Genomic DNA, 72,089 nt, shown 5'->3' on the forward strand with positions numbered 1-72,089 from the left:
AATGCTCATGAATAATTTACGCTACATTAACTTGTAAATGTGATAGCTTTTGAAATCATTAAGCTCCAGTAGCTTGCTTTGTAAATCCATTGGCTGGGTCTCATTATTAAAAGCTAATTAGCTCGTTCAACTGGAACATATTTTGTAAAATAGCTATGCTAGTATTATTCTTTATATTACAATAGATTATATTAATTCTAAAAATATTCCAGCAATGGCGTAATGGAAATATTTAATAATAAGGATATAAAATTCTATACAAACAGATAATTGCATTACATGTTTAACAAGTTTTACAAAACCTGGTGAGGTATCAGGATTATGATTGTTTTTATGAACATATGATATTAGAAATCTCTGATATATACATTATTTATTTAAATATTAAAGATTATAGTTTATACATGGGAGGAATATTTTCAAAGTGTTAATTTGGATATGTGAGAAGCTTGGGTCTTTGCTTAAAAAGTTATACTTCTGAAATTAAATTTCTAAGCCATGGTTGGCAGGATGCAGACAACTAGCGAGTGTGAGCGGCGCACCCACGACAGCAAGGGCAGAGGTGGGGCCATGTATGCGGCTGTTCTTGCCCCCACTCACAGGGAAATAGTGTGGTCGTCAGTCAGTTGCAAAGTCTTTTTTCCCATGAAAAGTGTTTTTTATTTGCCATTGAATTTTGATATTGAGAACCTACTGTGTTTTTCTTCCGCATTGTTCTTCCTCTATAGGTGTTACTCCTGCCACCATGAAAAGAAATGAGAGGAGGAGAGGAAAAATAGGCACCCACCGAGCACATTGCACCCCAGCGCTGGGCCGAGGGTCGCACCCCGCACAGCTCCACGAGCACCCAGCCCAGGTGTCAGAAACACCCCACGGAGCCCCCAGGCACCCGCCTGGGCTGTAGCTCGGGGAAGTTTATCTTTGCATGAATGGCTTGTTCCCAAGTCATCCCATCCCACCCACTCTATCAAAATAATCACAGTATACCCGTCCAGCACAATACCGGAGGAGCTGTTTTGTAGAATGTTTTTATTTCGGTAAAAAGTAAAGTGTCATTTAGGTTCATTTATGCTAAGTCTCTGGCTTTAGGAGAAGAGCCTCTGTAGGAAAATCAATAGCCACTGGGCACAAAAAAAAAAAAAAATCCAGCTGGATTGATAGTAACCATCTGTGTTGTATTTGAAAAGTTTTTGCTATGTAAAATATCCAAACATTCTTTTTTTCCCAAATATTTGGTGTTTCTGTTTGTTTCTCCTTGAAATTTAAACATTTTTAAACTTCAGTACTCTTAAATCCCTCTTACCAACTTTTAAAGGGATTAGGGTAAATGGCTTTTATTCTGCAGTCACAATACTATTGCTTTCAAATACATCTTCTTGGATTTCCTGTTCAGAAGAAAAAAAGGAGGAATTTAAGTAATTCACAGCAAAGCTACAACGTCTGCTTCTGCACTGATGAATGTTTCCCTTTAGGAAAGGCAGTTCTCTTATTAATATAACATCTGGCTTTCATCTTGAATAAATACAACAACTCAAAAGCAGGAGAAAAAGAGTAGAAAAATGCGAATTTTCCGGCATATCAAGCAGCCAAAAGGCCTAACTAACAGAAATAATATCTGGCAAGCAATGCTGCTCGAGAAACTGCCATAAGTGAACGTTCTGGGACAAGATTTTTCAGAGGGACCCCTCGGTCACCTGGAGAGCCAAGAGGAGTGGGGTGGCGAGAAGAGCAGAACACGGCACGGATTTATGATTCTGTGTGTCAAAACAGCCGTTATCAGTGGACCCTTTGGGGAGCCTTCACTGCAAGAAAGCTGTATAGTCTCACTAACTGCTCTGTCTCCTGGCCACACGTGATTTGGCGGCATGTGGCCACCCTTTGCCACCCTCTCCCCCTGTCAGGGAACACACCTCACTCCTGCAGGACCCATCTTGAGGTTCTCATGCCTTTGAAAGTGCAGAATTTGAGAATTAGTCTTAGTGTTGAGAGGCAAAATAAAGAAGATATTTAGCCATTTCAGACTTTTATCATTAAAAAATGGGGAGAAAAAGCACCAAACCCAAAAACACCCACCAAAAAAAATCCTCCAGAAAACCAGCAAGGAGGGCAGAGATTTGACAAGTGTTCCAGAGGTGGTTTTTTTCTGCTTCTGTATGTTTAATTTTTACTAAGAATTAGCTTTTTCTTTCTTTCCTTCTTTCCTTCTCTCTCTCTCTCTCTCTCTTATTCCCTTTCTCTCTTCTTTTTTTATTAAATCCTTCTGGTCTTGTTTGTAAAATGCACTGTTAGGGCAAATTCCCGGGAAATGCACCTAAGAGCTGCGTCTGCCTCAGGGACTTGTATCTTCTCCCTTTATTAGGTCTGCTCCTGTCAGCCTTAAAACTCTGCAGCTTCGCAGCATGCCCCTATAAGGTAAAATTCAATTCCCCCTTTCTGTAGAAGGGAAAACTGATGCACAGACCAGATAAATTACCTGCCCAAGGTCAGAGCGTGGCTGAGGGAGCAGTAGCACACTGATGAAACCATCTCTATCCAATTTTGATAAGCCTGAAAGTGGCCCTTTTTCTTTTTTTTTTTTTTTTTTTTTTGTCCTTTATCTTTCTGCAGCAAACCTTTGCATAATTCTTGGTGGTAAATTTTGTGGTTGAGGGATGACTAGGCTACTAGTGGGCAAGTACGAATGAGCAAAATTAAGTTTATGGGGAGCAGGCAAAGTGTTGCAAATAAATTTGCAAGAACGCACTATCTTCTGTCCTGCAAAGCCATAGGCACCAAGTCTGGCCCCAGACAGCCATACTCAATTCCCACTCACCCCGATTACTGTCTTTCAGCAGTTTCTGAGATGGATTAGACCAGCAGAGTACAGTCGAGTTCTCTTGTGATGGCCTGTTTCCATTAACTGAAAGCAAAGACGTTACATGTCAAGACCTTATGTTTCAAGAAGCTATTAGCTATTGACTTGACTTTTGCTTGGCAAGTACAATATTGTCAATGGAAAGAGAGGTGTCACTTTTTCACTATGGTGAAAATATAGTGAAAGATTTCTGTTGTGGGGTAGACTCCTGTTTCCTGCTGAGAAAAATCAGTATTTTAATTCTTTTATGTCTCTTCTGTTCCTAAACACGTGCCCAGAAAAATGGCATCAAAACGAAAGAGAACATTTTAGTCATCCTTGCCCCCACGTCAAGGTACTTTAATTTTCAGTATTCTCTTATTCCTCTCGCACCTGATTGCTGGTGGTTTTACCCCTGGCCTCTGAGGGCCATTCAAATCACTCATCTCCATTTTCACAAGCACTCGCCTTCCCCATCAGCTCTTAAAGCAACTCAGTGGGCTGGCTCTGGCACTTCGGTGAATTTTTCTGATAATTTTCATCTGGTGATACGTTTCAGTGCACTAGATTGTTACAAAGAACTCTTGGCGAAATATCATATGATTAAAACAGTGATTATTTCAAAACTCTGTAGACAAGAAAATTAGCTTAACAGAGATTCACGACTCCTTCCAGAGTCTATTCCGGTTCCCACTGACATCTAGGGGGATGCTGTTACCGAACTGAAAAGGAAAATGGTGAGGTGCTAAATGTGCACTGACATTGAATGCTGCTGAATACTTAGGTGGGACTAAAAGAAGACAGACGGTCTCAATAGCTAATTGCAGCTATGGAGGTCTTGCGAAATTAGAAGGAAAATGCACTCCCGGCTTCAGATATAGATACTCAGATTTTTTTTTTCATCTTGAAAGGCACAAAGATCAGGACAATGGTTTTAATCGAAGCATGTATAAGTTGTTTTTTCCGCCACTCTTCCTGTATGTCTGCAGGAAATTGCAACCTGGAAACAGCTAAGCTGTGATAACTCCATTGCTGCAAGGGTTGGTCTCTTGCTGCCTTTGGCTCTTTGTTCTGATGGGTTCGTCTTAACCTGCTCTTCTCTTTCCAATTACAGCGCTGGACCTGGAGCTGGGAGCATCAGAGCTGGCCCCTGCGGCACCGACCAGCCCTGCAAACACGTCTGCAAGATGGAACAGCTCAAATGGTGATGGTGAAAGCAGCAGCAGATGTAAAGAGTTTTCCCTAGTTGTGGGACTTTCTCAGCGGCATGGATTATTCAGTTTTTCCATTTGTAATCATCACAGAGTGAGTCTTTCCTTACCAGTAAGAGAGGCACAGTCCTGCTGACATTGAAAGCACTGGCAAAGGGCTGCAGACATCAGTGGGGAAAAGACCAGGCCTTAATGGGTTTTGCCTCTTAAGTAAAACCTCAAATTGAATTCTTTTCTTCTTGTGTATAACCCTCTCGGTAATCTGAAAACACTTCTGTCACCATCATTCTGGACAATAAATCATTTTCCTCTTTGACGGGGAGAGAATCGATGTTCATAGTCTGCCGGGGTACCATTCTTTTTGGAAAAAGGAAGTCTCAAAGGCATTTTTCTAAGTAGTTTGTGCAATCTTTCTGGATGCTGAGTAACTCCTGGGCAGCCCAACTGCACTCAGATGTCACCTCACTCAGGGTGTGCCCCACCACTGTTTCTAGGTGATCATTAAAAAATAGCTCAGCGTTTACGTGTAGCTTGGTTAAAGCTCATCTGTTGTGAAATAGCGTGGTTGGCTGGTTTGCATGATGCTCCTCTGTGGGTTTTGGGGCTTTACAGCAACATATAGACTCAGATATTCTTGTGGCATATTAAATACCATTGTAACATACCCAAAAGACTCCCCCACCAGCATCCTGGTGCGATGGACTCCAAAAGGAGGTGATGGCAGATTGCCTTCACCAGGTCTCTATAGGCAAACCCTGCATATTGCCCTGACCTCTCCACTTTCTGCTGGTGCAACCAACACTGTATGGTAGTACAAGTATTGCAGCTCCATCCACAGCAAAAAGGAGGTGAAAAGTTGCAAAGAAAGGGTCTGAGCCTCCAACTCTGACACCAGCCGATGTTTTCGGTAATGAGGGGTGCAGTGGAGGAGGAGGTCCAGCCTCGCGCAACGCCTGCTTGATCGTCGCTCCTTGCCCACGTGTGGTGACCCTGTTCTTGCCATTACAGATCAGCCTTCAAGGTTTCCAGTTTGTTATGAACTCTAGGCTGAAAGAAGTCAAGTCTCCAAGGAGATAGTCTACAGGTGTGTTATCTGGTGAAGAATGCCACTGCCCTTTAAATAAAGAATAATTAAGTTTTCTGTATGTGACCAGATGTGTAGCTCTCTAAAAACTGTTCATCACATGCATTATAAAAAACAAAAACACCAAACCAGTGTAATTCCTGAAATTAATTGTGCAATAGGCTTTGTGATTATTTATTTATTATTATTTTTTTGATTGTGTAATTTATTGTACATAAATAAAGAGAGGGCGTGGGCAAAGAGAAATCTTTGGTAGTCTCCTTTGCTGCAGTAGTGGAAACCAGTTTGTATAGCAATTGCCTTGTGCTTCGTTAGTGATTCTGTCTTCATATTGAAAAGGGTTATTAAAAAGTTGCTTTTAAACCCAGGTTGTAATAGTCTTAATTTTATTGCCAAATTTCTTAGGACAGGAAGCAATATTGATAGTCTCTTGATCTTTACAGTAATTTCCTCTTCAGCCTTCTGGGGAAGGTAAAGAGCAGAGGATGGAGCAAATTCAGGAGCTGAAAATTATCAAATGAAGATCAGCTGAAGATCCCAACCCCTGGGGCAGAGAAGGGCCACCGTCACGGGCAGCGGGACCGCCACCGCCTCAGCTGTTTACTCCAGCTCCGAAGGTATCCCCTACATAAAATCTCTTGCTCTTGCTTTGCACCTGGTTTGGAATACCATGGAATCTCTTTCCACTGAGCAGGACCAGACGTACTTTTATCAGTGCTGCTGTCCTCATTGGAAGTAATTTTGTTTTGGGTACCTATAAATGGGAGTAATAATGATAAAGGTGAGACCAATCAATGCAATGGAAGCGTTTTCAGTGAACAGGCAGACACTGGACATTTAGTATTTTTCCCAATGTGCTTAATAACAATCCCTTGTATAACGTGGTCTACTTCCGTCATTTATTAAAATCTGTGATTTGGGGGAAAGGAAAAAAAAAGCAATATATTTGAGCCTCAAAGGGGTTCAGCGGGGTTTAAATTGCCAAATGTTTATCATTGTCTTTCAGAAGAAAATCCTTATGCTTTGTTGCAGAAGGATATTTTATTAAGTTCAGACAAACTGAACTGGCTTTCAGCAAATAGCATTTGGCTCTTGAATCAGGAGGAAATAAAATAACTTGGTATGGTGTCATCATACTACAAAAGTGATATTATGGCCTCAGGTCAGAAATTCTGGTGTTTGTTCATTTGTATTGAGTATATTGAATTTGGGATACATTATTTGAGTCCCTGCCAGTGTTTTTCTCAATGAGAATTTCACCCTAGTCCAGAACGAAATGCAACCAGTGCGTGGTCTATGTTCCTAGAAACAAACAACTTCTTAAGACGTGGATGTGACCGTGCATGGGCACTGGACACACAAGCTGCTCGGGGTGTGCTGAGCACACCCCCAGCCCCGTGCCTGCCCCTGGGGACTGTGTGTAGTAAATGGGTGAGAGACATGGCCAGCAGGAATTATAGACGTGTCTGTCGCTTTGGGAAAGCCTCTTCCACAGCCTCCCTGCAGACTCTGTTTCCCCGTGGTTAGCATTTGCCTATACAAAACTAGACCTCCAGTCAGCCGCACCGCTTAAGGGGCTGGTTAGCTTTTCCTCGTCGTGGCTGTTGGGTTGCTGAATTTCTTGATGCCACCACTGCACGTCCCACTAAGGCAATTTTGCTGCTGCTGATCTTCCCGACTCATGAGGGTGGCCTGTGGGTGGCCTGGGTACGTGGCCCTGGCTGTGACAGGCGGCGGGAGGGCAGTGGCTGCTGCAGCTGCAGTAATTAACGGCTTTTCTCTCAATGACTTCTTCTAGGTCAAGGAGGGCACGGCACACACTTGCTTCTTGCAAAATGGTGTCACTAACCCATGAAATTCAAACAACCTGCTCATCTTTGCAAGCCTGAAATTGTTTCTCCTCGTGCGGTGGAAAGGTTCTTGTGCCGTGTCTCCCTGCAGGTTTGCTGGCAGAGGTGAGGACATCGGCTTCTGCTTCCTGCTCCTAAACACTGGCCTACGGTGAGCAGGCTCAGCCAGCGGCGTTTCCACGCATTTATGCTTATCCCTTTGTTAATGACAGAACAATTTCATCGGCAGGGACGAAGCAAGGGGAAGGAGGAGATAACTGAGTAATTCTGGTTGGTGACATTCTATTTTCTTATATAAATATTAATCATTTCAAGAGGAGTTGCAACTGAGTGCAAGCGCAGTTTATTGGATTTATATTTTTTTTAAAACCATATTAGCAGAAGCAGAAGCAAGGGAATCTTCTGTGACAACTGTGACCAACAGAAAATTAATTAGGATTCTGAATCTCTAGTGCTGGTGTCTTAGGGCTCTTTGCTGCTTTGGATTAAATTGCATTAAACTCTTTATTAAACAGAGCAGGCAGCTTGGCACTGGAATCAAGCCCACATCTGCACCTGGATTTTCCTATTAAAAGTGGATAGAGTAAAAAGAATGTTAAATCCTTTTATCCGTGATTCAAGACATAGTAGGCAGGACACAGGAAACATATTTTCTTTTTTAAGGTTTATAATTTTGGGTATTTACCTACCCTGGGTTTACAGCGGGGTTTTTTCCTGTTTGTTTTGGAGTGTTTTGTGGGGTTTTTTTTAAAGGTTTAGAACACATCCTTTTGTACCAATTGCCTGTCTGGGATCCCGGGATGAATGTTTTTCTTGTATTTTTAATGAGGCTGAAGTTAACATGGGCATGTTTGTTTAACAACAACAACATACACAGCTCTTTGCATGTGAAGGCGCCTTTGTGTACCATCGTCATCAGCTCTTTCAGCAGGATCAGGGAATGAAGCTGGTAGTTAACTTCTGATGCGGATGGAAAATGAAGCATTGAACCTGAATCTCCTCTCATTTATGTTACTCTAAAGTGTAAGAGACTCCCTCTAAGTCAGCTGAATTGTATCAGAGAGAGGGAATTTGGCTAACATTACTCAAGGTCTTGCACAAATAAGAGAGAAATTTGGGTCTGGTCTAAGGATCGGGTCTTGATCATGGAAATTAATGAATATTTAGCAGAAAGTCTTCAGGGAGCAATAATGACAGGGTAATCTTTTTTTAAAAAAAAAGGAAAAAAAAGTGTTCTTCAGGTTCAAGAAGGTGCTGGACTCCGCATCATCCTTTCTCTCTATTCAATAGCTAATTTCTTCCTGATAGTGATTTCAGTTTTTGAAAAAAAATGAAGTGGGATATCAAAACCATTGTCAGCACTGAAGGATGAGCTGTGGTTTCTGTCCCTCGTGCTCACTTGTGAAAGTCAGACATTGAGGTTGGCTACTGCAGTTTCAGGATTGAGATTTCAGAGACGGGGTTCTGATTTTGAGCTCTGTCACAGATCTCTCCCCTGTAAGTCTCCGTAGCTCATTCTGCTTTGATTTGCCACGTAGGAAAGAAGAGTTTGATGTCACCTTCTCCTGTCTTGGCTCCTCGCCTGTTGCTCAAGGACAGTGGTACTCGGATTCACGCTGAGTGATACTTTGACTCGTGCTGCCTGGTTTCCACTCCTACCTAATCTGGAACATTTCAGGGTAGGAATTACCCCTTGGTTTGCATTATGCCTGGTGTGTTGGCTCTTTGTCTCATCTGGGGTTTTGGGACACTACCTTGTCACAGGTGAATTCAATGGCAACAGCTGTGTTATGTATAACTCGGCAGAGCCTGAGCATCCTCCAGCCCTGCCCAGAAGCACCAGGGACCCTCCCCGTGTGTTAGACTACATGTTTCTTGATCTCTCTGCACTTTTGAAAAATGTTGTTTCTGTGACAGAAAGACTATTGGCTTTTCTTCTAAAACTTTAATATAAATATATTGTTTCCAAGACACATGCCTGAGAAGTGGTTATGTGGTCGCTGCTGATACTTGGACGTTAAAGTGTTTGTCTGAGAACTGTCTTCATTCTTCTGCAAAAGTAGCCGGATGAACATCCCGCTTTCTCACTGCACAACTATGCGTCCCGCCGTAAAACAGAGCGAGGAAAGAGCACTGGCAGCTCCTGCGCCTGCTGAAGCTTCGCAGCTGCTGTAGGCTGCTCTTCCTCAACTGCTGCCGCAGAGCCAGGGCAGCCCCAGAGACGCAGGGTGTGAGAACAGAGAGACAAAACTACTGTACTCCCGTGGTGATCAATAATGTCCCTTTTCTCTTTAAATTAATGTCTTCCAAGCATAACCCGTGGCTTTGTATTGCCACATAGGGCAGCATCGTGGAGCTACATGGCACTGAGCGCATCACGCTTTCTGCATAGCAGAAAGCAAGGACAGTGCCTCCAGTTGACTACTACTAAATATTAAAGGGGAATAATATATGGGTTTGCTGGATTTGAGGACTTTTGTCACCCATTTTGTGGATAAAGGTTATACAGAGGGTTCCAAACCTTGTAAAATCATTTCATCCAGCGCAGGGACAGATATGAGACAGAAGCCTCCAAATGTATCTGTACAGTTCAGGGGGTGCCAGCCCCCTGCCTGTCCGCAGCCCCCGCAGAGACACCACGCACACGTGCCAGCACCCACGGTGTCCTCCGCAGGGCTTCAGCTGGCTTTAGGCATGGTTTTACCTCCAGAAAACATCACCGCTTTTGCAACTCATTGGCGAGCTCAGCCTTCTCGTGGAGCCGGGCTTTCGTTCCCCACGCAGTGAAAAGACACGAGAAAAGATGAGTGTTCCCAGCTGCTTCTGGCCTCCTTCATGTTTTCTTTCCCGCTGGTATTTATGGTGCTGCCCGGCAGAGGAGCCGTGCCGTCTCGCACCCACGGGCACGTCAGGGCACTGACCCTGCCTGGCGCCTGCCGCCCCAGCGGGGACTACGGCTGGAGGCTGTCTCTGGTTGTCTCTCCCACCTAGCCCTCGTCAGCAAAGCAGGGAGAAGACCATGCACACCCCGATCACATATCTTGCGCTTGCCAACAGAGAAGGCGAAGGAACAAAACCGTTTGAATTTGGGGCCGCTTTGTAGTCTCCCTGAAAATACTTCTCAAGGGTGTAAGTGACTTCCATAAACACGCAGCAGTGGAAAGCCTGTAGTAAGGGTTAAACGCCTCAGATCTGAACATCATAATGAATTAAAGCCAAAAAACCATGCTGTGCTTTTAATCAAACGAGCACTTTTTCAAGGAAGGCTTTGATTTTTCCTCTATAGCTTTTTCTGCATTTTGTTTAAATACTCTCTGGCCACGATCTGCCTCTGGTTGCTACAGCGTGACGCACCCTTTGGATAGAGTTTTGATGGGTTTTGGAAGCGTTTCTATATTTCTACTGCTAGTTCTACAATTCAATAAATATTTTAATTTCTGATTCACTTAGGTCTGGCTCTAACCCAACCTGAAAAATCTCTAGGCCTCAGGAATGACATTTAATTTTGAAAGCATCCCAGACTTGGCAAGGTAAGAAAAATGAAGCTCTCATTAAATGTAGGAAGGCAACATGTTGTTTGGTTTGTAGTTTAATATTATTCTTTCTGAACAGCTTCTTAAGGAGTGGCTTTGGTCTTGTACAACGAAAGCATTCCTGGTTCTAAGCATAGTAAATCTTTGCATGAGTAAAGCAAGAAGTGTCATTTATGGTAATCTGGAAGTCCCCAGACCCTATACAGAAGAAAGGTGCTTAATTTACTGAAATAATGTGAATTCCTCAAGGTGGTCAAGGAACTTTACTCACTTTTCACTCTCTCAGCAGTCCATCGAGGCATGGGAAAGAGCAGAAAGACAAAATGAAAATAAAAATTGAAAGGAAAAATACTGAAAGGCAACAGGGAAGGTATGTATGAAATAAGGTGCAATTAAAACACTACATTAATTCTCGTGGAATGCCCTTTTCACCCCTGGGCTTGGTTTGTTGAGCACTTACCCCAGAATTACCTGCATTCATCATCAATAGCATTTGGCTGGGCATGGGAATTCTTGCTTTTCCTTCACTGCTGTACAAAACTCTTTGCTTTGTCTCCTGCTGCTCATTATCTGATCTGATGCGGTCATTTATGAACCTGAAATGCGCACAAAGAAATCAAAGCACCGCAACTTAGTCTATTGCTATAAAGCTTCCAGTCCAATCCTCAGTGAATCATTACCAATTATGTGAAACGGCCTACCTTTTGTGAACGTTGCATAGAAAATATAGTAAGATCTAGCAAATCCCTGACATTTTCTTTTCTGTCGGAAAGTATTATTTAGTGTAAATATTACCAACTTAATGAGAGCAGATAGGTTTACTCATTTAACTGCATAATCCGGTCCCACAGCGGTTTCAAACCCATCCCAGAGAGCGACATCTGTAAGTGCGCGGGGTTGGCGCAGCGTTGGTTTTTTTTTTCCCAGTAGTATCAGTAAGGCACCTTCAAATTTGATGGACCATGAAGAGAGACAGTGAGGCTTTGTATTACAACAGATCGGTGACACAAGCTCAGGAGTGTTTGTGACGGGTAAGGATTTAAGCAATCACGGCCAGTGCGCAGGTTGAATGTTGTGAGACAAGAATCCGCCAAGCTGCGTACCAGACCACATGGCCAGCGTTTCTGGAGTTCAACTATACGTGTAAATGATATTTCTGCTGCCTAAAATTCCTCTTCAAATGGAATAACTTTTTTTTAAAAAATAAAAGAATTTAAGAACAAAGGCATGCAAATATGCAGGTCTTATAACATCCATACGTCCCTGGGTAGAACATCTTATTCTTTGCATGTCTCTGCAAAGAAAGAAAAAAATGCATTTAATTGGATTAAAGCCTGCAAGATGAACATTTCTACATAAATGTGAAAAAACAAAACAAAACCAAACCCAAAGACGTTACATTCAATTACGCCTCTTTCATATGAATAGGTTGGGGTACAGGTGAGAAACTAGTGCTGGCATTATTAGCAGGATTATTTTTTCTGAGCTGATGGCCATTAACATTGTCAGCAATTTGCATACAGAAAAAGACTCAGCTTCCTCCCCTGCAGAGATTGCAACCTGAATCCATCACTGGCAGCACACCTCAGACATTACACACCAAATTCAACGCCACATTAGATAAACATCCGAAGAGTATCTGCAGCAGTACTAGCCTTTTTAACAAGATCAGCTGCTTTTTAATGTGAATAGACAGACTTGAATCCTGGTCCATTAGAGGTAATACCTCAGAAATATCCTCAGAGTGGGCTTGTTTCCCCTCCTGCAGACAGCTCAAACCAGATAGATAGAAGAACAAAAAAAACCCAAGAGAAAACATAAATTACTGACAACCGAAGAAATTTGACGAGGCTGCAGTCTCAGTTTGGGGATTCAAATCAGGTCTTGTTTTCTCCTAATTAGTTTGACAATTGTGGCTGAAATGACCTAGAGCAGGATGCAAAAGGCTGGGGGACAGGACGCAAACACACGTTTTCCCTCTCTCTCCTGGGTTAGTGGCTCCATGAAGGCTTTCACTGCCCCACTGGGAAGGAGGTGTCTTTGCACCCCGGGGCTGCAGCTGGGGACACCTGGCACCAACTCAGCCGCCAGACGGGACCGGAGCATCCCTGGGAGGAGGATGAGGGAGCGGGCACAGCCCACAGGCGCGTACCACGCTGCCCACCCCTGCACCCCACCTGTTCAAAGGATGTTTCTTTGCAAAGTTTTAGTGATTCTTTGCTCTTTGAGCGTCATCACAATTATTGATGGACGCACTCCTCTCTCATACCACTTGCTCTGCGTGATAAATACGGACCATTACCCCCCAGGTTAGGAGTTCAGCACTCCGCTCTGCTGCTGCCAATGATACATAGCACATCAACGGTCTGCTCCTGCTGGGTTGCTGCCCTCTCTTATCCTATGGTATTTCTACTCTCTATTGCCCATTTTTTTCCCTTATATCTTCTTCAACTCCATTTCAATTTTTAAATCCCATTCAACAAACGACATATTTAACCTATGGGTCACCCACCCCTCATAGCATTTCTTTTGTACCATCATGACATCCACATACCAAGCCTTCCTCACCTCAGTGCCTGTCTGTAAGTTTAAAATTTTTTTTCTGTATGAAAATATTGTTTTGGTTGTAATATATTTAACTTTTTTTAATTGTCCTTTATTAATGGACATTCATAAGGACAGCAAAATGTCTTTGGTACTCATCTGTCCACTTTCCTAGCACAGTTTTGGAGCTGCCTTTTAATAATAATTTCAAAATAGGCATGAGCTCAGGAAGAATTTTTTATTTTTTTTTCATCTCATCTCATTTTTTATTGTGGAAACCAGCTGGCATTTGCAGCAGCATATCAGTTGCGCCTTCATTAAACTCTGCAGGCACTCTGGTGAGTTTTGAATGTGCAATCCATTTTTTACAGCATAACACAGATAAACAATACAAATTAGGCACATAAATAATTTAAATTCTTACAGAAGATGCGATCTTATTTCTAAAAAAAAAAAAAAGTAGTCAGAATAACATCTGCAGACTCGGTAGAAGTAAGATAACTAACTCTGGATTTTTCCAAGAATTGCATGTCCCTGATGAATAGCATTTTCCCATCTTTAACTTCAAGCACGTAAATGCCTTCCGAAATCTCTCTTGGCTCCCCTCCCTCCCCCAGCCATCTTCAAGCTTTTAAGTTCTTTGTTTAGCACCTAAATCTGAAATGCCTGATTTCTGAGAGTGCAGCTGTGCTGGTACAACAGCCACCGCCAGCGCTCCAGGAAAACAGTTGCCATTGAAACGCTTGGGCTTGGCTTTCACCAGCTATGGCTGAGCATGCTGCTCCTAGTGTTTGTCCGAATGGAGGCTCCGTGTCTTCGGATATTTCCTATGATGATGAGGAGGAAGTTCTGCAGAACACTGCAGCAGGCAGCATTTTTTCTCCAGAGACAAGGTTGTCTCAGAAACATCTCAACTCGCAGAGGCTCTGGTGTCCCATGGGCGGCCCCATGCTTCCTCCAGTGAAGGCTGGTGCACAGCTCTGGGGTCAGGTCGGGTGCAAGTGGCTGTTCTCAGGTGTCAGTGCCTCAGGTGATTTCTTGTGACGCGTTCTTGCAGTGTGAAGGCAGCCCTGCTACTGCAAACAGGTGTTTGCTCTTTTTCAATAAGGGCTGCTGATAGAAGTGTCTTGCGGAGACACAGGGACTGGAGAGGACTCTGCCTTGGAGGCTGGCCCTGCCCCTCTGCCCTCATCACTGGCTCCTTGCCTGCTCGCAGGAAGAGGAGACCACGCTAAATTCCTTCAATTTTTATGGTATATGAAGGACTGGCTTTGGACAGAAAGACTGGAGCTCTTCATACTGAAAAATGGTGGTGGGCAGTGTGTTGAGGATGGTGACTGGCAGCGTTGGTGCAAGGTAGCAGGAAATGTGTGCTAGCATGAGATCTCCCATTTGCTTTGTTTTGTTTTGCAAGATGGGACAGAATGGAAGCGGGATTAAAGTAAGGATTTCATGACTTCATTACTACAGGTGGTATGAAGAAAAGAGAAAGAAAATAAAACGGCTTTCTGCAAATCTTGCAGAATCTCACGTGATGACATGAGATTCTGGCCCCAATATGTGTCGAGGTAAATAGCAAATGCAGAGTTCAGCAGCCACGGGACAGTAATGGAGGTGGGAGTACTTTAATTAACTCATTCAGATATGTTGCCAAAGTCCTATACCCATCCTATGGCTTTATTTCCATAATCATGGATGCAGCTTTTTATTCTGGAGGCCTGGTATCAAATCCGTGGTGGAAGCAGTTGTACATCAAAAGGCAACCTTCACTGCTCTCCAAAAGCAAAGCGAAGTGCTCTGTGCTCCCCAGCCAGAGCCCTTTCTTTACAACCTTTGTTAGAAACAGGCCAGCCAGTGTTTCCGCTGTTGGCCCAAATCAGGACAAGTAAACTGCTGATTAATACTTCAGCTGTAACAGCACCAGAGGTTTTCAAAGCAACAGTAAAGTTATTTGAGAAGTAAAGTAGAAAACCAGCAACAAACCCCCCAGGGGGACAGTCACTTGGAAATTTGCATTCACCTCTGCGCCTAGATGCCTTTTATTCGGAGTTGCTTTCTCGTCAGTCCTGCTTTGAATGGCTGGTTATGTGATTATTGCAGCCTGCCAACAGCAGCACAGGATATAAATGTATAGATGAGTTTGTGGCATTTTTCTCTTAGTTCTGCTGTGTTCCTGGTGGCTTCAGGTGGCGGTGCTGTTGATATTTAATAGAAGAATTGGCATGTGCCCAGCAGCTGCTGCTGTCCTGTACGCTAAAGTAGTAACTGCTTAGTGTTGGCAAGCTCGCAAGCAGCACCATTTTGGGAAATGCTGTAAGAGAAATGCTCTAACATGCACAGTCTGCCGTTCTCTTGACTTCAAAGGCAGCTGGAAGCTGAGCTGAGCCATGCACAACCCTGCTATACTTCCACATCACTCCTGAAAAAGCAAGACAAGTATCATGCCAAGAGGAGTGGATGTCTTTGGAGACAGAGAGATGAAGGAATGAAAGCCAGGCCCTGATTGTGAGAATGTTGTACAGGGCTGGCAAGGCTGCATTCGATTGTGACTTTTCCAGGTTCAAGCATCTCTGAGGGTTCATCGGCCTGGGGTGTGCAGAAAAAAGTCTGTGATTCATCTACTGTTAGTTAATTTACTTCTGGAAACTAATTACAGGACATTTTTAAAGTATTCTGTAATATTACGATGGGCTTCTATTTAAGTAAAAAGAACTTAAGCAGTCTGGTGAATGATGGAGTATAATTCTGCATTGCTTTTCTTTATCCTGGGCAAAGTATGGCTGGCAGTTGTCCACAAATCTACGTTACCTTTAATGACATGGCACTTTTCAGACTGGGGAAAATTTATTCAAGTAGTTTCATACTAAAGACTACACTTATAAAAGTGTGGGTTGCGTGGTTCCCCCCCCGCCCCCGCAATTTCCCATTTCAAAATGCAGTTCCTAGGTCTTGCTTTTAGTGGCTGTGTGGATTGGCATTCCTACAACTCAGACTTGGTTTTGGATAGATAATGTCAGTCAGCACCTGTTGTACTTTATAACAAATAGTCACCTGATTCAACCTCTTATCAAATATATTTCACACACAGTAGAGCTTAAATTCACTTTCCTTTCCTAAAATCTGTTGCAATGAGCAGAGAAAGGAACAATAATATTGTGTTGAATTTAGCTCAGCATTTTTCCTCAGGCTGGCTGTCTCCTAGACTTCTTCCAGAGGAGCCTGTACCACATATTACCTTGCTGTGGACAGCCATACCGGTCTGCCTTAAATCTGAGAGGGCTCAGTGAGCTGGAAAAAAAATACTTAATATTCCTTGATAACAGCACATGCCAAAGGGGTCTTTTTTTTTTTTTTCAGCCAAACCCTGTCTCTTATATTCTCTGATATAGCACAGAAATATGGCAGTTAATATACAGGTTTTTATCTCGTCTGAAGGCCTCTTAATAATGATGCTGATATCTGTTATCCATCAAGGAGTGTCAGAAGCCAGATCCAAAGTAAGCAGATTTCTAGGGTTTGCCTTCTTTCCATCCAGAAGTGATCCAGGGCTTGAGGACATGCCAGACATTAGATCTTAGTTTTTAAAAAAGTACAGTTTTTACATATGCATACAGATAGACAAAATGCAAACATGATGTGTACTTATTATACAGTTGCTACAAAACAAGTATGAAAAATCTAGACATGAAAGCATTTTCTTTTTTAATGCTATAAACAAATATAGCCCTACAATTCTTTTGAATATGTATTTATCAGGGTACTGAAGAACCCTTTTTTTCACTATATATTTTTTTCTCATAACGGAAGCAGATTTTTTTTTATTTGTCCAGCCATTGTCTAGTACAATAATATGACTCATCCCAAAAATCCTGGGATATAGAGTAAATCATCTGCGATCCACATTTACAGCCATTCATTCTCAATAACAGTCCCAAAGAGAGCTAATCTAATCCTTTTTTTTGTTTTGTTTTGTTTTGTTTTTTTCTTTCCAGGAGAAAGTGAGTATTTTCCTTTGGAAATGTCTTCACTGGTCATTGACTGCCTTTCCTGTTCACTTTTGAAGGAACACAATTAAGTATCTGATTAGATCTGTCAGTGCAGTCAAGAGAGTAGGAGGAGAATGGCAGGGCAAAAATACCTCTCTGCAGCAGCAAATGGCTCATTTACTCCAGGGATCCATCAGCCACACGGTGCTGTTATAACAATCAACCCAAACAAACACTGAATGATATTTTAAATATTCTTTAATGAATGGTATTTTATTCCTCGAAAGGAAAAAAATACTGTTTGCCAGCTGGGGTAGTTGAGATACTTTCCTCTGCTGCAGGGCTGGCTTCGGTTAGAGCAGTTCAAGGAACAGAGTTTGCTGGCCTGGACAAGTGCTCACTCCTGGCTTTTCCCTGCCTCCAGCCCAGCTGTGAGCCCGCATTACACCCTTTGATGGTGGTGATGGATGGCCAAGGACTATGGCACGAAACCCCACGTACGGCTGCTGCACCGATCTCTTTATCTCAGTGCCGTGTTTTAGGACTGAGCCAAAAGGGGTGGGTTGGTTTTGTCTGACCTCCCTTGGCTTACATGCCAGTGAATTTGGCCCATCTATTCCTCCCCGGGCCAACAACAACTATAAGTCAATCATATTGACATTGATCTCAGCAGCAGCTATCTCCAGGGAGCTCTGGAAGGAAAGAATGCCGTGTCAGTGGGATAGTAACCAGCATTGCTCCCAGTGCCCAACTGGGATTGCTGGCTGCAGCTTCCGAGCCAGCTGGTGAGGACGTGAGGCTTGGTAAGGAAAAAGGCCTAAAGGAGCCTTGAATTATGATAGAATACTTTGCTGAATAACAAAACTAATAATCTGCTTTTCAGCATTGAGGTCCTACATGAATCCATTAGAAAAAACCCCACTCATTTTCTTTAGGGTCAGGATAGAAACGTGACTCCAGAGCAAACCCCATATTGAAACCCAGTTTATTTCATTACCGCAACTCAGCCTTAAGGCTGAGATTACGTGTCCAAAGATGTGCTAATGCCCACTGTTATTTTCAGGTTCTTCCTTTCTCTTCATAGCACAATGATATTCACATCCATCACAACCCAAAACAAAGGCAAAACTTTGTATGAGGTTACTTTCTGCTGTTTGCTGCAGAAGAGAACAAAACAGATTTATCATCCACATTTTGGGGTTTGCTGGGGCTGGGTTTTTTTTTTTTTGTTTGCTTGCTTTTGGAGACAGTGATCTATAACGGCTTGAGAACTGTTGAAATATGTGGTTGCGATCTTGTCAATACAAATTCATTGTATCAGGCCTGTGGATAAAACTGCCTTTGCTGAATAAGGAACCGAAGAAATAATACCCCATCCATTCTGCTAGATTCACTAATATACAGACTTCCTGCCCAAGAAAAGTTATATGATATCAAGCAAGTGTCTATTGATTTTCTGGTGATGCTGAAGGAAGAAGGGTGACGATAAATCTGTAGAACAGAGCTGCAGAGTGGCTTTCTAAGTGGTTTGCAACTTGTAGCAAGCAATTACTAATACTTAATAGCTATAAATAACCTTGTTTCTTGGTTTGTTTTGAATGCTGTTGTGGCTACCTTTAATATCTTCATTAATCGCTTTAGCTTTAGCTGTTCTAGGATGGTTTACATATGTATATGGACAATTATTTCATTAGCTTCAACATGTGCTGCATTTATGCACTACCATAAAATTGTAAAGTTTGTTTAAAGTTGTAAAATATAGATGGCATTTACATAACCCAAAGGGTAAAAGACACTAATTTGTTTGATATCTTCATTTAAATATTTAATTCATTCACATTTAGATTTATTTAACATTTAAAAGTATGTTTTACTTTGCTGACTTTTTTTTTCCCCTGTTCTTACCCTGACAATTAATTACCACAATCTGTAGTTCAGCCATTATAATCACCATTTATTGAGTGTTTTCGCAAACTACTGCTTTTTGCAGTATCTGTCTTAGGCATTCAAGGAAAATCTCAACTAATTCTAGGAATCTAAGAAACTGTATTTATCGTAATGCTTACTGTTTTCACCAGCGTGTCCCCCTGATCCCCAAGTATTTTGCAGAGCCAGATGCCACAAGTGTCACTCACGCTGAAGCATTGAACTGCCCCATGCTGTGATTGGGAGGACCACCCTTGACTCAGCTCTCTGGTAAACCCACGCTGTCACCTGACTTTCCCTCCGTGCTTGTACAAGGGGTCTGTCCTTGACCTTGTGTGACAGGATCTCTGGTCCCAGCGCTAAATACATCCTGGACCCTGCAAACCAGCTGACGGAGGCACTGAAATGGGCACCATGCCTTGTCCCACCAACGAGGAGGTAATGAGAAAAGGTCTGAGGCTTCTTTCAGAGCCCACCAGCCTAGGAGAGGACAGATGGAGATAGGTACAAAATCCTGGAGGGAAAGCTTGGTGGAAAAGCTCTGAGCCAGCCAGGGCACTGACCTAAGGTGCCTGAGGTTAACCTGATGCTGGGACATCACACTGAAGGGTGGTAATGAGTCTGAGTGACCAGGCTGCTTTGTCTCTGCTGAGACATTGACCCAGTGGGAAAGGGTAATAGGGTGCCTGCTTGGCATCGCTGATGCCAGGAGCAGTGGATCATTTCTCAACTTTGGCAGGGAGCCGCCAGTGATAAACTTCCCTGTGGCTCTAAAGACCGGTTGACCACTGTTCAGAGAGACTCAGCGCTGGGACAGCAGGCAGCCATGAACTTCATGCCTGAAATTCTCCATGTGAATACAATAAAGGCTGTTATAAGTCACCATTGAAGAACAGTTGGATGGTAATTGCAGGTATTAATAGACTTGGGAGGAGGAAATTTTCAAAAGTGCTTAGTTGTGAACTCTGCGCATTGAAACCCATGGAAGCTTTATCGCTTTTTAGCACTTTTTGCCACAGTGGTGAGTATATTTCTGGGTATTGCTGAATATTTGTATGTATTACTGTCACTGCATATTTAGGTTTAAATTACACTAGACGTGTGTTTGAGGTCTCTGCAGTGTGAGACATGGAGGAGGAACAGGCCCATAGCTTAAAAGTGCTGATCATCACAATGGTTTGTTAAGTACTCTTCAGACAAATATGCAGACACTAAACAGATTCCTGCATCTTCCTTGGACAAATGTTGCAGCTGTTTGAAAACACACAGCAACTGTATGTGATCCTTGAGAAAAGTTAGTGCAGAATGCCGTTTCTTTTGACTTTCCAGGGCATTTAAGGCAGGTTGCATTAAATTACGCATGTTGTGCTGTCATCATTGCACAGACATTAATCATCTTCCCTGTCCAAAAATGCTTGGAGACTTTGTTGGCTGTAAAGTCAATAGCCTTTGTTCATTTTGGGCACTGCAACTTTAGCAACCTCGTAATGTTTCTTGCTGTATTAATGTATTGATGATAAAGAGTTGATCATCTCCTTAGTCGTTAGGTCATTCACCTGTATCACATCTTAACTGTGCAAGTATGAAACTCACATTGAAAAAAACCCCACCTGTTGGGATGCTTAAATTCCCATCAAAAAAAGATGTTTGGGCATCTCAAATTCTCCTGTAGACAGGGCATATGATTATTCAAGTCCGGAAAGTACCCTGCTGATCAGGAAGTTCCTCCCATCTCCAGCCTTGGAGAGGGCTTAACAGCTCATTTATCAGTTGTATTTTCTCCACAGCTCCATTAATATTTAATATTGGGAAAAGCAGAGCAGCTTCAAAAGAAGAGTGTCTCCTTACAGGCAATCTTGTGGTACCCATTCTTCTGCTGAAGCTGCTCCCTTTTTCCCAATATAGTCAGACTAATCCTGCACAAACCATAGTAAGCAGCTTCACCACCCAAGCTCTTTGACAAATGCACAAGGTGAAGTCATTCCCCTGGGAAATAGGAAATACCAGTCCAAATGCCCATGCCAAATTCTGTATCAGAAGTATTCAGAATGGGACTTTGCGTACCCTAGTTAAGGGGTCTGAGTGGGAGAGCTTCAGGGCCGAGAAAGAGCTTCAGTGGGATGAGAAATGGAAAGAACAAGTGTTTCACCACCTCTTCCTATGAGAGAGTTAGTCTGACTCATGCTCCCGTATTTAGAAGTGGTTTGGTAGCTGTGGATCCTGCACGGAAGGTTATGTTTCTCTCTGGCCTGGATGTAGGTCCCAGCCAGATGTTTCCTTTGGTACTCCAAACAGAAGCTGACATAGGATACTGCTTTTCTTTGTGGACCACGTTGTTAGGCACGTTACTATTCCCACGTCTGGAAACTCCCTCAAGGCCATGGTAGCAAGGTAGGAAGACACCAAGATACAGGTATTGCAAGGCTGAGATTAAATTTCTCTTAAGAGATCTAGAGCCTCCTTCTTTCGCATTATTTTCATGTTTCTGATATCAAACTGCGTGTGTTGTGAGCAACAGCTTGTTATGATTAAGTAAAGCATAGTGGATTTTGATAAGAGTTAATTATTTTGGTGAGACAAATGTGCGACATCATCAGCTTTAGATGGTTCACGGGACAAGAGAATTAACAGGATGCCTCATGAGGTGGATTAAATGTACCCATCAGAAATTATTTTTTGCCTTTATTATAGTGTGTGTGCAGATTCTCAGGACTTTGATGATATCTAGATCTATTAATCAATTTAACGTTCACTCAAGGTGAACAGAAGGAGGAAAGTAAGAGTAATTTCTGATTTGATATTAGTCACAAGTTGAGTGCTAAGGTCTAATAATTGTTTGAATGGGACCTCCCTTTGATAGCTAGTCAGGAGGCACTGAATTTCATTAAATGGGATTACTGGGTCATGACATCCACTGTATTGTGAATAGCATTTGACCAAGGAGAATACAACGAAATAACCTTCAGACAAGGTTGTCAACACACAAAGACATCTTAAATGAAAACCACTTTACTATGAAGCAAACCCAACAACCTTCAGGCAAAATTTCCTTTGTCTGTAAAAGGAAGATACTGAATTGCAAACTTACAGATCAGGTTCAGAACTCAAAAAGGCTTCAGTTTTTTATACATCAAATAGACTACGCCACACGGGCTCAATGCAGTGAACAGTGTGGAGGTGGGCTCTGCCTGCTAAGCTGAAGAGACAGTCAGCTTTGATTCCTAACTCCCAATGTGGTTTGTCTAAGGAAGCCATGGGTTATATTTGCTGCCTTCTCTGCCAAATCTGGGGTTGGCACTCCCCTCTCTGCAGACCATCATTGTACCTAAAGAAAGCAGGTAAAGGGACAAATAACCCATTGCAAAAAGAGTAGCATATTTTTTCCTGCTAAAAATGCCTGCTCCATTAGAATGAACGACTCCATCTTCCTCAAAGCTGGCAAGGCGCCAGGAAACATTGGTAACCACCAGTGAATGAGTTCAAAAGTGTTAAGGAGACGATTAAGGAGATGATTAAGCCATTTGCTATGAGATCACAAGTTCAGATCTGGCTGATAAACTGCAGCGAGTGCCCATATGACTGTCACGTAACCCAAGCCACCATTTAGTACAAGCGCATTAGGGTTCCCAACTGTTCCTAAGGAAACGGTGCCCAATGCTGGCTCACCGCTCCCATCTTGCAAACAGCTCGAGTATAGTTAATGAAATATGAAAGCAATTCCCGTCGCCTCCTCTGATCCCGTGTAACAGCTGCTTGTGACACAGCTAGCCCCCTTGGCGGCGCCTTTCTGCCGGCTCCCTGCCGCAAATGCGGAGGCCAAACTATCTGAGAGCAGGGCAGGGCTGGCATCATGTCAACCGAAGCCCTGGTGCACCACGTACAAACGCTCTGACCACACCTCAGTACAAGCAAGCCGGTGTTAGACGACGCCGTAAAAGTGTAGGCACCTTGCTAACCCTGAGGCAGAAGTGATGAAGACCAGCACAATTTTCATTACCTGATGCACTACCGACTGCCACGCTCAGACTTCGCTACCCCTGCAGTTTTGGAGCAATGGCAAAGCGGATTGCTAGAAAGGTGGTGGTGCTGGAGGGAAGGCTGTGCCTCATAGAGAAATTGCAATATGGATTGTGAGAAAAGATTAGGCAATGCAATTTAATCATCTTCCGGCAATTGCGTGCAGCAGGGTATGGCTGATTTTATGGGCTGGAAGCGTTCAGGGCAGCGTGTCAAATGGGTGCGTTTCAGCCATGTGCGTCACTGATGGACTCAGAAACCAAAAGTTCACAGGATGTTCTGAGCATGTGTAAGGGGACATAATTTGAAACAGCATAAAATGGACAGTAATGAGGGATAAGGGAAATACATAATGAAATGTTAAAAGTCTTTTGCAAAAAAAATGAAGTGTGCCATTTAACAGTTTTGCTCAGGTACAGAGGAGAAGACAGTGAAGCACGTGCAAGGGAGCCTGAAGTGAGTCACTTGGATAAAACACTGATGTGACCCAAAGCCCTAGTTGGTTACGCAAAGAGCTCCTTATGCAATGCTTTTAATGGCAAAATATTCAGATATACTAATACTACTCAGAGGCTGAACCCTTTTATCACAGTAGAAAAAGAAACCATGTCATTAATACGGTTATAATTGTGCATGTGTAAGCTGCAGCTAGTTATTACTTCTGATTTTTTATTTTTTTTTTAAATCCTATGAAGTCATGCAAGGGTTCTTGAAAATTAAAGAAAACAAAGCAAAACCCTAACCGAACAAAGCAGTCAGGTGCAGCGAATGCTCAGTGAGCCTGAACTTGTCTCATTTAAGTTCAAATGTCTGGTCATCAGCTTAAAAAAAATACTGAGGAAACAGTATTAACTAAGGCATTTATTTCTATCTATGATTTCTTTACTTTTCATCCATGCGCCCTCAGAACAAACTGTGAGAAAAATGTGTAACAGACGAGGACTTTGGGGCTCTCAGAGATGTGGAACTGCAACTTTGCTTATTCCATGCAAATTCCTAGGAGCTGAGGAGGAAACCCTTTTGTAAGTGGACGCCATAATGTCAAACACAGCTGTTTCACGTCACTTTTTAGTGTACAATACCAGCCTCAATTTGGCAGGAATGTAGTTATTTCATTAGCAACTCAGAAGGTGCAATCGCCCTTTCGAAGCCGAGCCTTTAAAGTGAAAACATTTTCCGTTCGCTGCAACCTCGAAGGCGTCACAGCAATAGTGAAGCCCTCTGTGTGACATGCTTCCTCCTCCACTGTGCCTTGGAAAATCTGAAACCATTTCTGTAAAGGATCTGTTGCTGAACCTGGTAATAAAATTCATTGGAGGGAAATGCAAATGGCTGCTAATGTGCAGGAACAAAAAGAGAAAAGACCAATTCATTTCCATGAGACACGGCGATGGATCATGGTGTGACACGCTACTGGGACTGCAAAGGAATAAGCTCTTCTTAGTTAGCATGGATTCAGTGATTATTTGTGACCGTTAACATCCATCACCGAAAGGGCAGAGTAGTGTTTTTGGTACTGCATCATTGCTGTGCCTATTAGAAATGCACAAGAGCGGAGTGGAGAGCTGGCTGAAAACAGATTAGCATACTTGCCTTTTTGGACTGAATCTTCTTTCATAGCCTGGAAAATCATTTGCGTAAGACAATTATTGTTCATTACTTTAAACTTTCAGAGGGAGAGCTGTGATATGTGAGGAACAGATCCACTTGTCTTTATAGCCTATGCTAGGAAATACTGACACAAAGAGAATAAATACTCTGCATAGCCCACATTTCTTCCCTTGTGTGTCACCTGGCCCCCTTTGCAAAACGCGTGCGTATAGAAGGGCTATGCCAGGGCTGGCAAGGGACATAGTAAGAGAAGTAAAACTTCAGTGAAAAGTGTCAGGATTTGGCACAAAAGCCAGCTATGGCTCACTCAGGGTCACTACTCTGCACCCCGGACCAGCTCAGGGTCCCGGGAGCAGAATAGTGCAGCTGAGTAACACATGACTGGGCTGCACATGCTCTGTCACACCTGCAGGTTACAACACAGGAAGCAAAAACAAAACAACTTTTTTCCAGTTTTAAACTCTAGTAAGTGCCAGCACCCCTTCAAAATACATGGCTGCAGATATGGGGCGGGGGCCCCAGTGTTCAGTGTAACTTCAGGGAAGTCAGCACTAGTTTATTGTGGCCAAAGATTTAGCTCCTGGTAATGAATATTGGAAATGGAAAGGAAAACAACCAGTTTAAAAAAAAAATAAAATCCTGCATCAACACTGCCAAATTAAAAGACTTATTATTAGCACTGCAATAACCTCATAACTTTTTACATCAAGTCAAAATAACTTCCCTCTTGTACCGCAGCAGATTATCGGCCCTTTCTGCTATTACTGTTCTTGCCGTGTGCTCTCTGTCACTTGGGACTCGGATACAGCGAGTGGAAAGACGATGGCTTGGCAAAAATGACTCAGAGCTCATTTGTAAACTGACAATTGTATACTGGAAAACATGAAGAGGAAACCAAGTTTGCTTTGTAAACAGTGGGAAATATCAGCAATATCTGGTGCAACTGTTATGTAACGCCCGAGTGAGACACTGTGATTTCTGGGCGACGCCTGCAACGCCGTAACAGAAACACTGAAAAACATAACGTCAAAGAGAAAAGGCAATGTGAGAAAGAGGAAAAACAAGTAAAACCCTAAAAAACCTCGAGAATTCAGAGGTTACTATAACAAATCACTGAAGAGATTACACAGAGGTATTGAACCCAAAAAACACAAGAAGCAAGCGTCATGCATGAAGAAAAACAATTCTCTCAGTTCCTTTGTATGAGAGCTTTGGTTGACTCGTAAACACGGGTTAGCTGGGACACTGGGACAAAGCCCGCCTGGCTCCCGCGGCTCCCTGACTGCCTCCCACAATCTGGGGCAGAAACATGGAGCAATCACGCACATCTGCTCTGGCTGGTCCTTCCCTGGCCCTGTCACCCCGCAACGCCGTGCCTCTCCCAGAGGTGTGAAATGCAGCCACCCCCTGAGTTGGGTCCCCACGGGGACTGCATAGGATGGTTGGCTATTAAACAAAACAAAACAAAACAAGTTTAAGCAGAAAGGGAAGGAACTGAACTTTTCTATATATAAGAGGATTGGCTAAGATTGTCGCTGACGTTACGGGGGAAAGTTCAGGCTTGGGTGAGCGTGAGCACCCAGCACCCATAGGGATGCTGGTTCCCAGCTGGGATATTGCGAGTGCTCCCTGTTCAATGCTCTCTTTCGCATACAGTAAGAAAAGAAGTGTTAAAATTGAGCCATGAGCAGAGACTTCTGTGGGGTGACCATGAACAATCAGAAGTTATATGGTACCTCTTTCCTTGCAGTACCTACTAGGTGACCAGTCTTTGGCTTTGACATGGAAAATGTGGGTCGGATACCCCTCACGGCTAAGGTATTCCAACGTACCACAGAGAAGGTAAGTCAAGTCGAAGGTTTGCTTTCATATTGTGGTGTGCTTTCAGTACAGTTTTACCTTTTAAAAATCTTTTTATTCATGTGCTGTAATTATCTGCACAGCTAAGCTACTATAGTGGCAGAAATCAGCCAAAGGTACATCTGAAATTATCCCGATAGGGGAGAGAAAAATGCCTAGATCTGCACCATATTAGCAGTGTCAGTCAAAACCAGCCAGTCTCCGAGGGATGTGCAATGACCGGCCTTTTCTTTAGTTTTGCCTCTAAAGTAGAACAAGGCTCTATTTCTGCCCTGCTATGCTCAAAAAATAAAAAAAAAAGTAAGTTAAACTTTAAGCAAAGCAGAAATGAATTGCTGTGGAGTTGCTGAAGAGCCCATGGTTCAGCCAAGCAGATATACATTGGCTAACACAAGGCTATTGTCTGAAAGGTAAAGCAAGAGAGGTTTTTTATTTCCTTTGAATGTCTTTCCAAATTTGGGGCATAAAAATAATTTGTGAAAGGTCAGTTCAACCAAAGTTCAAATTTTGGAGATGTTTAACGTAGGTGTAGGAGAATAATAATTTGAAAGTATGTAGCCGACGGCTCCATCAGCCCACAGGCAGGTCTCTGTGGAGTAGTTGTCCCTCTGGCCACATGGCGGCTTGGCTGTGAGAAGTAAACTGCAGCCGTTGCTTTGAAACCTGATTTTTGTTAGTAATACGGCCAGTTTCATACACCTAATCTGCTAGGGAATGAGTACATGACCATACTATTTCCCCTGAGTGCAGCCTTTGTATTGAGAATCTTTCGTGAAAAAAAAAAACCCTCTTTGATTTGACCTTTCTACCTCTTGCCAGTAAGAATTCCCTTGTAGTTCTCTTAGACTATGTTTAACCCCAGTACTCGCTTAAGAACTTTCTGGAATGACCTCTTCTAGAAATCACCTCCCAAGGTGATCGTCAGCTGTAAATCAAATTACATTGGAGCTCCATTATTTCTCTCTGAATTAGAACTATGTGACATTTGCAGTGCTGATTTACTCTAATTAAGTACAGCTTGAACCAACTACTGAGTCACAACACAGGCTCCTTTCCTGAAGAAATTTATGACACTGATTTCTCAAGATGGAAATTGTAGCAGACAGTAACAGATGTTTAAATTGCTCTTCTTCTGTGAGGACCTGCACATCCAGATTAAGTGCTGAAAGTTTGTATCTATTTCTTTTTCATTTGCTTGGCTCCCACTTGCCTTTAATGATTAGAAGAATTTTCAGAGCTGATCCATCAATGATTATGCATACACCATAACTGAGGAACACTACGCTATTGCTTTCATCAGCATTTTTGTGGTTCCTGATTACTCATACCGTAAAAAGTTCATCTTGCAATTATTCTGAGTAGGTAGAGAGGGCTAGTCATGGCTAGAATCTATTTTTTTTTGTGGCCTTGCAGGTCATTCTTAATGGGCTGATAGCTTTTCCAAGCTGATGACTAAAACGATAGTACTCTACTGCACACTATGAATGCCGTGCAAGCTTCCTCTGACTCATGCCGTTCCATAAATACCTAATGGACATTTTATTCAGAAAAAGGAAGCACACAAGTACAATTTAAGTAGAAACAAATGACATTTGGTGCCTATTTTATAAGACATATTCTCTTAGTAAAGGCAAATCATAAGCATAGCCGCTGTTCTAATACTGGATTTTTTTGATGACTGCTGATTTTGGTAACTGGCTGGTATGGCTGTTGAGCTGGACTGGGTTAGATTTTCTCCTATATCATGCACATAGTTAAGGGACCACTCAAAGGTTTGGTGCCACTTTCACTAAACCTGATAGTAGTAGCTCTGTTTCACAACTCAACAAAACCAAAAGCTGGAACTTTGCAGGACCTGAGGGGAACAGATGAGCAGGAGAGGTGTGGAAGGGGAGAGGGAAGCACTTGTCACGTTGTCGTTCTCCTGGTGGCACTGTGGTGCGTGCATCCCTGAAGTGGGTGCTGCGGGTTGGGAGGTGCTGCTGCAGCTGCAGGTTCCCCCCGTCGCTCCCTGGTGGGCTGTGCAGGTTTGGCCGGGTCATGGGCTTTCCCAGCCTCTCAGTTTACTTGTTTGTAGATAAATTTAATACTGCTGTGCCACAAGGACATTATGTGAGTTAAGTAATTCATTAACAGATCTCTTTAAGCTCATCAGTGAAACCCATTACAGAAATTACAAAGCGTTACTTCTGAAGATGAAAAATGCTGTGCCTGGCTGCATCGCCTGCTATTTGGTGTCCTTTTTTGCCTCTTTTCCAGTGTCACTCAATTTATGCTGCCATACATTTTGAAGGGTGCACGAGAGCTGGCCTCTGTCTGACCAGATCCAGCTCGTGGCCCACCCACCTGCTGCATTTATCAGTGTCCATGGGCTTTCATGCAGCCTCTCACCAAAGCAATTCATTGATAAAAGGTTAACATTAAAGATCGTGAGCGCTGCTTGAACTGATGCTGGGTCAGTTGTAGAACGAACTTACTTCTTGCGAACGGAGATTCCACTCCCACTAGCCAGCTCTGTTTGATAGGAGCACGCGTGTTTCTTTGCTATTTCGTGGCAGTGAAGGTGCATTACAGCCGCGGTGCCTCAGGCCGGGGCCTCTCTTATGCCACAGCTGCCAGTTGTGTCAGATGCGGTGGTTTTATGGGGTGGATTCCTCTAACCACCAGGGACTGAGGAGAGACCACCAACCTTGTTACGCTTACAGCTCTTTCAAAATTAAACTGTAGTTTTGAAGTAAAAGCTTACTACCTAATCTGGTCAGCTCTCATTTGCTTGTTGTTTTTTTCCCTTTGGCCATGCCTTATCACCTGGACTGCTCTGCAGCATCCGTCCCTGGAAAACTTTGAGACTTGCTCCCTGACACAGACTTTTCTCCAAGACAGCTTTTCATAGAAGCTCGGTTTACTGTTGCTATGATGATTTTACAATCTGTACCAGTTTTGTCTTTTGGACTTGAATCTGTGAAGTCTTGCACAGCCTCAGCACCTACTCCTGTAAGCGGCCAAAATTAGAAATACACAGCATGTCAGGCATCAGTACTACAGGTACTCTCAATCTAAGAAAATATTTGGAGAAGAAAATACAGAACGAATCAAAAGAAAGAGCAAGGGAAGCTGGTGCCAGATAAATGCAGACAGAATTATGACTGCTAGACAGCCGTGTTTCCAGCTTCTAAATTTTATCTAGGCTGTGGTGATAAAGACAGACTATGCTTATGTGTGCCAGACTTTATGCATGTCTTCCTTTAAAGCATGAGTTTATACTGGATGGATCCTGAAGGTGCCTGATGCTTAGTCTTAGAAATAGTAGTTCAACGGAAATAAAGTGCTCAGGAAACAAAAGACAAATGATCTTTCCAAAACATTTTTTGTAATTTGATCCTCCCATGTAAACAAGAAACAATACAACCTTCTGGGACTCTCGTTAGCCAACAGTCTCCAAGCGGCAATGAAAGAAGGATTTCAAAACTATTTCACAATTGTGTTTGGATGAAACATGTGTTTACTGTATGTAAATGAACGAGACATTCTGTTCTTTTAGGGTTCATCAGATCCTCACTGTGTTAGCCGGTTTGGCATAGGCAGGAAAGTTATCTTCTTTGGAAGATGCTGGACAGATAAATAGTTGTTTTTCACTGGAGATTTCCAGACTTTACAAAAAAAAAAATATACTTAAGTGCAAATTTTTGGCTCAGAAGTCCTTTAAGTTGATTTTTCACTTATTTTGCTAGCTAGAAATAATGGCAAAATAAGTTATTTCATGACAGAGACGTGGAGTCAGAATTTCCTGTGACAATGAAGCGCTGTTGCATTGTTCACATTGTCAAGCAGTATGTACTCAAAATGTGACTAGTCCCAACAGCTTAAAGCTGTTGATTTCTCTGTGTGACAATTTCCTTTAATAGCAGGGCATGTGTACCCGCAAGCCTCTTTCCAAGCTAAGGGAAAACCCAGCATCCACTGCAGATTGGTAAGTTGCTCCTGTACGCAGCTGTTTGTGTGAAGACACTGTGTAGTTATACGCTTTATTTCTTTGCTTTTCTGTTCACTGTTAGGATATTCCTTGCTGACTTATGGAGGTTTCACCATTGTGGTGCTAGTTTGCATCTTGGACATTTCATCTGTGTGCAATCAGAGGAAAAAAAAATATCTAAATTGGCCTGCAAGTCCAAGAAGTTCTGCGCTTTTGTGAGTCTTGCTGCAAATGATGACTACTGCGGATCAGAGTCTGGGGCGCTGGCATGGGGGTGAAATAAAGAGCATTTTATTGTTCCTCAGCCTCCTTTGCATTACTGTGCAACCACCTCTGCTGTTGATAGAACTCCAGCTCAGGCATGCTTGTTCGCCTCAGCTGGCGCAGAGGATGTGCCTCATGGAAACTGCTGATGGATCCGTTTATCCAGGCTAGCAATGGCCTTGTATAGTGTTGAGGAACAAATGTAGAGCTGGGGAGTGACTGATGATTCCCAGGCCAGCAAGCAGCAACAGTTGTTATGTGCTTAGACTGCTGACACCACACTATAACCTGCAAAATTCCTCAGCCTGGGTTGGCTTTTGTTCTCACCACCATTTCATGCAGGTACTCTGGCCAGGCTGGCCGTGCTTGTCTGAAGGCCACAAGGAGGGACAACGGCACAAGTCTGGGCAGAAGGTCTTGGTCATAATCCCACTACAGGCTGTCTTAGTGATAACTGCTTTTATTGCTCTCTTTCATCTTTGTAACATGAATCTTATGATTTCAAACAAGTTCAAGATGATACAAGCACGTTAGTCACGGAATTTTGCTCCATGTCATAAAAAGAGTACTTTTTTTTGCTTCTGTGTGTGGATATTGAATTGGTTGCTTAGTTTCTTGCCCTGCTCTGCCCCCATACTGCTGGTGTTTCTAATGAGGCAAAAAATTCAACCTTTGTTTTTCCTCTTACAGCTTTATTGCCAGCATGTTGTTCTGCTCAGCAATCACAGTTTAAACTACATGACCATCTTTTCCCTGTTTGATCTCTCTAAACGTAAATCTCGTCTAAATACATCGAAATACTGCACAATCACCAGTCCGGCAGTGTTTTTTTGTAGTAACTCTCAATTTAAATATTGCGCTAAGGAAAACTGTTACAAACGTGGCGACTCCCTACCACAGTCTGCTGTTACCATTTATGAACTGTTAAGGGTATTAAGGTACTGCATCATTTTCTCCCCAGGCATAAAGCAACTGGTTTTGTGAGACGCTGAGTATCGATTCTTGCTGGAATCGGTGGGAGCTGAGAGTCCTCAGAACCACAAGAATTTAGGAGTGAATACTGCAGGGCAGGTTTGCTGTGTGTAAATGCAAACCAGAAGGGCCGGAACAAGGCTGTTTCAAGTTCTGAAAAGTCTGAAAAAAATCTCAAATTTACAGTCAGGCCCGCTTCTAAGAGATATCAGATGCATCTACAAGAATATTTCAGTTTGGATCGAGAATGTGCTCTTGAAGCAGGTCTTCTGATGGCCTTAACCTGCTGTGTTCTGGTTCTCTCTGCAGAGAAGTCTTGGAGGGCATGGCCCGTTCCTTCTGAATACAGATAAAGGAGAAAGAAGCCACTCCAGGAGGGCACCTGCTGTATTCCAACAGCTAATTGGCATTCAGTCCACAGGACCAGGCTGCAGTTAACTGTAAGTAAAACCCCTGAGACATGTAGAGCATGGTGTTAGGTCCTCAGCACTAATTGCTTTGGTCTGCGTATCCACAGATATTGCTTCCCACTGGTGCTACTACAGTTATCGCTAGCTTGAGCTTGAGTTTCAGAGAGGCAGAATATTCCTATTTGCCACTGAAATCAACTGTAGATGCTCATCATTTTTGTGAAAATTAAAAGGATGCCCACATTCCTGAGATTATATATTCTGTGAAAGATGTCCAGCTTTTAAACCCACATAGAAATTTCATCCACTTTCAGTTACTAGAGCAACAAAATCTGTGGAAAAAAAATAAATTCTCAGCACCTTTCTTTTGCACTGCGTCTGAAATCTGTGTTTTTATTTGATAGGTTGCAATCCTTTAAAGTCTGCAGGTTTTTCAGGACTATTTTTTCCAAACTTATTTGCTACTTATTTATATGGCTATCTAGAAATCCAGCACAACAGTGAAAATCTTTTCAAATAGTAAACGTAACTAAATACATAATAAATGCATCATTAGGAATGTCTAAGAAAGCCACTACCAATAGATCACAGTGGCAGCTGTTTTCCATTCATATGGTAATACAGGGCAGAGACTACCCAAGAGAGTACAATTATTTTTAAATAACATGTGAGTACTTATTTAGCCATGCACTGGACAGATGCTATGAGCCTCAGAACAAAACTGATGCAGATTTGAAGAATCTGTTTTGACGTTACGATGGAGGGAGTAATACCAACAGCTACACGCAGATACTTTCCATATCTTATGGCGTTTGAGTAGCTCTGCTGTTGAACAGACACAGTGCATCTTTTAGAATAACTTAATCTTGGTTTTAGTATGGTTTTTATTGCTCTGTACTTTGTACAGGCTCCCTTCCATCTCTCTATTCCTATTACTCTGCCTCTTTTTCTGTGTACTATATTATTCACACTAAAACATGGTATTTGCAGCATCTGGCTGTTCCTGGATCTTTCCTGCTCTCCTGCCATCTATACCGTTTTTCTACCTGCAGTAGTAAATAATCTGAAATTGCTTTTAATTAAACATTCAGCATAAATGATATCACAGTTAGTTATTAGACTGACTAACAGAGGCTAAATCACAGAAGTTCTAAAACTAGCTTTACACTGGGTGTACTTTTCAAACATCCTAGCTGGGCTGAATTTCTCAGGAGAAGGCAAGGCTCTTATTTGAGACGCTAATGGGTCTACATCAGCACAGCTTCTAATTTCTTCCAGCTCATTTGCCCTTTCTGGCCCCCCACAAGAGTGGCAGGAAAGGAGCTGCCAAATATTGGACAGAGTCCAACGTAGCTAATAATGTAAGTTCATTTTCTGATAAAGATTTTGTTTCAAATCTACTCTGTTTCATCTTTTCACAAAGTATACGCCTCAAAATACAGTACAGGTTTATGGAAGGAGACTGTAACTGTAGAACAGGCCTATTGCATCTGTTGATCAGAGCGATGCTAGCTCAAGCAGCGAGTTGGGGTGTCATACATAATCCAGTTTTACAGGGATGAACAGGACACAGGGCCCCTAAGGCCTAGCAGTCTGCAGCAATACAGTAGCTTGTGGTTGTAACGTGGGCTGTGTCTCAGAGGAGTCCAGAGCCGGTGTAATGTACCTGCTGGGCTGCTGTTATCTCAGGCAAAACAGAGCATGGAGCGTGGCTTTGTTGAGACATGGCCGTGAAGCATCCCTATACATCTATATACATACATCTGTATACACAGGCATACTCCACGTAATTTTATGAACTTCTCAGAGTGGGGAGGCTGTTGGCAGTGAGGATGGGGAAGAGACATGGAAATAGATTTTAAAAGAATGGTTCAAACTATCCACATCAGAGGATGTGAGAAGGGAACTTGCCGCAGGGTAGGCAGTGACCACATCTGCCAAATGTGCGCTATAAACTTATGCTGAGACTGCTTTCCCAGAAATGCTCCAGCAGGACACTGTCTCCTGGCTGGCTCCTTGTCCTCTACTAGTCATAATTCTGAGATAGTGAACCTGAACATACTAACTGGGGTGCAGGTTTGGATGAACAAATATATGAAGATGGCATTCTCATTATATCTGCGATAGCAAGCAAAGCAAGAGAAAATGTATAAAAAATATGAAATGAAGATTAAATAACCTTCCCAGTCTTCTTCTATTAAAAATTGGCTCAGTAGTTCTGGCCAAAAAACTATCTAAATCCATTTTTCAATGTGCAGCCATCAAGACTATGCTCAGATATCAAAAGCCTGAAGACGTTTTAACTGAGAAATCCACTTTATCAGTGCTATTTGGCAATTAGAGAAAACTACAATGTGACATTTTAGCCTTTAGTTGTTGGCATTGTTTGTTTTTATAATCATTCTTACTCAGCTGCTACTTTTCAATATGGACCCCTTTTTGCATTTTTGAATGCCTCTGAAGCTATAATTAAGCCAAGTAGACAGCTAATGTAAAAAAAATAGTTCTAAAATATGAGTGATTGTAGCCTACAATAGACAAAAGTACTACACACTTTAGTCAATCAGTCACTTTAATTGATAGTTGCTGGGCCATATTTCAAAAGTTCAGTGAAATGAATAGCATGCAGTTACTCTGACCTTGCAAAATAAATAGCAATGCCCTGAAGACACGCTAAAAACATGTAAGGAAGTAGAACTGTTTTCTCTGCTTTAAACAACATTTCATTCAATGGAAAAAAAGCCAAGGAATACATTTTTCCAGATGACTTAAGACGTAGTATGCTGATACTTGTCTTCCAATAGCAACAATTAAAATAGCTTGCTTGTGTAACCAGAGCGTAGACGTTATTTTCACTATTAGCCCATGCTTGTTTAAACAGCGTTAGTTGCTAAAAAACTGCAGTTCCTTTGAACACAAAAGCACTTGATTTTTCAGGATTTGTGGGGGATTTTCCCCCCTTTTTTTCCAACTACCAGTATGGTAACTAGTGATAAGTCCACACATGGAAGTTCAGCTCAGAACTCAAGATGTAAGTCCCCAAATTTGCAAGTGCTTTTATACGGAAGTCCTCGCAGAGTATTTTAAGGACACAGGGTCTGACAGGCTACAACATCTTGGGGCTTCAGTCAAGGCTCCCCTAAAAGCCAGATGTGTGCTTAGGTGTAATTTTTCAGTTTGTATCTCTCTTTAAAAGCAATTCCTTAACAAATAATTTTAAAACCATGTTTAAACACAATCTTCTTGATTAAGGAGTGCTTTGCAGGCTCTAGATCTGTATTTCATCCTTTTAGTTTAGTTCGACCAAATTTTGCCTGACTAAGTAAGTAGATAAATAAGAATCTGAATAAACACGAATCTCTTCTGTGATACAGAGCAAAACAATTGTATTGCTTTAGTGCAGGAGGCTGCATTTATGCTCAAAGAATGAATGATGCTGCTGCTTGGATGAATAAACAGATGAGAGTCATTTCAGCGTGTGCTCCCTTAGGAACAGTGGAAAGAAACGCTCACTGAATTTGAAAATGCAGAAATAAGAAAAATTACATTTATTTTTTTTTTTAGCATTCCAGTTTTTTAAATAGAAAGATATAAAGGGAACTTTTTAGAATGATGACAGAAACCTTTAGGGAGTAGGGCTGAACCTCCTCTCAGATCAGAGAAGCTGCCCTACACACTGATGACAGCAGCCCTATTCTTGTCCTACTGCGGCAAAGGTGGGCATGGGCGTGTAAAAAACAGTTAAACCCGACTGTATCGTAGTGGCAGGTGGCCATTATTAAAAAGCCATTATTTGCTAGCACGTACCACTCAGTAGTATGAGATTATTGTGCGCTTCATGCTAGTTGATAGTTCTCCAGTTGTTCTTGGCTGCTCATAACTTCTAGGGGACCATGGAGAGCCAGAACTGTCCTGGGGCTACACCAGTAATGAACTGCTCAGCCCCAGAAGTTCAGAAAGACAAATATAATGTTAAAGAAACTTTTCTTCCGCTCCTGGTGTAGGCACGGTGGTCCTACGGAGCTGAGCCAAGATTTCTAGAAGCATCAGCTTTGTACTAGTGATTGTGTTTCCTTCGAGAGCAGCCCAGACCCACAATTCCAACTGAAATCAGCTCCACCTCTAGCCATCACTTTCAGAACAAATTAGCCCTCCTGGGCTTCTCTGGTTTGCTTGGTAACTTTATGAAAAGCATGCATTTTAGATGGGATTAAATAACTGTGAGATATTTTTTTTTACCAGTTCCTAAATCAGGGAGATGTAGCAGTTAATACGACTCCCATTAAAAATGCTACCCTGTCTCTTTGTTTTGTCAAAAAGAATTATTAAGGAGAGCAGAGGTCACGCACATTGCAAATCTGCTTCTGCTAAAGCAGCGTATTCCTGGAGGAATAAACACAGACAGTACTGAATTACGTTGTCATCGTTAGAAATGGTCAGAGTCCCATAACGTTTGGGAGAGCAGACAGGTTGGCAACTGCACAGAACCGGGAAAAAAATGCTCGGACTGAGAAGTGCAATGAACTTCTTAGGCTAGTGCATATGGCTGTCTTCAGCTGATGATAGTAAGGAATAAGCTGCTGGGAAGACGTAGTTTTTAGCTGCTTCAGTGGCTAATATGGGAGAAGTTTTGCTGGCAAAAAGGCTCTCCTTGGTGTTGCACTTTGGTGAGAGAATTTCTCAGTGAATGGCCAAGGAACTTCTTTTCTTTTGAGAAAAAGAGATAATTAATATAAATAACTTTCCAGAAAAGTAGAAAAACAGTGTTGTAAGTACTAATAGCCCATTTAAGTGCTGCAAAAGAAAAGTTTCTATGATTCACTTTTTTTGAATGTGAAAATGGGGTGCAGTAATGACGGTCTTTTTTAAAGGAGTGTGAAGAGAAATTATTCATTTGGCAAATGCATATTGAAGAAATGCTAGTGTGATCTTGTTGCTGCTTCCTCCTCATCTGTAAAGATACTAGGTACAAATATTAACGTGAAAAGTTTGCTTTGATCACGTAAGGGTCATAACTAAAAGATTTTGTTTAGCTGCTGCCTTACTCTCGAATGATGGTCAATAAAGAGAGACAATCCTGAGGCACGGATGCTTGCTGGGGAGATGCACTACTCTGTTGGATCATTGGGCTTCTTTTCCCCTCTAAAAATTCTATGTAACACAGTTGAAATATTGCTGCCACATACTGTAATTAATAGTATAGCTGTAAAATTTTAATGGGCAACTTCAGACTTCAGGTAAAAAAGGTAATTGAAAAAAAAAATCCTTTCCACATTCTAGGCTGAAACAATTCATTCTGGGAGATTTTTTACTGGTCTCCAGCAATGATGTAGACAAGACAGTTATTTTATTTATAACTGCTGCCTTGCAGCCCAAACACTTGCAGGTGTGCCCGCCTCCAGGTCTTCCTTTGCTGCTCAGAGACAGCTCCTAAACCTCCTGATATAACTGGCTCCATTAAGGCTGCAGTAATCCTCTGTTGCTGCCGGACTGAAGTCTTCCCCGAGTCAGATGCCTCTCTGGAAAGTGCCCACTGTATTCACCCTTTCTTTCAAGACAGAAATACCTTCCCTTGTCCTTTCCTGTCTAATTTCCATTAGTCGGATGGAAAGCAAGTTTGACTGTCCAGGGCACGTGAAGTATAGCTCCTTGGTCCTTTCTGTCCCCCTACATGAATAACAACATTTCAGCCTCTCTGTCTCCAAAGCAACTGAATTTTAATTGACCCAACTGCAATATCCACACAGGCAAGGAGGGACAGGTAAGAAAAAGGCCTGTCTTCAGCCTTCCTAATGATCGCTGGTACAGAGAGATCTCCTTTCTCAGGGTTGCCATGAGCCATCGCAAATCCTTATGGACTGTAAAGGTCTGACTGAGCAGCCAGTAAAATAATTTTTTCTGATGTGATTTCCCCTCAATACAAATTCATGCATTTCATTTTATTTTAATAGAATCAAAACTTCCCCTTATATTTTTGGAATGTGTTCGTGGGGGGAAATGCAAAAACACCACCAAAAAAAGGGAAAAATCGCAGTTTGTTAGCGATAATACAATACGTGGGCTACAACAGAGTACCATGCTGATGTACAACCAATTTTACATTTCTGTCCTTTTAGAACTTTTTAAAAGATTATGGAAATTGGGCATCAGCATAATTTTCATCTAGCCATGAGGTGAAATATCAAGCCTCCTTAACTGCCCCTGGAAATACATTCTTCACTCCCATACTAAACTTATGCAGGAAAGGTATTGTTGTTCAAGTCGTAACCACTCAGAATAGGGTAGGTAATTTATTGTATCAAAAATATTAAATATATATATATATGTACATCTTATACACAGTAGAGATGAAGTTACTGGATCTTATCTGTGTCTGCTGTCAGCTAATCAGTTTCCCTTAGCCTCATACAATGGCAATGTCTTGAAAGAGGCTCAAAGGGAAGATATCTATTCACCATCAGAATTCAGATTCTTTTATGTGAAAATTTAGCAGATTTCATGATTCTGGAGGTAACTAGAACACCACCATGAAGATGAATAGAGGTAGAGTTGAGCCCAACCTTGACAACTGCTAGGATCAGAATAAGATATTGGAACCGTTTGAACATTTAATGGGGTAGAAGATAATGCAAGAGGGGAAGAAAGGGAGAGCTTAGTCCTACCAATATAGAAAACTATGAAATATGATAGTTTCTTGAAATTTTCTTTGTCCTAGAATCTGCCAGAGCTCTCTCGAGGTTTGTTCCTATCACTGCATTGATTCAAAATAACAAAGAATGCGGCATTTAAAAAGTTTGTCTCATAGGAAATAGCTTGTTAGAGCATGGGGCAGCTTTCTGGTGTACATTTTTCATGTTCTGCTACAAAAAAGATCAAAACATTGTGAAGGATGTGTATTCAGCTGAGAAATGTTAAAAATGCCACTTCTAGCTTAAGACATACTTTTGATATTATATCTACTGCGTATCTAAAACTGTCAGGCTACAATGAAATTTGTCACCTATATTTTACACTGGTATTAACTGAGAACGTGAAAATTGACCTGTAGTAACACTAAATTTGACAATTCTTGTACATATAAATGTTACCAGAATGACTTTATAAACCAAGGCTGTCAAACACATCCTGTTGTAATCTTTTGGGAGACGGAATGCTACACTGTATTTTTTAAAGCCATTTTTACTGTCTTACAATGATCTCACAGGTCATATTAAATCATTTGCAGTGAATTATTTTGTTAGGCAGAAAAGCTTGTCAATACTGAAACTGAGAATTGGTCTGTCAAGTTAGAGGTGCAAAAAAAAAATCTGATTCGTAATTGAATCCATGTATCCTTTGAAATGAAGTAGCTAATCTAAAAGTAAGCAAAGTGAGATGTTTGAAAGTACAAGACACAAGTGATATCCCGCCTGGCTAACTTCTAACTTGAAAAGCCATAACAGCGTGGCTCAGACTTGCGCATGAAATTCTGCAGTTCCGTTTTCCTTTGCGCGCATTTTGTGTCGCTGCACAGTCTGTGCCGTGGCACCACCTCAGCCAACAGTCAGCATTTGCTGACTCTGTCTCGATAGCCTGGGTTTAATCCTCTCTTAACAATTGGGCACATGCCAGCGAGCAAAGCTTAGCTTTCACATGTATACTTTACACCAGAACGCCAGAACACATTGTAAATACTGGAAATAACGATTTGGGGGGTTGTGCCATATTCCTAATACTTTTGGGAAGGCACAGAAAAACGCCTGGATCAAACGCAAGTTGACTGAAAACCTGTTACACTCGCTGAAAATGAGACTCACAAGGAAAAAGAACTACCCTTAGTTTGCTGAAACAAACTTTGGATGAAAATATGCAATGTAACGCAAGACATTTTCCCTAGGCTCTGTTCTCAGAAAAATAATGTTAATTAACTCCAGTGGAAAAGGAAATTAGTTAAAAGGAGGTAGGAAAGGAACCCCACAGTGTGCAAGACCTTACCGGGTGCCCGCTGCCATTGATGGAAAGGAACCAGCAGCGTTGCACTGGACCTGGACCGTGTCCTTCATGGAGGAACGGGGGACTGGCCACCGCACGCTGCACTTCCAGCTCACTCGCTCTCTCAATGGTGACTTTAATTTTACACAGTCTCTATCCTGAATGGGAGCTCTCTATTTTAAGAGCTGCATAGCATTGTGTAACTAATTTGAGAAATAGGCGTAAATTTACCTCAAACTTCTTGAAGTCTCCGTATTTCACTGTGTAATTTATTTATTTTTTCTTCTGAAATATATCATCTGTCGGCACGGCGTAAGGACAGTCTGAACCAGCCTCCGTTCACCTGCCATTCAGCGCTTTGAGACCTTTTGTAGAAAGCTCCTTCTGACAGTTATTTATAGCTCAACATTTCAGCGAGGTAATTGCAGGTAACGCTCCTGGAAAGGCAACAGTTATGGCTCATAGTATGAGGAGAAATGATTATGTTAATTACCAAATCTCTTTGATGCACTACCCTCGGACATGACGAACCGTGGGGACAATTTCCAACCTGGCTCCCAAATCCGGCAGCGCTGCTCTTGGCTCCAGGGAAGGGCTGCTCTGCCAGCACCCTTGGTGCACGTCTCCATCTCTTATTAAGTCAGGTGTAACGTTAGTGTCCTCCTGGTGTGTTTTCCGAACATTATTGAGAAACAGAAATGCCTTCCTCTTCTTTCCTTTTCAGGGAGTTCTCCTGTGAACTTTGATACTCTGCGCAGTCTCACCTGTTTTATACCAGTCAAACTCTGCTCCTTGAGTGACATTTTTGCTTGACATGGGTGTGCTTTCTGGAGCTGCGCTTGGTTGATGTGAGCTCATTATCAATACATTCTGTATTCCCCAAATTCCTCTTGGTACTGATCCTAACTTTGAGAGTGTGCTATGATCCTTTCCATTTAGGTCCTGCACATGACATGGTGATTAGTCATCCCCCTTGCGCTGAAACCTCGTTACAGAGATCTTCTGGCAATTCCATTATCTCTGCAGTTTTTCACAAAATATCATATCTGACATAAGTCAGGCACCTACTGTGATGATACGCACTGCAACCAGGGCGTTTCAGTCAGGGACTGACAGAGTATTTTGTCTCCAGTAGTTCAAAAGCAAATGTATTCAAGTTTTTCTTTCTAAGCCGCTTTGATGTTGACACCTATGAATTTGTTTTCTCCTTGTTAATGCGTACTATAAACTCTCATCGTATCTTTACTCCCTGTTTCAAAATGATGAGGAGTGGTATGTAGTTTGATAACATGAACTGTGCCGGTTGGACCGAAATGAAATTTTGCTTTGATTCAAGCAGTTCTCCCTATTAATCTTCATACTGTGTTTTGGAAATGCCTGTTAGATTTATTTAGTTTTATTTAAGTTGTGCTTAATATTTGCTGTGCTTGACTCTCCACTCACATCCACACGTGGAAATTTAGAGTAACTATTGTAAAGCCAATGAACTTATATTTTAGGTTCAGTTGTAAGAGAAGGAGTAGCTGCAGCATCGAGGTTTGGTCTTTGATCACATTCACATCCAGCAGATTTGGCTCTTTATATCAACTCCTGCATTTCATTGATGGGTATTAATAACCAATTAATATAACACAATTATGTCAGCAGATGCACAGAACAGATTACAAATAGTAGTCATAGAATGAAAAAAAAATCTTCTTTTAGCAAGAATATTTCGTTACTTCACAATAAAATCCCCCACAATTTTGCTCAGATTTCTTCTAACAATTCTCTATATTTATATGTCAGTATTAGAAAATGGTCAAGATCAATTTCCAATTCTAAAAAAAACCCACATTATTATAATGCAACAGTGCTGAGGGCACTTAAAACAACTCTGCAGCTATCATAATTGGAGTATGACACATTAAGAAGTGTGAGTTTCTGATCTCAAGTAATGTCTTCTCCTCAGCTTATGAATGTTTTTTGTGACTTATTGGTGTGTACAGGTGACCTCATTTCTGATGTGAGCGTCCACCTTTAGCATTTGGACCTTCTGCTTGTTTGCGGTTTGATAAATGGGTCATCTTTCAAAATGACTTGCTGAAATTAGCTGAATGCTTACATTCCACATCTGTATGCAAGGTTGAGTAATTGGGAGTCATTACTGGAACTGTTAAAAGAGGAAACAGCAATGTGGGAATCCATGTCCTAAGGGCATACGGTGCTCTGAGAGTTTAAATAAAAACAGCACAACTTACAGGAACTGCAGCGAGTAGATACAATACGGTTTATCCAGCAGATAAACCGTGGCAGTGGCAGACTCAACAAGGCATGATTTTTAGTTTAGCTATTGTTGAACACAGGCCCAAAAATCGTTGAACTTTAGCAAGAGATCATTGATGCAAAATGATGGTTCTACCAACTCCAAAGCATGAATGACTTTTCCTGGTGGGAGACAGAGTGTGTCGGTGTGCCCTGATAAAGAAAACTTTGAAAAATATTGCTCTGAAAGAGACATTGCATCTGATGGACAACCGTTGCTTTGCAGCGAATAGTATTTTATTCCCAGGAGATGAAGTCAGTACTTTGACCATGTACGTCCGCAATGTGCTCTGTCAGATCTGCTTTGGAGAAGTCCTCTTTTCTTCTGGTGCTGCCTGTTCCCTTCAGAGCAGATGTAGGGCAGATCACCAGTATTCTCCCGTACGCTTTACTACAAACACAATTATCTGCAGGTTGTGCCTCAAGAAATGGAGTCTTACCACACCGGTGAATGAAAGCTGTAATGTGACTTTACCTCTCTTTGCCTGAAACAGAATTAAACCCCCCCGGAGATGCTGAAAATTTCATTTTGGCATCCTCAGAGTGAAACAGGGAGGAGATCTGAGGGGGGCTTGGGGCAGTACATACTGGAATGTTTATTGCCTTATTCTTGCCAGAAAATCTAAAGCATAATCTTTCTGGGCACTATTAGTGGTTGAGGTGAGATGAATTTATGGCTCTTAGTCACTTGCTTATTTTGGAAGGGTATCTGAACTCATATATATTGGAATAGAGTCCAGGACACCACTTGTGGCATTTAAATCCCATAATGAATCATAAGTTGAGGATATGATTCAATATTTTAAATTGCATTATCAGATTTGTGACTCATGCTCAATGACACCAAATCTGGCAGTGTTCTGAATGATGTCTTCAGGAACAACAATTTTTGATCACTTTTCTTATGGTCACGAGGTCAAGGTGGTATGCACGCAGGTCACAGGGCTATGTTGTTGCAGCACAACCAGCGTGTTGGAAAGGAAGCGCTGTGTTTCAAAAGCCCTTGCAAAGAGCTATTCTCCCTAACTTTCCCCAGCTGTTCCAAACTGTAGCAAGAATTTCAAAGTGAGTTTCCCTCAAAATATTGCGTATGTGCTATATTGTATATATATAACTGCAGATAACTGTTAAAAAAGCATTTTATCCCTGCCTCCTCTGTTTTCAGCGTACATAGTGGCAGAGAGGCAGCACAGGTTAGAGCTGTCTTACCCTTTGTAGCAGCGTTTCAGCCTGCATTTGTCCCTGCTAGCCTGACTTGTATTCCTATGTGCTTCAATGTTGCGTGACTGGCAGGAACTGCAAGATTGGCCAAATGACATTGCTTCAGATCTATGCTGCCCAGCCAGCAACGACTGCGCTAGCAGCGAGGTACTAGGGATTCAGGCTTCTTAAAGCAAAGGCGTTTTTACCAGGAAAAAGAAATAAAACCAAGAAAAATGGCATTTTTAAGCAAGGAGATTAAGGAATAATCAGTTCTAACTGTAGGTACTCAGAATACACCTTGGAGGAATGTCATGCTAAGAGGAAGAAAGTAAATGAACTAACTATTTGTAACATAGCCAAATTAAAGAAGTCTTTGAGTTACCTTTGCAGTCCTCTTGCCAATTTGCGAGGAATTATGCTAATGATATACCCAGTGGTATCAAAGACAGTGCTGATATCCAACTAACAGCAAACACTCATTCCCTAGTTCTGGTCGTATATTTAGTTACCTTTATAACAGTAGCCACGGGAATGATTCACAGGTCTCTCTAAGGACTACTCCATGCTGAAATTATAAAGGATGGTCTAAATCAGTCATCGTAGAAAATCTTTGTGAAAGAGTATGAGCGGACAGAGATCATAAGCAGCCCCTTTCTCATGAAGTTTGTCTACAGATGCTGACAGACACAAAGTCATACAAGTGGCTTTACTGCAAGAAAGCCTCTGAAATCTTACGGTTACAATTTGGGTAACATCATTAAGCAGAAGAAAATGTGCTTCTAAATCTTCTATGATTCACACAGTGAACAGTGCTACTCACATCTAATCTGTGTTCGGACGAACTGCTAAAAACACTTAAGTCTGTGAAAAGAGCAGCCAACTGAATTTAAAGTGGGTGCCTTGCTTTGAGAGAGCACGTTCTTAGGACAAACACTCCAAGCTGGGGGAAGCCTAGGATGACACAAAGTCTGGAGTGGCTAGTTATGGTGGAAGTTAAATCATTTCCTCATTGCTGACTCCTCTTACATACTAAAGGGCACAAAGCTAGTATCTGTAGTAGCAGATGACACACAAGTCGGGAAATTCTCCACTTCATAATCTATTGTTTCGACAGAAAGTCTTCTGTTCCTTCAAGATGCAAAAGACCTGGATCCTAAGGCAGCAAAGCAGTAAAACACCATGAGGGTGATAGATCCAGTGTGCTTTCTGATTACTTAGCGGTTAGATTTTCTCACAAGTATCCTTGTGCTTTGCTTCCATATGGCTGATGTGGCTCAACGAAGCGACAAAGCCATAACAACGTCTTCCCTCCATCCTCCCCTAAAGCTCTGCTTTCCCTACCAGAGGTTTGACAGCAGTTAAGCTTGCTGGTGCACGACGGCTGTTGCTATCTGTGCTGATCAAATATTGGATCCTGATTTCCATGTGATTCCCTGGCTGCATGGACCCATGTGTTATCTCTGAGACTGTAAGCGCAGCGTGGCGGGAACTCCCACTTTCTGTTCACAGCCAAGAAAATCAAATCATTGTCCAGGAAATAGCTCCCAGGCACAATAGTAATAAAACTACTAATGCTCACGTAATAACAATAAGAACATACTGAGCAGCCCTGGAAGATCCGGAGGAGACCGATCAACATCCTGCAGGATAAATCTTGTTTGTAAACAAACATGAGGAAATTTTATCTATGCCTCAATCTGGCAGGAAGCAGACCAGGTTAGATACAACAGGTAATTAAGATACACCACTAGATTCTTATATTTTTTTTTTGTCAGGAACTGTTCTTATTTATTTCTGCTGTGTTGTAAACCCCTTACTGATGCTCAGGTAACACAGTTTCTGTGTCTTGGACATGTTTCAGTCTTACTGTCAAAGAAGGAAGTTCAGCCTTATCATCTCACAAAATGGCTTCCTTAGTCCAGGCCGGATAAAACCAGTTAAAACTCAAACAAGCGGTGCTATGTGCCGAGTGCTTTCTCTGCTGCGAAGCGGTGTTCATTTTTCAGAGGCAGATAGAACAGCTGGGCTTGGTGACAGGTTGACTAGGATGCACACAGTGAAACCTGTGTATCTGTCAGGAGACGAATTCAGGGGTTTTGTACAGGCAATCATTTTGGATTTACACAGATCTAAAGCTTCAGTTTGGGCTCTTGTTTAGTAACAAGCACTTCAGTCACAGTAACCAATTACGCTGGGCTATTGTGTGCCTGAGATTTTCTGATTAAAAAAGCCCTTTTGCTGTTTACACTGGTAGTAATGGTGAAAATCTGGAAGTGACAAACTTTTGTTGGAAACCATGTATTCACTGTCACTCTGTTAGAATCATAGAATTGCCTAGGTTGGAAGGGGCCTTTCAGATCATCTAGTCCAACCATCAAACATCCCATCTTCAGTACATGGGGTTTTTTCAACATTCATTCTCCCATTCCTAAAATGAGCTGCCAGTAAACCTCACTTCTTTACTTAAATCCTCGTAAGAATACACCTATTTGTCTTTTCTTCAGCATAACAACAATTAAAAAATCCAAAACCCAAACACTGTATGATAAACTTAATACCACCACACCAGTGGTAATTTGTTTTAGCGTTTGCCCACTTTTTTCCAAGAAACAAAATGCTTAGACTTGTTTTCCTTTGAGGAGAGATAAAATAAAAAGAGTATTTAAAACCCATAGCGTCGCTAAAATGGAGCAAGGGTATTCTGTCGTCCCCACTTGAAGATCAAGTCTCTGACAGGGAGGTCTGACATGGGACTAGCACTGGCGTTTCTCTGCTGGCTTTTCCACCACTTTTAGTTGCCATCATTGATACGCAAACCCACCTTTTCAACATATTTTCATTCTCAAGAGCTTAAAACTGTCCTGTAGCATTTTATTCACCATCACACCAGTGTCATGCATGGGTCCTTCCTCTCATTAAGACATACGATATGAAAAAGAAACACAAAAGAGAGAAGCACAAGAACAGCCAGTGTTTTATTCCCACAGACTTTGCAGTTTTTCTAACTATTGTCCCGATCTGCCCCAGGGAGCTCCAGGGAACATGATGCATCTATTGCTGTTGCTCTTTTGACCTCCGACACTGATCTGTTGCCCAATAAAATATCTCTCAAAGGACGGCATGGTGTCACAGCTGGTTTAGAACCTGAGAAAACCAGCTCTTTGCATAAACAGGCCCTATCTTCCCTTTGTCCTTTTAAGAAATGTAGCCAATGATATATTTTTTTACGGTATTATCTGCTATCCAGTGCTCTCCACTTTGTGCAAAGCACAATACAGAGTCATTAACACAAGTGAAGGATGTCATGTAATGTAATATCCTCTGCTCAGCCACCTATTTTATACACTTTTGTACTTGACTGAGTAGATTAGGTAAGGTACAATAATTTATAAAGAAAGACTGTAATACAAAGCAACTTACTTTCTTTTGTAGTGTCTCTGTTAGTCTCTGTCATGGGTCTGCTCCCTCCTACTGCAGTGGAAAAGATACATTAAAATTAATATTCTAAACTAGGATTTTCAAAGCAGACTATGCCAGTGAAGCGTCCAAAAGCCACTGACATTCAATGGGAGCTAAGTCCTTAACCCCTTTGAAAATTCTTAGTCAAAACCCATTAATGCGTACTTCAAAGAGATAATATTCACAATTCTAGGAGTCATTTTCCTAACAGCCTTTCATTCTCATTTCTAACAGGCCCTTCTTCCCTAGATCCTAACCCCCTGTTGGGGTACAAAACCAAATTGCTTCCATGTCCTTTGTAATTCAGACCTCAGCTTTAGCTCTGACTCTTTTGAGGCATTTGTTTTTATATTTAATGACACACAAAGTTCTGTCTAAAAGAGACAAAATGGAACTCTTCAATATTGCATTTCCATCTCTATTTTGTCTCACCAGTCATTGCGCCTCTTACAAATAAGCACAGGCACCAGTTCGTCTACATATTTTCCCTCCTTACTGTGAAGAGTTAATTAATTCACATGTTGGGTCTCTTGCTTATGGTCACTTCTCATATTTTGACAAAAATTAATTCACCCCCACTAGTCTAACAACCTGCTTTGCCAGCCTTTCACTCTAAAACACAGTGCTACAGGATTTGTAGCCTGCAGCTTGTGGCTTGTCACATTTTTTACTTCAGTCATTTATACTAATTTCCTCCGCCCCACACCTATAGCATGAGAAGACTTCATTGATTAAATAAATCACGTACAAAAAATGTGATCTGATCTCATTTTTTGCAATTATCTATTCAAATAACCCACCAGAAAGCTGGTTTTAATTGTCTTACCAGTCAAATGATGCTGTAGTAGCAAAACCGTAGTAAGAATCTCCTGCGCTATATTGACACCTTGTGGCTGGTTCATCTTAATGCAAAGTATTCATCCAGACTAGTGTACATAACAGGGACTATAATATAAAACCTGTAGGGAAAATATTCTCATTTTAAGTACTCACAGTGGATGGGAGCCTGATAGGGTGTCTAGATCAAACTAAATTTTAACTTTTAGACCGATCCCAGTCCAAATTGTAGTATATATGTCCTCCAGTGCTGGGCATAGGGTCAACATATACACTTCCCACTTTCACTACAATTCAGATCTCTGTGGGATCCAGCCTTGAAGTGCATGTCCTGAGCTCACCTCAGACAACAGCATCTCCGGCTGACATGTTGTACCTCAGCCTCCACACTAATGGTAGCAGGACAAAGAAGGAACAGCTTTTGTTGCAATGGCACCTGCTGCCAAAATAGAGGGAGATACAAATTGTATTTGTAAAAGGAAGTGCAAGCTTTGAAGTGTGCATGTGGATACTCTGGAAAGGTCAAATGTAATGAAGACGCTTACACGCGAGCAGTCTTTTTTATTGCCTACCCGATGAAGAGGAAATGGCACGATGCAGGATGCCTATTAAAAACAGGCAGATGGGCTGTGCCATAAACCTGAGACAGCTCATCTGCTCAATATGTTATCATTGTGTTTGAAAGCATTTTCATACAATCGTCCTGAGTAACACACAACTACCATGAATTTACAAAGGAAAGGGACTGCTAAAACTTTCATAGAGGGAAGAATTTGAAAAGGATTCAGATAAATCAGTTATAAACAGTGCTCTGGCCAGGAGTCAGTGAATCCGTGAAAGACATGTAATCATTTCCCAGGAAGGCTCCCTCCACCATACAACCCTTGAAGACAAATAATCAAACAACACTGCTAACCTCACAAATAAATTACCCTTCCCCAAAGACCACTGAGTCTGCTTTGGTTCATTCCCTTGCAAAGCTGGAGACTCCCTGTTGTCCGTCAATGGCATGAAATTTCAATCACATGAAACTCTGAAGTTAATGATTTCAGTGAAGAATAGTACTTGAATCATGACTTTGGCCTGCTGTGGGCAAATACTGTCCCACAAATTAAGGGCTAGTTATCCAATTTTGGGAAAAGACTGAACTGGGCATCAGGGAATCTCACCTTTCTCCTGCTGGCTTTCTGCTTGAAATAACAGTAGAAGACTGCTTGGAGGTCCTGCTGTAGCCCTGGCAGATGAGTCAGTGTGAGCCACTGCTGGAGATGGCACTCACACCAGGAGCTGGGGTGATGCTCTGGTGTCCAGGGGGACCTTGGACAGATCTTGGATGCCTTTGGGCAAGAATGACCAAGTTGTGAAGCTGACCGCACTGATGGCAGGGGGTGGCTGGGTTGTTGGTGTATCTGAAGGAGCTAGGCAGGAGGAGAGCAGATATAGGAGGATTTTTGTGCACAGTGGGACCTCTCAAGTTCAGAAGAGGAGACTGTGACAGTGCCTCCACAGTCTTCTACAAGTATAACACTATGCTGCAGGCCCGGCTCCAAGATCAGGCACAATCAAGGATGTGAAATGGAGAAGATGGAGGGCAGGAAGGATGCCTGGACTGACTGTGTCTACACCTATTTCTATGTCTATCCAGAACTCCAGAATAGTTATTTTGAGGTTTAGGTGGTTTAAGTGTTATTAATTTTCTGTGTCTGCTTAATTCTGTTCATTGAGAAAAAGATGCCCCTGAAGGTCTTTTGACCACATGGGAGTCTCTACTGACACAACTCCATCAGGATGCAGGCAGGAATTGATTGATGTGTGGCTCTGCCCATGGGAGAGCTTCCAGCAAGGCCTCTCTCCATACATACTTATTCTCAGTATTCAGAAAAGACAGCTCTGTGAAATTACAGAACTTTTCCCGTCTGAGTCAAAGGAAAAGAGGGGTTTGGAGGAAGGTAGAAAAGACATGGAAAACTTTCTTGGGAAGTCCAGCATCCTGAAGTACAGCAAAATGAGCTGCAGCTGCTCTACAAAGCTTATATGAGGACACAGAACATCTCGGTAGCAGGATGCCTTTCTACTCTTATATAGGAGTGGTATGTACAACCAGCTGTAGTACAGATCTGTGGCCATTCCACATGTTCTTTGCATTAAAAGAAGCTTTCTGTCTTGGCAAGCTCTTCAATATCCAGAATTCATCTCGCAACTTACACAGCCCTCTTCACCATGGTACACCATTCCCAAAAGCCAGTTTGCACAAACGCATTGTGGTTTTGAGATGGAAACAAAGTCGCTAACATACACATGAGCTGTTCTATGCCTGTTGTCCTCAGTGACTATGAAATTTCCCAGGGATTTTAATTTTTAAATTTACTAAACCAGAGTGACCAAGAAACATGCTCCAGGCCACATAGAAGCTCTGTGGTATAGCAGGGAATTGAAACAGATATCAAGGCATCTAAACACGACCCAAGTTTCCTTTTTCTTTCTTCCTCTTCCCTTCCTCTTTCCATCTGATAAGAACCTATGAAATCTCACTCTCTTTTAAATCCCCTCCTTCCTACCCTTTGGGATCCTGCCCAAACCCCTTCCTGCCTGTCACGTATTCTTACATCCCCTCTGCTCTGCTCTTCAGATAACTACAGGAGTGAGCACAGCGGCCGTCTGGACGACAGCCATCAACCCAGCTCTCTCTGTTCTATGGTTTACACAGCTCTTGCAATAAATACATACTGACTCACGAAAATGATAACAGATGTGAAAAAATTACAGCTTCACCACCTGTTGCTAATGTAAGGGATTTAATTACTGGCAGACAGCTTGAATTATTTTGAGGTCTGTTACAAAAGGAAGATTTTTTTCCCCTGTGGGAGACCCCTGTTGAGAAACTTGTGGTTCCATAAAGGCAAATAGCTACAGGGGACAACCCTGTGAAGTGAAGCCCTCTGGTTCCTTGCAGGCTCTTCCCTGCCAGGAATTTCCCCTTGCACCATTCTCTGACGTGTTAATTATTTCTTTGCCTAATTGACCTGATGAATATCTCGGTTAAATATTCTCCAACTGTCCACAAACTGACCATAATTTCAGCAGCTGCTTTGCCCACCCTGATGATATTTGCCCTGATACTACCATCATTCACACCAAAGAGAAAGGGCAGTAAAACTCAAGCCATACTCACTCCAAGTACTCATTGCAACTGGGAAGATACCTCTGAATATATCCTCTGTGGGCATTTTTCATTCCAGCTATGGCCTTCTTCAGTGAAATTGTTTCTACACAACATCTATATGGATATCTGAAAATGTCTGTATTGATACTAATAAGTGCAAGACAATGAATTTGGTTGTGCACTAGTATGTTTGAGCTAGATTGTATCCTCAGTATGCACTTCAGGCTGGGAGAGAGGGAATTAATATTCTTCTTTACAGCATGATGTCTGCTGAGTGGCCATTGAGCTCAAGAGGTTAAACTGAGCTTCTTGGTTAGGTGTCGATCTGGTAGTATTCAAACAGAGAAGGCAGTGGGCAAGCAGTAAAAGGAAAAATCTTGTGCTATTCTCTCTATTCCCTGGTGAGAGAACTTGATCTGGACTTGTTTATGGAAAATTTTGACCGAGTCTTTAGCTATGTGCATCAGCTGAAGACATGAGTGTGGGCACTACCCATGGGAGAGAGCGTGGAGACCCTTTCCTTGCTCATGGCTGCTCTCCGGTTAGAAAAAAAAAAGAAAAAGTGAACCCCCGTGCCCACAAGAAACCTCTGATTTCTTCTTGGTCTAACAAAAAGGTTCAAGGAGACATCTAGTGAAAGCAAAGGGCAGCCAATGTGAGATAGACAACAGCAGGTACGTTTCTCACACTGTGGAATACCACTGCATAAATAATTGTCTCAAGACACCACTATAGATACACTGTTAATTTAAAATATACTTGCTTAGTTAAGTGAGAACTGTTGGAAGAGCAGTCAACGGCAGAAACCTATGACCCTAGAGACAACAAACAAGCAAAACAGGGAACCAGTTAAAAGGCAGCGCTAATGGCCTTATCTTAGCAAGCAACTAATGCAGGTGCCGCATGGGTCCCTTTGAATTCAGTGGGGTAACTTACGTGCTGAACTACAACACATATGCTGTTGGATTGTTACCAATTAAGAGCTGGAAGAAAGAGAGAAAATAAATCCAAATGTGAGAATGGGAACACAAAGGCATACTCTTCCTCCCACTTTTTTCTCACATTTTCTTTCCAACCCAAATTTTCTGCACAGAGTGGTGTATTTCATTGTCATTGCAATCATCGTCAGCTACACTGGAAGGTCATTTGTGCCATCATTACCGGCATTACCTTATCGACTGCAGCATGCAGCTCAGCTTTTGCTGGTCTTTTTCCTAGTAAGCTCTTCTGAGTCTCAGTTTTTGTCATTATAGGGTCGTCATTAGTTGTGTTCTGTAGTAAAAAAAAAAAAAAAAAAAAAAAAAAAAAAGAAATATAGGAAATAGAATAGAAAAACATAGGAAAAAAAAGGCTTCTTTAAATTAATCTGTTTGCTCTTCAGGAAGCTGATCAGCCCTCCTGAAGGGAGGTATCAAGGGTTGCTCAGGAATAGAAAGACGACATTCTGCCTGTCAGACAGCTGTTTTCAGACTATTTCCTAGACAAGTACAATAATTGCAGGGAAACATCTTTTGTGGTTGTCTGCCACCTTGCAATGTCTAGGTTAACACAAGGAGAAATGCTATGCTTCAGCTACGGTACTGCAGCTGTTGGCACCTCCTTTCTGGGGAATTAAAATGCAACAATATGTAATATTGCTTTACCTAGTATTATCTTCAGCTAACATTATTCTTTAAACATTATTTTTAGTACTGTAAGGACATATTTAGGAATGGCTGCCATCTGTCCAGACATAACAATAAATAAGATAAAGGTTTCACGAGTGATAAGGAACAAAAGTTACTACTCCTTATGAAAGAGATTTAAGTTATTGAAAGTCTAATTTCCCTAAGCAAGAGCATATCATGGTACAAAAAGATCATAATGGGAGGACCTGCACGTACACTTGAATACACGTGTGTGTTTAGAAATTTTTATGATTCATTTTAAGTTGTGCCTGCACGTTATTGTGCTGTCACTGTTACGGCCTGCTTCATTTTATTTGTTTTTCCTGGTAATTATCACAGGGAAAGAGCACAAAAGACACTGACTGCTCAGACCTGCATTTCTTCCCGTGGCCATGCAGCGGCACAGGAGACCAGAAATCACTGTAGAACTGCACTTGGTGATTTTGAGGCAGGACTTTGCTCAGGTGCGAGGGTTAGGAGACTGACAAATGAATTACCACGCACCTTAATGCTCTGACTGATGCGTATTACCGCAAGACCCCGCGATGCCTGCTGTTCACCCTGACCCCATGGACTCGGAGGCTCTGACCCACCGCCGCAGCCCGGCTGCAGTAGGCCACTGGCCGGGGGTGCCGTCCTCACCAGGGCAAGAGGCAGAGGGGTGCACGGCTGTCAAAGCCACTGCTCTTCAGCTCTCCCTCCTTTCTCTTCCTCTATGCATAGCTGATAGGCAGCGTTATTTATGCTATGCTTCTCTATGGCTCCTCTATGAATTACCTGCCCCCCGCTGCTGGTATCTGCTTTGAGCCCCTGGCAAGCCAGCGCCTGCTCACGCAGGCATTACCTGTCTGCCTTGCATGACTGAGTGCTTCTGCTAACGTATTTCTTGCTGGGTTACTGGTACACTGCGACAGTTTTGGCAGCCCTACAAAGCCTAATGTCTGCTCTGGGAAATGGCAGTAATTTCTTCCCTTGACTGGGAAAGGCTCAAGGTGCGCCGTGAAGTGCACTTACAAGCTTTTCTGGTATTGCCTCTATTAACCAGGCTCCTGGACTCAAAACCCCATTTCATATCTGGTAAAGAGAGGATGTCTACAGGTCTTCACTGCTGGTCTTTGGTGCTCGGTGAAACCACCCTCAGGGCAGATCTTCACTGGGTGTCAGAGGAATGGAGAAAGCTCTTTTATTCAGGCAGGGAGGGCAGCACGACAAGGGCTGTGTCCCTTACAGGCACCCTGGGGACCGCAGTAATGCTGTGGCTGCAGCATCCTGGTGCACTCGCAGGGCAGCACCGGTGAGGTCTCTGTAAATGTATAGTTGGAAGATAAGTGCATCGTGTGCAGCCCATGCTGGGATAACCATGCTTGCTGTACTCCAAGGAATACTGGACCTCATACTTGGATCATTTCTACTGCAGGAACCATTTCTTTGTTCGGGAGTTCTCTGGCAGGAGGGAGAAGGGGGAAGAGCTGTCAGCCTGAGTGAGGATACTTAATGGGTTTGGCTGGATTTTATTTTAGGTTTTTATATCTTCTCAGGGGGATTGAAATGGGTCCAGGTTTAGAATTAATTTTTGGTTTTCAAATTGAGCTTCCTTCCGATCTCTCTAACTCTAAGCCCTAGAAGAGTCCTAAACCAGCAACCCAAATTTAAAGGAAGAAAGCTGAAAAGAAGCGTTGAATTCTGATCCCTTCCACTGCCAATGCCATCCCTCCTGCCTCCTCCCTTAAGCAAAGAATACAGGAGTTTCTTCTGAAGGCACAGATATGTCATCTGTAGAGCAGAATACTAAATAGCGACGCATCCAGGCTTTAGACTGATAAAAAGCATAACTACACTATTAGCTAGTTCAAATTACCCCTAATGGTAACCCCAATACCAGAAACTTCACGCCTCTGTGATGAAACCCATCTCCTCGGGGACACCATACACATCCTGTACTGTGGAGCCCAGAATGACGACTACGAGCAGGTAAAGAACACGCTTACCCTCCAGATGGCGATAAATCCGCATCTTTCTGCATTTTTTCCTCTGAATTTGACAGAAAAGCTGTTGTTTTAGTTTCTGGAGTGTAAGAGCTTATGATTTAAAATTTATGTGCAAACATTGCATTTCCTTACAGTATTTATTTATAGTGACAACTATTCAGTGTATATATATCTATGTATATACATATATTTAAAACATATGTCTTTGTCTATATACAGAGATACCCACATCTACTTCTCACTGTAATCATGCAAGCTGCATGTCTGCATTCAGCTCTGCTCTGCCTGGGCAGAACTCTTTTGCAAATGAATAAAGAAGGTGTTCTGATGGGAAGGAAAGAAGAGTGATGACAGCGGTTTAGTTTCTAATTAATTAATCCATCGTGATTAACTCCTGACATAGAAGCAGTTGTGTTTAGTCTCTGCTGAGAGTCTGATCCAAAGGCAGCCGCAGTCAGTGTTGGAAGGGAGGGATGATGCAGACGGGGTGAAGGTGGTGCTCAGGTGTTCTTGCAGTGGGGACTCCCGTGGGTGCATGGGGTGGCCTTCCTTCCCTCGCCATTCTCCATCCTGGTTTCTAGCCAGCTCCAGAGCAGGAAGCAGGGAGACAGGCTGAAGGGAAATCTACTTGTGACAACAAATTAAAGGGCGGCTCCTCCTTGCCTCTTCCTACTTGTAAAATATAAAAGGGCAAACTGAATGCAGGTGTAGACTTAAAGAAATATAAAGTTTAAATCCGGTTGTTCCTCTACAGTGAACAGTTTGTCTTGGCTGTACTCACGCTGAAGTGGATCAGGAACTTTTCCAATGCATTCCAGATTCTATAGCAATGCAAGATACATCAACTGCAGTTCAGATTAGGAAAAATGAATGACTGACAAAGCATTATTCTTACGAGTTTACTTCTTCGTATAAATTAAAGTGGCACAGTTAACAGCATGCATATTTGCCTCAGGATGCTGTTTGGACTTTGACAAGCCTCCTGGCTGACTGTCACCCACAGTGCACCAGGGTTTACATTTGCTTTTCTGAATCTTAGCTTTCTGCAACCTCCTTGGAAATGTTCTGATTCACTGTCCCTGTGGCACTTGTTAGTCAGTGAGCAGCCAATACAACACAAGGTGCTTTTGGTAGACTACGGTGTTTACTTTGATGAATTAATGAATTATAAACTGACCTAATATGTTTGAACATTAAAAGTGGAATTTCATCTTACACATGAAATGTAAATCGATGGTTGAAAAAAATAATCTAAAATAGCACCACAGAAACAAGATGAAATGAGTTAATGTATAATTCAAACAGTATAGCTGGGAGCAGCATTTCTATTTTAATACTATGAATGTTTCTAAATCAAAACCAGGTTCTGATGTTGAATTCTTTTTTCTTTGAGCCTATTTTTTGTTGTTGTTGGAGATATGAATGGTAATTAAAAGCAACAGTGAATTATGAGGCTATTAGGAGCTGAGATTAAAAATTAAATAATGGACGAACTGTGATTTATGTTACTGAGCTCCTAAGGCACATTTAAAGCAAACTCACTAAGAAATTCATGTTACTTCCATGTCAGCCATTTTATTCAATACAAACCTCATTTGCTGAACATAGCTTTCCAGGTTCCAGTTAATACTCAGTTAAAAATTTAGTTAGTGGTTCAGGTCAATATATTAGCTTTTGAGAGCCACATTGTTAGTGGCCTTAGGTGAAAAACTATGTTAGAGCTTGGCTAAATGTTAGGATTTTTTCTTGCAGAGGTAACGGTGATGTGTTTCAGGTGGGCTCTCCAAAGTCAGAGTCTATTTTTTAAAGAAGTAGCATAATCCACCTTTGCACCCCCTTTTGGAAGCCTGATAGGGCCAGTTGCCTGACTATCATGAAATCAAGACTTAATGCGTGTAAGAACTGATGAACCTGCAGTGCCAAGCTGGACTTGCTCTTAGAGCTGCAGAGCATCCAACACCCACATCTTTTCTTAGGGGATCATTACTATAGCATATATATTACATATATGTATATGCTACAGGGGTTCGTTACTACAGTTAATGACCTCTGCTTAAGCAAGTTGCTTGGTCTGACTTGGCTTGGGGTTGCTGCCTTTGTAGCCCAGGATAGACCGTTTACTTTTGGGCACCTAAGTGCTCATTTGCCTTTGGTTAAGAATTGGATAAGGATTAGGTTGTGGGTTGTGGCTGTTAGGTTTTAACATCTCATGAATCGCATGACAGTAGGTCCTGCACATAGAGTAAGGCTACTAGCATCTAGCCAGTATCTCCTGTTAAGTTTAATTTCATAAGCCTTTTTTTTTAATCTGGAGAGAACCATAACTATTCTGCTGTTAAAAATTCAGCTGAGATCCTTCTGCTTTCTCTCAAAAAGTAATGTAATACCAGTGAACAAATTCGAAATAACGTTTTCCTTTTTTCTTTTTTAAATCTGCTGTTTTGTTTTAATACGGTCATGTATATGAGTTATGAATAACGCTCTCCATATAAAGCGCGTTTAGCAACAGGATCTAATAGAAGAGAGTAATTAAATGCCTAATTACTATTGCACAACTGCTTTGAAACCCCACCATGTTGCAACTTTATGTAAAACATTTGGGAAAGAGCCCTAGACCTAGTGTGAATTCTGTCAGGATCTAAAAGAAGAACTTTAGAGATGAAGCTCCCACAGTGTTTCATTATTTTAATTGATGTAATTACTGTAAGAAACACTATCATTAGCCCACTTTCTGTAATTTATTTGTAAAAAATTCAGGTGTAGCACAATGATATTTTTCTCAGGCCTTGATGCCATCCACCCATAAAGAAAGATGATTTTAATTACTCGGCAGCATGGAGACAAGGGCAATTACTAAACATCATACCACCTGAATAGGCAATCAGATCATTTTCCGTATATTGGTACAAGTGACATGGATATTTTCTTCTTTGAAGTACTATGATACAGAAAGAAAGAATATAAATGTTGGTTTTTTTCTGGAAATCTACGAAATCAACATAAAAACAAATGCTTGTTCTCCTTTGGCTAATATTCAAACCCTAGGGGACTGGTTTATAAACTGCTGGAGAGCATTCAGCACCAGAATGATTTCATCCATAGAGGCTCCATTTCTCACCTTTAATGAATTACAAAACAATATGTTAAAAACAGATCCTTGCACTGTCGCTGCTCCCCACTGGGACAGACGGGCTGTAGATGGACTGCAGGTATGAAGGGGCCAGCATTCAGCTTGCATCAAATGAACCAAAAAAACACAGGAGCACAAAACCCTGCTCCGTTACCTACAACATTCTCCCTTATCTACAACAACAGTAACAACCCCAAAGGACTGCCTAATCAGGCATGGGTTGCAAATTATCACCAGCACAATCACTTTATTCCCTTTTGCTTCTTTCTACTTAAAAACCAAAATTAGGTCAGTCTGCAGCCAGATAACAAGATCCAGATAAGAAGAAGGCTTCACAGAGAATAGGACGCATACCGAAACTGATGTTCCTAGTATTGGAACTGATTATACTTTATCAGGTATAATTATTATACCTCTTTTCCTGGAGGGAGTATTTTATCTCAGAAGGCTGTGCAGCTAATATTTTGAGGTTTTTGCATAAACATCTATTGAAAGGAGAAGCTAACAGGTCAAACTGTTCCTTAGTGCAGAAGAGAAGGCATCGAGGACCAACAATAAAACTGAGGATATATATTGACCCAGGCAAGAAACTGGTAAAAATCCCTGTCAGAGCAAAATAAAGCCAACCATGGCTCGCCCTGTGTACCTGCTAGCTCACGTGTCATTCAACTTCTGTCCCCAGGCAGGCTGAGAAGAGGAAATAGGACTTGTTGACACAGAGGACTGGCTGGAGTTTGTAATACAAGGATACATTTGTTGTAAAACAGTGCTGCTCTTCCTTTAACAAAGCACTCACTTGGCTGTGACTATTGCTTACTACATGAAGGATAATCTCTCTATTACTTACCTGTTTACTGCACTTCTCATCCAGCTGTTGTTTCACCTACAAGCAGTTTGAAGCAAGCGTGATGTCTTTGGTAGTTGTTTGCAAAGATTCCAGCGTTGTGAGGCCTAGGTGCACAAAAGAAATGGTTATGCAATAATAAAATGAAGTGTAACAAAACATAGAATTGCAGTCACAAAATGTTAAGGACAACTGCAATGGCCTGAACTGTTTCCTTCTGATTTCCTCGTTCTGGTGCTGCTGGCTGCACTCAACTCTGAGAGATTACCCTGGTGGGACTGAGAGCTGAGCCAGTCACTAGCAGCTCTTTAGGAAGTTTGCCTTACATAGATTCAAGGTAATGCAACAATATATAACCTTTTATTTTATTTTCCTTAATTAAGCGAGAGTCCTGGAGGTTCACAACCTCAAGGTGCTGAATCAAAATCCTGCTATAGGATTTGCCTAGATCTATCCTTAATTATAATATCCTATTGACTTCGCTTTGATTCAGCCTACCAAGTGCATTTCTATTGACATGTTGGAGTTGTAGCTGATAATTTGGAATCAGGGAAGTTAAAAAAAAGGCATCAGGGAGGCAACGTATAGGCAGAGGCACACCTCTTTTATAATGCATGGAATGCTGGAGTTTTAGCCCAAAGAATCAGCATTGCAGGAGATGGAGTGATAAAGCCTTCTTTACCTTGTCTACAAGAAGTCGAATCTGCCAGAAGGTGACCAAACCATAGCTAGAAAGAAAAAAGCAATATTCTCATAACTTTGGCTAGCTGAAAGGGGTGCAAATACTAGGATAGTAATTAAAAGTGCTCCAAACAAATATATCTCTAAAGGTCTGAAGCCTACACCAACCCTGAGGCTATATGTTATTGCTTTTATTGTTGTTTCTAGTAATATTACTGGAAAAGTAAGTAATCTAAGATGATATTAATGAGAAATTATAGCAGAGATTGTGGGTCCAGAAGGCACTGTTGTCATCTAAGATCTATGCTGCATATTTAATAATCACCAGAACTTTTTCTAAAAGCATTGATTTGATTATTGTTTCATTTTGCTCACAATACCATACCTTTTTGTTTTTTAAGAAGACTTTGTTTCCTCTTGTTAATTCTCCTCCTTTTCCTGTGCTCAGATCTTGTTTATTGACAGCCTTTGCACTAATCTAATTTGACTCTAAGCTGTTCTGTGTCCATTCATACTCTCAGTTACCTTGCATGACCTGCCCTTCGAAGCAAAGCATCGTTGTATGCCTAGTACAACCCCGCTGCTGCGCTTTCTTTGCACATCGCTGCCATAGTTTTCTTCCTGTTTAGAACATCAGTTCTCCACATGAGCAAATCTTAAAGGATTTGGTGACAGGCTGCTCCTCACCAGGCAGATGAGACCTTCAGAAGTAAAGCTTGATAGCATTCCCTTGTTCTTTCCCATAGTGTCTGAGCAGAACAAAAGCACAAGGATGGAGGATCGTGTATTTGCTCAAACATCATTCCTGATAAAGTAAAAATAAGGGAAGTTTATTATGCTTCATTTATAAATGGAAATGCTGTTATTCTGACTTTGGGAGCTTCGAGCTCCTGCATAAGTGACTCTGCTGTTGTGAGCAGCTTTCAGTAGCAGTAAACTGCCATTCTGCTTTTAGAGACACTCTGAGATTATCAGATGCTGGATAGCTGGAAATCCTGTCAAAACACTGACCATGTTGCGCAAATCTTTCTAAATCATGCACACATTAAGTCTGACACAACTTGTACACAACATATTGCCGATCTGGGCATCAGATAGCATCAACAGCTCATGCACAGGTGGTTTTGCAGGCTGCTTTCTGTAACCTAAATGTTACTAGTTACAGAATGGGTATATTTGTCATTGTAACAACTCTTTTGACAATCTGAAGAAGCAACAATGGTATAAATAAGGCAGCTTCCATGGTTAAGTATCCAGATCTTAGAGCCCTTATTCGAGCGAATCTTTCGAACTGGTGAGTAACCATATTGTATAAAGAAAACCCAGCTGAGGAAGCACTGCAAAGGTAGGTCAAGCAGATCCACTTTGAAGGGTGCTTCATGATGGATGGGTATTGCAGGAATCCTTAAAAAGTTATATTTGGCTAGATGTGAATTCATCCGCTAGTGCCACTCTTTTTTATATTATAGTTACAAATAAAGCTGTCTAATGTCTAAAGGTAGCCCAAAGATCACCAAAAGTATTTGTTTGAATACATAAATCACTTTTAAAGGTAAGAGTTGTAGAACCCATTCATAAATAGTAAAGACTAACCCAAATATAATTAATGGTTATTTTGCTGTGTTGGAGATGACCGTTAAAATAACATTCATGTCATCAATAGCTCAGTTAGCAAAATGGAAAAAAAAAAATCACAAAACCCACACAGACATAACTTTAGATAATTCTCAGTATACAATCCAAACGTGTGGTAGCCATGCCACCACTCATCTCTTTTGCTCGTGGTCTTTACAAGTTGTGGACCCAGCCTTATGGTGTTTAAGCTGAAGAACACTATTATTTTTAAGTTGCCCATAAACCATGCATTAAGAAGGGTCTATTCCAGACCTGGCAGGGTACTGAGTTGTCTAAACTGAGTTCTGTGTTAAACGTCACAACTTTGATTTATTATTCTTTCGGTCATAGCACAGACTAAGGAATACAGCTCTACTGAACTGATAATCATATAAGAACAGTTTTTTTCCTTAAAGGCTTTGGCACAGTAGATGGTGGAGTAACTCATGTAAATATCAAGCTAACAATAAAGGCACAGTATATGTATACGGGGAACATGACTTTGTCTTAGCTTGGATTATTTAGGAGAGGTGAGGATGGTAAAATAGGGCCCATCTGCTAACACTTGCTAACGAGACTCTACTTTTGAGCCAATTGTGATAAATGACTAAGCTGAAGGGCAATAATACCAGGGTAAAAGACTGCAACACTAATTGCACCTTTTTTGCTAATAATGCATTTTCAGTGAAATGTGGTATGTAATTCATTATGCTATGAGCCTAGAAAAAGCATGCACGTATTTTCTGAACTAGAAATACTCAGATCTATCATTCTTTTATGAAACTATTGTTCCCATACTACAAAGATTGATAGTACACAGGGACAGGCTTGGAGCAGTTGGTCATGTTAAAAATTACAGTAACATAATTGCATGCTTTAAAAGAGTGTCTTTTTATTTATTCTATGTACCTATGAGATGAATGTGATCCAAACATGTTAAATTTCATTCTTTTACAAAACACACCAAGAGTAGTACCCTGTACAGCCATAAAAATTGCCATGGTTACAGTTAACATTAAAGAATTTTAGCATCACAACTGATTCAGGAAGAGAGTTGCCTAATGCAATTTTCTCTAGAGAAAATGATTGTGGTTTCTAGTTGTCTAAATTAGCCTGACACTTCTGACCAGTAGTTTGCTCTACAACCTCCTGTGTTATTAAATGATTCTTAACTAATCTTGCTGTATAGTACAGAATTAAGATGAATTAAGGAGTTCAAGAAACCTCTGCTTTTCTGCACTGACACATTTGCCTAAGTAATGAACAGAGTCCTTCTTAGAAAGAAAGATGTAATCACAGACTAGAAGTACCATGAAGCAGAAATTAGTCAGAAACTACACGTCATGACCAACTATCCTAAACTGTGGGGAGACATTTAATGGCATTTTATTTTTCCAAGCAGTGAAGGAACAGGGTAGAAAAAAGAAGAGTGGCCACAAGATTAAAGGTGTTACCCAAAGCAGAAAAATTATTTGAGGAAAATTCCCTCAAGAATATCTGAAAGTGCAGGGCCTCTGAAGAAAAGAAGGATGCATAAAATTTTAGTGAAATTATCAAAGAAGAACCCTGTCTCTATAAAATACTACCATACACTAGAATTTCAGCAAGCCAAAAATTTTCCGAGCTAGAGATTAACTGGGTGCCTCCTGCCATCCAGCTCAGGCTTGCTTGCTTTCTAAGTAGTAAAGAGCTGTTAATAGAAAGGTCTTTCTGTACCCGGGAGAAGGTGTGAGGTCCACAGCTTCACCCTGAGCTGTCTGAGACCAGTCTATTGCCTGTCCCTCACCCCCAGCCCCAACATGCAGTGAAGGAGAGAAAAGAAAACAAATTTCCAGAAGTCGGGAAGTGGCTCATGGTCAGCTCACCACCTGAGGTTTTCAGCCTCTCAAAGAGCTGGATTAACACCCTGGGGGTCCTGTCTTCCTCTTAATGGAAATGCTCTGGTGACATTTTATGTGCCCTTTGGAAAATCTGACACACAGGCATCTTTGAGAATACCATACATAAGTACTTTAGGGAGATGAATAATCCAGTTAACACAAGTGCCTGTGGCAATTCCTGGCAGATAGGACACTTTAATCTTTTGTTTGAATCCCCTCTGGTTACCTGGTTAGTTGTGCAAAGCACGAATTCCAACAGAAATATCACTCACCGCACTTGGTATTTTCAGGCGCAGTATGTTCTTTTTGGAATTGATGGGACCTAGGTGATAGGATTAGCACACAAACTGTCATGCTGAGAGAAAGAAAAACAAACCTCAAATTAGCTTAAGGAAAAATAAAATAACAGAGCTTCCCTAGGGAAGATACATTTTAAATTGCTTCATTTCAAAGAAAGTCATGCTTCAGTTATCTTACCGATGCTGAACAGGTCTCTCCCTGGTTCAACTTTGTTGTTGAAGCCGTAGTCAAAATAGGGCAGAAGATGGCCTGTAGTTCACGCAGGACAAGAAAGAGGACCTAATGTTGTTATGGAGAACACGATGTACCGCAGAGAAATACACTGAGCTATCAGCTACTCCAGGTGAACAATCAAGTGGGAAGGCCGCTACCTGGGCTGTCTATGAGAAAAATTAATAGTATGAGGGGGGGAAAAAGTGTGCAGGAGCCCATGGTTTGTTGTGTGAGAATAAAAAAGCAGTGGGGAGTTCAGCTCAGAGGAAAGTCCCTGTTTGTAGACGCATCGGGGCATGTGTCCAGCAGTGTCTGAGCACTGCTTCATACCCCAAGGGTGCGGGAACCATTTCGGTCCACATCTAAGACAACTTGAAGCACATATGAAAAACTGCCGATAGCAACGTGTTAACATTAGCTTCACCCTGGCTGTACGAGTGAGCTTCCAAAGGTACCCTGATCACCCAGCACCAGGAGCAAGAGAACAGGGCTGCTTTTGTAGGCATTAAAAGGTAACAGAGGACAAAGTTTACATTATCTCTTTATCAACAACATTTTTTCACTCTTTTACCTTCTGGGACCTGTCATCAGCTTAGCCAGCTGCACCTTAAAGCTGATCAGATTTTTATTTTAATCTGATATTCCTGCTGGAAGGCATCTCCAGAGATTCAGATTTATGGTAACCTTGAAGTCTAATTCCAATTTTCATTCAAAACGCACTTACATTCAGCTTTCAAAAATGTGCTTCTGTGCTCAGCGTTGCCCTCCTGCTTAAGTAGCCATTCCCCCAGCCTGCCATGTATCTAATATTTAAAGTAGGCAAGCCTATCCTCCCCGAGCCTCTGTTTTGGCAGGCTACACAAGCAACGCTTATCACGATCTTCCTGCCAAATCAGCTCTCCCTTTCCTGGAGAAAGAAGCACTTTGCTTGTTTCCGTTTATACCCATCACTCTCTAACACGGGTGGTCAGGAATGCGTGGTGAGCACCAGTGTTTCAAAAGGGCCTTGAAGAGCAGCACTAATAATTCCCTGTCACTGGGTGTCCTTCCCCGTGTCATATTCAGAAACACTAAAAGGTAAAACACAGCTGTTTGGAGGAATCTGGAAGACAAACTGCATATTGCAGCATACATCAGCCTAATGCTATAGAGCATCTGGAGAAAAGACTGTCAGAGAAAACTGCCTTCAGAAATGCTGGCCAAAATCCGTGTCTAGTGCTTCCTCTCTACACTGCTGCAGATTTATATCAGGATTTATACTGCCGCTAGATTTACAGGGCCAGGCTCTCGCAAAGGACTCGATGATCTTTAAATGTCCTTTCCAACACAAGCCATTCTGCGATTCCATGATAAAATATTGGGTGAGGTTTAAATTACAAACACAGATGTAGTAACAAAGTTTGTGTCAAAACCCTTCTCTCCATAACTGTGGGGCTTGGATCAACTCTACTGTTACTGCTATCAGACATATGCTATGCCAGTTGTGTACGGGCACATTAGTCCTCTCATGATTGACGACAAACATAATTACCAAAATAAGTTTTAAAATCTTTTCTGGGTAGCTGTTGCATTCTTTCCCTTGCATAGCACTTACTGAGCTGTGACAAACAGCTGTGCTACAGAAATGATATTTTTCAATTGCTTTTACCAGTGTGTTGATAACAGGTTGACTGCAGAGCCTCAGCTCTTATAACCTAGTATCTCTGCAGTGACTTCAGTGACTGAAAAAGGACTTTGACCCACTGCAGATCTAGCTTTGTAACATCATGACTTGCAAAATATAAAATTAAAATTTATTTGAATTTTATATGTGAAATTCTCTTTTAAAATTCACGTCTCCACACAACACAGCAGAACAAGGACTGAGAAGGAAATGCATATTTTTAAAAAAAAAAAAAGAAAAAACACTTTTAAAATTAGCATTATTGTCAGGAAAATTGTTGCTCTGTGGCAGTAGGTACTGCTTCCTTCCCTAGAAAATATTCTAAAAACTCACATGTTATGGTTATGGCATTTCCCCTTCCCCTTTAGTTAGCTGCTCAATATCTGGAACATCATGAAATATATGCATCTTACAAAATGGCTGTTGCTATGGAGACTTCATATATTTAATTAGAGAAGAAACAGCTGAATAAGCTTTCATTTACAAGCCTACAAAAGGTGCTTTAACAGGAATGTTTTCTTCTTATTTGATGCCCTTATACTTCCAATTTTAGTTTTTTTTAATATATTCACAAACCAAATGTTTCCACTTATTGTTCTATCCAGTTCTGCCTCTATTTGAACAGAAAAGGTTTTTAGGAAATCCAGAATGAGGACTTTCACTTGAGGTAAGAATGGTGGCCTTTATATGTTTCTTCTTACAATAGCACTAATAGCTGAATAGGCTGCATTTTGTGCTTTAACCAGAAGAAATTGGTACCCCGAGCACACACAGCAATATTACAACTACAGAAAAAGTCCGTACTCCTCAGCTGTGACCAATTACTCTCCCTTACAAATGCCTTCTATGTCTAAGACTGATCTGATGAGTTTGGGACGAGTGAAGATACTGTTTTGTAAAGATAGCCCAACAGCTATTTCTCATTTACACACAGATAGGGCTAGAATAGTTGGGCTGAAGTTAAATGTGGTTCTTTGAAACTCTCAGCTCCAGCTTATTTGTTTTGGGGAAAGAGAAGTCTGTGTACGCTTAATTTTTGCAGGAATAGTTGTGCAAATGAACCAGAACCATCAGTTATATTTCTGCTTTCATAAGTTTCAAATATTTTAAAATCTGAGATGGTCCAACCTGCCCATTTGCATTTCTTCCTTTCAGAAAAGTGTCAAATATATTCCCTAAGTAATCTCTAGAAACAAAACGACATTTCCTTCATAGGCTTCAGAACAGATTCTCTTTCCTGACAACCTCTACACAGTAGGCTAGGTAGAGCTCCACTCCCTGTTAGAACAGCTGATAATTGCAGCACGGCTGGGACAGGAGATAAACCTCAGCTCAACAACTGCAGATCGAAATAAAGAGATCCGGTCTGGATTGCAAACTCTCCAACACTGAGCATGGCAAAGTTACGCCAGCCCCGATTTAGCCTCTGGATAGATGGCTAGTAGGGTAAAGTCAGGGCTCAGCCATATGGTGGAGCCTGATGGCCATATGCTCTACCATATGCTTTAGTATAGCTTGTGAATTTCCTTAACAAACTATTACAAAATTAAAAGGATATCTTGCTGTATCTAAACACAGAGTTAATCAGTGGCTCGGTTGATTGGCCTCACTGCTATTTTCATTTTCTGGATTTTTTTCCAAAAACACCAGTAATTCTAAAGAATAAAATGTCAGTATTTGTACAAAACACATAGAATCTGAGATTACTGAACCTCAGCGTGCTTACAAATACTCAAAAATACCTAAAAGGAATTCACAGTTTTCACAGAAAAAGCAGAATATTCACTTGGTGGTAACTGAATGCCTGGGATACTTCTAATGCTTGTTCAGTTCCTCTGTGATCTTTTTAATTGAACATGAACTATCTATTTAATTGCAGAAAACTATTTAATAACAGAAAAAAAAAGATCTCTGAAATTTAACTAATGTGCATTGTGTCAGAAGATGGATCATAGCTTTTACATGTGATTTTATGTCCTGGAAACAGCTAACTTTCTTGATGGAGTAAATGATAATTCTAGAATTGATGCCTCAAGGTAGATCAAGATACAGCAAGTACTGAAATGCTTCCTCAGAAGCAATTGCAAGGGTGTAGAAGAGATGTTGAAACCCTTTACATGGCTTTATTCGTAAAGGACTTGGCGACTAAGAGAATTTGATGGTTGCTCTGGTGCTGTATCAATGGCAATGATGTTCTAAATCCTCAGAAAATGAGTATCAATGTAGCATGATGGCTGCACCCTTAGAGGGACTCAAACGATGATTAAAAAAATCATCGCCTTATCCACTGAGGCCACGTCTTCACGTGAGACACGGGGGTCTCAATCGGTTTGGGAATGAAAGGAAAGGTCACAGCATGGGAACTTGCCCAGGGAAAACCAGGCTTGAGGTACGTACCACATGTCAAAACTTCCCAGCCACAGAAAATGTTCCTCCAGAATGGAACAGTGGCACTTCTGTTTTTTTAGGATTTTGAGAGCTGCATATGTTCAGTGTGGATATGAGGGCGTCATTGCATTGAACACCACGTTGGAGTCTGACTGGTTCTCTCATGATGTGTTGGAAAGAAAAATTACTTTTTTTTAAAAGAAATCAACAATTCAAACAAGTGGGAATTATGCTTCCCGCTGTACCATCTTGGGAACTGTTGATGTGCATAGGCAAGCACTGGGATAAAAGATAATTAATGTAAATAAACTGTGAATTGAATAAAAAGAGTACATCAGCTATTCTGCACGGATTTCATGAGCAGTTTCATTTGTCTTTCATGAAGGGTCCCTAGTGCCCAATTGGGTTCATCCATGTCTAAGAGAGCTTAAGCTGCACTGTGTAAACGCTGGAGATTCATACTGTGGTTCTCCACTGATTTCCCAGAGCAGATACACTCCAAATGAGGCTATGGCAAAAGGAAAACTTAAAAATAAGTCTGACTTCTCAGCAGTGTTTCAGGCAGATTTATGAAGCAGGGAAGATTTCCTTTTTTATTTTTCAGATTAAACCTAAGAAATTAAATACTCTATCCTACTATTATGGTATCTCTTTCTACAAACATCATTTTTTAGCAAGAGTTTTGATTTGAGAACTTGTCCATTTTAGGGACTCTGGGGGACAAAAATTAGTAATATTTGCATCACTTACCCTCTGAAAGTAATCTGCAATTTTGTAGAAAAAGAGTATAAACAGACACCATACGTTCTGCAGCTGGAATTCCTCTCCATGGCCAGTGGGTCTTCGTTTTGCCCTTTCCCCTGGGCTCTGTGCAGTCGGCACTGGGAGACAGGTGCTGAGCTGGCATTTCCTCTACCTAAAATTTGATTTTGATTTGCATTTTAAAATACGCATAGCAAAAACTGTACCAACTACAAACAACAACAACAAAAACAAAGGCAGCTAGGAATTCTCAGCTTCAAATAACAACGTTAATTCCCAATTAAGGTAAATTTTAATGGTATAGCAGACAGGTTTAAAGGACTGCAGTTTCAGATCTATTTCCAGATTCCTATTTTAGGTCTCAATTTCAGATGTTAAGTACTTTGGTGCATTTAAACAATTTAGATAGCCCTGCTTGCTTCAAATGAGAATAGTCTTGGGTTTAAATACCTGGATGAATCAGGTCTTTTAATCTGTGTATATTAAACAAATTGCATTATGTATAAGGAAACTCTCAGGACTTGTACTACTATCTCTTGTGGCAATATCTGAGTTAAGTCAATGTCAATGAGACCCACAGCTTAATACATGTGTAAGACACACAGCTTTATGATTCATGCAGCACAGCACAAAACTGTGTTTCTGTAGCAACAGAAATTAATTAAGCTGCAGATGTGATAATATCCTGGAATAAGAGTTACGAAAGATTATTTATCAATATAAGCGTGATGTATATTTTATCTGATTTTCCTGTAAACTTGCCACTAATATCTGCATTAACAGTTTCACAATATTTTATGTTACCAGACAAAATTAGTTTTAATGAACTGTCACTAGGAATATTCTAATTATACTTGGTTAAAATGTTTTTAAAAGGCCTCTTGTAATGCACAAACAGACAAGGTGCAGTTATTTTTTTTTAAATTCTCTTTTAGGGTAGATTTTGTGGGTTATCTGGACTTCTGCCATGAATTGTGGGGTTTGGCTACACTGCTGATCTGGAAGACTATACATTTCATCTGTTTGTGGCATGGTGCAAGAAGTTTTTCATGCAAGTCTTAGAATAATTTTTATTTCAGTGAGAAAGGTTTTGTTTTAGAAGAATTGTTCCATTTTATAGCACAGCCATGACCCAAGAAAGCATGAAAACATGAGCCATATCTTTGTTTAATTTTACATAGTCCCACTTATTTCAGTCCCTTGATAAGAAACTCAGAATCTGACCAACAATTTTTACATGGATGATAACCAAAGAGACACAATTTCCTTTACTCCTTACAAGCTGAAAAAAAAAAGTTATTCTAAATTCCTTTGATTTACTGTTGGCTTGTCAGGACTCTCCCTACTGTGAATTATATGGCTTCACCGGAGTCCTGTTTGAAACTATTGCAATCTTCTTATCATCACTGAGTTTTGGAACCTAGAATAAGCTAATGATACTGTGTATGTAAGGAGCAAAATTTATTTTTATCTATTAAGAAGTGTTTTTTTTCTGCTTACATAGCCATGAAATTAGTAGTGCTGGTTTGAATAAAGACCTCTACAGTTGACCTCTACACAAAGATACTACAACTATAAAGCAATTAACAAAGCATAAAGACTTAGCAATTTTTTACAGTCTGTTCTTATTTCAGTGTGGTTTTTTATCAACTACTGAACAGCCATAAGGAAATAAAATCTGATAATATAAAAAAGCATTTATTGAAATGTTTCATTTCTGCTCCATTTAATTTTATCCATTTTTCCTTCTGTTTTTTTTTTTTTTTTTTCTTTTTACACAGAAATATACACTTATGTGTTGCAAATGATATAGCTGGGAACTTCTATGAGCCATTGCTCAAGAACTCAAATTTTGTGTTTGGAAAGTTTCTGCTTCCTGAATTACAGAACCCAGCAGGCAGAGTTCCTGTTGTTGTGGTGAATGACAGTTCAGATAGCAGTAGTTTCTAGCTCATATCCATGTAAGGTCACATTTGCAAAGAGGACATTCCATTTCAAAGCTACTTCTTAATAATTAAAGCAAACAAAAGTCAACTAATGAGATACTCAAACCATAATTAAGAAGCCCAGTTACCGTGAATGAGAAGAAGGTGCTGGACATTCCAGCATACAACAAATCAGGTATTTCTTTATTTCCACTCTAAGATCAGACCACCATGACCACAGGTGCTGAAGTTTGCCAAGGTCCCAGGCAAGCAGCATCTTTTGAATTATATGGCCCTTCCCTTATCTCAATACAATCTACATGAAACTCTAGTCAAAATCCTTATCCCTATCTGTTGGCTCTGTCTTGTTTCTAACTCTGCAAGCAGATTCCGGGAGGCCTCTAGGCTGCTAAAATCGAGAAAGGTCCTAAAGAGTGGAAGCCAAAATGAAAGCGCTTGGTCCCAAGCAACAAGAAACAACAGGGAACAGAGAGGATGATTATCACTTATACACACTTTCTACCTTGTTTAAGTTGAACTTAGCATGAAGGATTTTAATTTTCTTTCTTCAAATAGTAAGAGGAAGGCGAACAGTGTTTACATCTGATAATTTTTCTTTGTTTTTCATATCTTGATTTTTCTTTGCAGTCTTTGTGAGTTGGGTAGGGACAGATATTTCCTTTCACTAGAATAATTCTTTCACAATCTAAAGATATCTCTTGTCCCTAGATGTGTCTGTAAGAGCCCTTGTCATGGCATCTTGATACTCAGTAGATTAATTAAAGATATTTTTACACTGCTTGCAAAAGGGCATTAATATATTGCCCCTGAACATACTGTGGATATGGAAAAAGTCACAGGTTCCTAGGTGCTGTTTCTATCAGATACTGCAATGGAAACTGCTCACCCCCAAGTTAATCTGACATTAATTAGATGTCAGAGTGACTTATCTAAGTCACTCTGGTAGTGACTTAGACAGTAAGGCTCAGGAGCGGACTGTAACGTAAAGAACACAATATCAATCTTTGGACTATTTAGTGGTGCAGGAATTAAAGTGAGGTGAGTTCAGCACGGTGTTTTACACAGACCCAGTTTTACCCCACTGTTTCCAGTGTAGAGTTCTAGCAGTATCCCTTACTAGGAAAAAAAACTTAGTGTCAGCAATAATAGTTCATTCAAATAAGATAGATTCTGCCCTTTGCCTATTGGGAAATCCTCTTCATCATCATCATCATCTGACTTTCACTGAATTGCGTTTTAAAATAAGAAAGTCTATACAATAGGGAGACATATATGCAACTTCAAAAGAAATTATTTATATTTAATTCCTGCAGATTACACCAACACTAGATATTCCCTCTCTATATAGCTCCATGCCTTTCTTGCTGTATATTTGCCTATTGCTATTTTGCAGTAGAGAATATGCTCAATATATGGGCAAGCATTCAGACATCCATATTCAGAAACCTATAGCCAAACTCTTAATATTTTATTGGAGCTTCAGGAGCTATACGCCTTAGTAGTATCTTTGCAGGTGGAATATAAAGGTTTTTGAGTGAATTAATACAGAAAAGGACCAGTGATTTAAAAAAAAATTAATCCATAAAGACCTGTGTAAGTGAACTATGGATTGCCACAATAATGACTGACTGTGCAACAGTGCTGGGTGATGAGCTGTAAATCCATGAGGAGCAATAGCTGGAAATGTATTTCAGCTTCGGTTTCCATTATTGTTGGCTTTAATCTACTGTGTGGTTGGCTTAGGCTCATTTCTATTCCACTTGTTCATTTGAGAGAGAGTCAGAATAGTAGAAAAAAGCAAATCAATGTTTAAACTTCAGCGTTACAAAATTGCTATGAAATAAAATCCACATACTAAGACCAAGATGGGAAAAGCTAGTTACTTTTAGGTATGCTGTCTTTTACTGGGCTTCGTTTTCACAAATGAAAGAAAACTCATAAAGAAACTTACTACAGAACTGCATTGCAGGCCTGAAAACTATTACAGATCTTTGAGCTGCAT

General features: G+C 41.3%; 2 long non-coding RNA genes across 3 annotated transcripts; both read right to left on the reverse strand.

The window, feature by feature from the left end:
* Positions 1-925: 925 nt before the first annotated feature.
* On the reverse strand, positions 926-13,472 carry LOC134517954 (uncharacterized). The gene is made up of 3 exons (XR_010071777.1): positions 11,213-13,472; positions 10,783-11,107; positions 926-5,882 (listed from the first exon to the last, which is right to left on the reverse strand). It is a non-coding gene; the product is annotated as an uncharacterized LOC134517954 (long non-coding RNA).
* Positions 13,473-15,205: 1,733 nt separating this feature from the next.
* LOC134517955 (uncharacterized) lies at positions 15,206-53,970 on the reverse strand. 2 transcript variants are annotated; one of them, XR_010071780.1, is made up of 7 exons: positions 53,693-53,970; positions 52,182-52,283; positions 47,838-47,970; positions 46,973-47,023; positions 44,062-44,117; positions 40,277-41,635; positions 15,206-15,863 (listed from the first exon to the last, which is right to left on the reverse strand). It is a non-coding gene; the product is annotated as an uncharacterized LOC134517955 (long non-coding RNA). The 2 variants fall into 2 exon arrangements; XR_010071778.1 differs by lacking the exons at positions 52,182-52,283; positions 53,693-53,970 and adding exons at positions 48,190-48,287; positions 49,018-49,284.
* Positions 53,971-72,089: the final 18,119 nt, after the last annotated feature.

The sequence above is a fragment of the Chroicocephalus ridibundus genome, chromosome 6, assembly GCF_963924245.1.
Source record: "Chroicocephalus ridibundus chromosome 6, bChrRid1.1, whole genome shotgun sequence".
NCBI lineage: Eukaryota > Metazoa > Chordata > Aves > Charadriiformes > Laridae > Chroicocephalus > Chroicocephalus ridibundus.